The following is a 72,089-nucleotide window of genomic DNA, read 5'->3' on the forward strand; positions in this document are numbered from 1 at the left end:
GCATAAATTCAAGAAGAACAGTATGAAGCATTCATTGAAGCAACAACAATGCAATAGAAATCACAGTTGATGTAATTGTTTTCGGCCATGTACCAATGTTTTGTGATGTAAAATTTTTTGGCCAAGTACCTCATCATTTGACCTGGTGGTGGCATGCCTTAGTGATGAGCTACTTGGTGGTGAACTGCCTACTGGCGAACTACTTGGTGGAAAATTGCCTGGGGGCGAACTACCTGGTGGCGAACTGCCCGGTGGTGAACTGTGGTGGCGAACTGCCCGGTGGTGTACTGTGGTGGCGAACTGCCTGGTGGCGAGCTCCCTAGTAGCGAACTACTCAGTGGCGAAATACCTGGTGGCGAACTGCTTAGTGGCAAACTACCCAGTGGCGAACTGCCTTGTGGCGAACTGCCCGGTGGTGAACTACCCAGTGGTGAACTGCCTTGTGGCGAACTGCCCGGTGGTGAACTGCTTGGTGGCGAACTGCCTGGTGGCGAGCTGCTCGGTGGTGAACTGCCTGGTGGTGAACTGCTTGGTGGCGAACTGTCCGGTGGCAAACTGATCGGTGGTGAACTTCCTGGTGGCGAACTGCTTGGTGGTGAACTGCCTGGTGGCAAACTGCTCGGTGGCGAACTGCCTAGTGGCGAACTGCTCGATGGCGAACTGCCTGGTGGCAAACTGCTCGGTGGTGAACTGCCTGGTGGCGAGCTGCTCGGTGGTGAACTGCTTGGCGGAGAGCTACCTGGTGGCGAACTCCCTACTAGGCGGCCGGTGACTTAGAGAATGATGGAGCTCCCTGGTGCGGCGCAATCCGACTGCCCTCAGCATGAGGTGGTCTTCTTTCCTTTGTAGGTAGTGGGAGCTAAGGGGCCTGTGAGAACTCCATCTTTTCCTCCTCTTTGTAGGTGGCGGGAGTTGAGGGACTTGCGAGAACTCCATCTTTTCCTCCTCTTTTAGGTGGCGGGAGATGAGGGACCTGCGAGAACTCCATCTTTTCCTCCTCTTTGTAGGCGGTGGGAGCTGAGGGACCTGCAAGAACTAAATTAGAGGTCCCGGGGGTATTTTCCCAGCAGGGGCTCTCCAATGCTTAAGTTAGCACTCTTATTGTAGAGAGCTTTGAAGATAATATGAGAGAGCTAGAGAGCAGGGGTTACTTCCCTTTTTCCATCCTCCTCCCCTTTGGAGGGTGAGGTCTTTATATACTAGAGTCCTCGCGGGTTAGGTGGGTGAAAAGCCTCCAAACGGTAAGACTTGTCACATCCTGTTAGAACCTGGGTACGGTGGTGGACTCCTCGAGGTTGTCAGGATGGCGCTTGTGTCAGGCGACCAGGTAGGCACCTGGGCCGGGTTGTTAGGGGGCGCTTGCGTCAATCGGCAGGTCGGTGTCTGGGCCAGGTCGTCAGGTTGGCGCCTGTGTCAGTCGGCGGGTTAGTGTCTAGGCCTGGTCATCAGGTTGGCGCCTGTGTCAGTTGGCGGGTCAATGTCTAGGTCAGGTCGTCAGGTTGGCGCCTATGTCAGTCAACGGGTCAGTGTCTAGGCCAGGTTTGTCGGTGGGCGTCTTATGGGCGGCTTGGCCGGATCATGTGCTAGGATGGTCCAGGTCAGCCAAGTCATGCAAGCCGCGTGCCAGGCCGCGCGCAGTTCACGCAGGCCGCGTGCCAGGCCGTGCGCAGTTCACGCTGGCCACGTGCCAGGCCATGCGCAGTTCGCACAGGCCGCGCGCCAGGCTGCGCGCAGTTCGCACAGGCCGCGCGCTAAGCTGCGCGCAGTTCGCACAGGTCGCGCACTGTTTGTGCAGGCCGCACGTTAGGCAGCACGCAGTTTGCGCGGGCCGCGCGTCAGGCCGCGCGCCAGGCAGCACGCAGTTCGCGCGGGCTGCGCGTCAGGCCGCGTGCGCGCAGGTCACGCCAGGCCGGCCAGACTAGTGCCCGGGTGGGTCTCCAACTTCGTAAGTTTGTTGGTTGGGTCTTTACCTAGTTGTCACGAGGTGCCATGTGTCACAATTTCACTAGAGGGACAAATCTGCCCTCATCAATAGCCCCCCACTCCAGAGCTGATAGTAACTCAGCGAAGGGAGTAGATTTCTTTTGGCCCGTAAGTCGATGAGCTAGTAAGTGCTGATCCAATTATTAGTGTGGCCCGTAGGCTTTGGGAGCGACTCGTAGTCTACTCTTCTTTGACTTTTGCCCGTGCCGGAGAGGCGACCGGGTCTTTAGTAGTAATGTGGCCCATAGGCTTTGGGAGTGACCAGTGGTCTACTCTTTTCTAACTTTGCTCGTGTCGGAAAGGCGACCGGGTCTTAAGTAGTAATGTGGCCCGTAGGCTTTGGGAGTGACCAGTGGTCTACTCTTTTCTAACTTTGCCCGTGCCGGAGAGGCGACCGGGTCTTAAGTAGTAATGTGGCCCGTAGGCTTTGGGAGTGACCAGTGGTCTACTCTTTTCTAACTTTGCCCGTGCCGGAGAGGCAACCGGGTCTTAAGTAGTAATGTGGCCCATAGGCTTTGGGAGTGACCAATGGTCTACTCTTTTCTAACTTTGCCCATGCTGGAGAGGCGACTGGGTCTTAAGTAGTAATGTGGTCCGTAGGCTTTGGAGTGACTAGTGGTCTACTCTTTTCTGACTTTGCTCGTGCCGGAGAGGCAACCGGGTCTTAAGTAGTAATGTGGCCCGTAGGCTTGACCTGCATCAGCTTCGTAATGCCAGTCACCTACTCCTATAAGAAGCTACTAGGGGCTCGACCTTCGGGGGCAACATTACTAACTTTAGGTTGCCAGCTCACACGGGGGAACCTTGCGGAGAGGACTGATGTGGCATTATCTGAATTGAAAGTAAGGTTGGTAGAGCTACTTAGTCCATTAGCTCCCTGCATAGTCTTTGAGTTCATAAAAAATGTAAACTACAAAGTGATAGCTAAAAAGTGAGGACTTAGCGTTGGTAATATGAGAACTTAGATTTTGTAGGATAAGAACTTAGCTTTTTGTAGCGTTTCCCACAAACGACGCTAATTGATATAACCGTTTTCGGCCACGTACCAATGTTTTGTGATGTAAATTTTTTTGGCCAAGTACCTCGTCATTTGACCCGGTGGTGGCATGCCTAAGTGATGAGCTACTTGGTGGTGAACTGCCTACTGGCGAACTGCTTGGTGGGTTGCCTAGGGGCGAACTGCCCAGTGGCGAACTACCTTGTGGCGAACTGTGGTGGTGAACTGCCTGGTGGCGAGCTCCCTAGTGGTGAACTGCTTGGTGGCGAACTGCCTGGTGGAGAACTGCCTAGTGGTGAACTGCCTGGTGGCGAACCGCCCGGTGGTGAACTGCTTGGTGGTGAACTGCCTGGTGGCGAGTTGCTCGGTGGCAAACTGCCTGGTGGTGAACTGCTCGGTGGTGAACTGTCCGGTGGTGAACTGCTCGATGGCGAACTGCCTGGTGGCGAACTGCTTGGTGGCAAACTGCCTGGTGGCGAGCTGCTCGGTGGCGAATTGCCTGGTGGCGAACTGCCTGGTGGTGAACTTCTTGGTGGCAAACTGCCTGGTGGTGAATTGCCTAATGGCGAATTGCCTGGTGGCGAGCTGCTCAGTGGCGAACTGCCTAGCGGAGAGCTACCTGGTGGCGAACTCCCTACTAGGTAGCCGGTGACTTAGAGAATGGTGGAGCTCCCTGGTGCGGTGCAATCCGACTGCCCTCAGCATGAGGTGGTCTTCTTTCCTTTGTAGGTAGTGGGAGCTAAGGGGCCTGCGAGAACTCCATCTTTTCCTCCTCTTTGTAGGTGGCGGGAGCTGAGGGACCTGCGAGAACTCCATCTTTTTCTCCTCTTTGTAGGTGGCGGGAGCTGAGAGACTTGCGAGAACTCCATCTTTTCCTCCTCTTTGTAGGCGGCGGGAGCTGAGGGACCTGCGAGAACTGAATTAGAGGTCCCGGGGGTATTTTCCCGGTGGGGCTCTCCGACGCTTAAGTTAGTACTCTTATTGTAGAGAGCTTTGAAGATAATATGAGAGAGCTAGAGAGCAGGGGTTACTTCCCTTTTTCCATCCTCCTCCCCTTTGGGGGGTGAGGTCTTAATATATTGGAGTCCTCGCGGGTTAGGTGGGTGAAAAGCCTCCAAACGGTAAGACTCGCCACATCCTATTAGAATCGAGGTACGGTGGTGGGCTCCTCGAGGTCGTCAGGCTGGCGCTTGTGTCAGGCGACTAGGTCGGCGCCTGGGCTAGGTTGTCACGGGGCGCCTGCATCAGCCGGCGGGTTAGTGTCTGGGCTTGGTCGTCAAGTTGGCGCCTGTGTCAGTCGGCGGGTCAGTGTCTAGGCCTGGTCGTCAGGTTGGCGCCTGTGTCAGTCGGTGGGTCAGTGTCTAGGTCAGGTCGTCAGGTTGGCGCTGTGTCAGTCGGTGGGTCAGTGTCTAGGCCAAGTTTGTCGGTGGGCGTCTTATGGGCGGCTTGGCCGAATCATGTGCTAGGTTGGTCCAGGTCGGCCAGGTCACGCATGCCGCATGCCAGGCCGTGCGCAGTTCGCGCAGTTCGCGCGGGCCGCGTGCCAGGTCACGCCAAGCCAGCCAGACTAGTGCCTGGGTGGGTCACCAACTTCGTAAGTTTATTTGCTGAGTGTTTACGTAGTTGTCACGAGGTGCCACGTGTCACAATTTCACTGGAGGGCCAAATCTGCTCTCATAAACAATCATTCAATATTCACATTTTGGACTACATAATCAACATCCTTGACCTCTCAAATGACTGAGAATTCATCATGATACCAAGGAGTCTCTCAAGGTTTCAAATGCCCCATGAAGGACATAATAAGGGCAGCTGCCCAGGTCGAAGTTATTGAGAAAGCTATTCAATGTAATAATAAAATGGGAGATGCGACTACTTTGTGAAGCCACCTATTAAGGTATGTTGTTTTCTATTTCCATTCTATTATTGTTTTTTTTTTTTTCGTCATATAGGTCTATTGTTTCCATTCTATAATAGAAAACTTTTGCTTCTTTCAAAGTAATCGAGTAGGATTGGTTTATTAGTTGTCCAAAGACGAAAGTCCCACCCTTAGAGTGTTCTTTGTTTACTCCAACAATAACTTGCTTGCATTTTCTTTTTTTCCTTTGCTTTTTTGTTTATTTAGTTTTAGTTCATTGTTTTCATTTTTAAGCAATTCCTTGCAATGGAATCGTTAGAATTTCATGTCAATTATTTCCTAATTAATTGTCTAAGAAACGTCTACTATCATTTTCTTAAACATTGCATTAGAATAGTTGTGTTTTATGTTTTTCTTAGAGAATTAAATTCAGCCTTTTTTTTAACCAAGAATCTAAGTGGGTCCCTCTTTTATTTTAAATTTCATTAGCATTGTCCCATTTGTCTAATTAACTTCTTACATTTGCATTTGCATATTTAGGTAGTTCCATCTATACTTTGTTATCTTTGTATTAGTGTAGAATAGTTTGCATAGCCCCGGCCTCTCATATCACATTAAGTTTTTAGTTTGTATTTACATTTAATTTATTTATGTTAGAATTAGAATTAGGTCATCTTAACTTTAATTAATTATATGTCATTTGCAAACTTTGGATTTGGCTCCTTTTTGTCCTTTTAAGCTATTATCAAAATACGATTAATTTTCTTCTTCCATTTCCATTTAGCTAGTACTTTTTAGCATTATCTTAGAATTTGACAATACTTTTTCATCATTCCTCTTATAATTTAAATAGTCATTTGTCAATTAATTTTTTTAATGATATTATTTGTTCGTAGTTGCTTTAGTCCTAGCATTATTATTCATGTATAGTTTCTTGCTAGCTTATAGATTTTGCATTTAACTTTTCATATCTCGATGGCTTGTAGTAGGTTTCATCCATTAGTCACTCAGCCACAAATTTCAGTTCTTTTTGCAAATAATTAGTGTGTTAATTTATTAACCCACTCCATCATTATCATTCTAATTGATTAAATGCTTAGAACTTCCTCTTTTCTTTCTAGATTTCAATTGCTTATTTTAGTGTGTATTGTATTTCTAAGCCCAAAAATTATGGAAGTTTCTTTGGAAATTGATGAAGTAGAGGCCATTTTAACCGGGCGCATGTCAGATGTCTAATACCTTCCCACACCATATCTTGTCCCCAAACCCTAAGAATCCCATCCCCATTGGGCAATGAGTCACCAAGAAAACAATTTGTTTTTCTTGAAAAATCTAGAGTCTTCTTAAATTTTCCATTTCCCAAAAATTTAGGAGGCAACTCCAAACTCCATCCATTCCATTTCGTCCTCCCTCTAGGTCAGGTAACCACACCTGTTTTTCATTGTCAAATGGAAAAGTGTTAGACAGTTATGCCCTTAACTCCAATCAGATTGATGTACTTATTGACATTTATTGTAAATTAATGAAGTACATAATTTATTCATATTATTATGGTGTGTTTCTATGTAATACTCTTAAACTGGACATTTATGAGACTCGTGTTAGTTTAGAATCTTCACAGCCATTGGATAGACCTGGAGAGGTTTATCCTACCAAGGTTGACACTAATGTGCTGCCAATAAGGTTGGGGTGGCTTGTCTCGGCTACCAGGGTAAGACCTGAAGCACATGTAGTTTGGGTTTGATTGAAACTCTGAGCCAAACCGTTTTCCAGTTATGCCTTGAACCTTGGAGATAAATGGGCAAAACTGAAAAGTTACACCTAACCCCTAAACTCGATTGTGGTACTACACTAGGTGTAAGATTGGGTTGTCTTTGATATACCAATCGGTGAGGTTCCTAGAGGGGGTCAAAACTTGGGTATATTGGGGCAGTCTAAGAATTCACCTAAGTGGGTAATTATAGTGACAGAATCAGCCCCTTTGTCAGACAAAGCGAATGATCTGGAAATGCACTTTCTCTGATGGAAACCTAAACTGTCGGCAATTGATTTCAAACTTGTTAAGATTTGTTTTTGCAAAATATATATATATATATTATGGTTTTATAAAATGTTTGCAAAAGGTTTTAATTCCCGGGATCCATGTGAGTAGAGAGTGAAACACTTTACCTTGCAGCCAAGGGAGAGGTCATCTCTTGTCGAACAATGTTTGATCATTATGGGCTGAGAGGTTAAGTGTAAGACCATTTAGGGTTTTACCTAATGGGCTAATCTCACACAAGTCCATAGTCCTTGGGCCTTCATAAGGTGACTGGACCCAATGACCATTTAGTGTAAATGTTGGGCCTCCTAAGAGCCCATACTGATTGGCTCAGGGGTTCACTGTCTTCAGTAGTGAATTCGGCCAGGCCTTGTAACAGAGGCTGGGCTGAACCCATATGGATTTTGTGGAAATCAATGCTAGGTTCCCATGCCATACAAAGAGAGCCAGACTAGCCAACATTTAAAAGGGAAAATGAGCAATATTGGCCTAAAGCCCATTTCGAATTGGGCTTAAGTGATTTAATTAAATGGGGCGAATCTAGTTTATAATCTGATTAGGATCAGCAGTAGGATAAGTCTTATCCACTTAAGAGTCCAGATCCAAATATCATATTTGGATCAAGAGACTCTTTCCTAATTGGATTAGGAAGCTGATACAAAGAAGATTATAAATAAGGGGGTGAATTCCTCAATTAATACCAATTTCAGCATTTTGTAGTTCTCCCTCAACTCTTGCCACCCCTACCCAGTTCAATCTCCACTCTTGGATCTAATGAAGAATAGTTCTTGATATTGTTTCTTGCTAGAAGAAACAATTTGAAGTTGTGCTCACACACACCCTACGTGATTCTTGCTGAAGAATTAGGGTTCTTGTTGAACAATCTGTCTCAACATAAGATGTGTCATCTTCAGTGGAGGCGGGTTTTGGTAACCTCTTTGGGCGTGAACACCTACGTTGGGAGTTACTATTATTCTGTATCAGGTATATCCCTCTCCCTCTTTTGGTTTCAGATCTAGTTCGGTTTGTTTCAAGAACGAATCTTAAAAATGCAGTTTTCTAAATTAGGGAATATGATTCTCGAATCAGAGAAAGAAATTTTTGAAATTTCACCCAGCCACCCTGCATGGTTCAGCCATCCATATGATGTATCTCCCATCCCTTCAAAAATATCGTTTTGTGGTCTTGCAATCTTTAAAAATCTTGAAAGATCTTCTAAAATGACTTGCCCAATAGACCCTAAATCTTCATACATAGTTACCCCAAGGGTATCAAATTTATTATGATGAGCAAGGAGTCTTTAGAATTTTTTTTACAAATATCTCAAGACTTTTTAAAATCCCTTTAGTCATCCTTTCAAAGGTTACTTTGATATTTGTTGAGTTCACTAATAAAAGAAGCAAAATGACTTAATCGGTTTGGGTTGGGTCAGCCTTAATTGGACCAAACCCATACCTACCCAACCCATCAATAGGGATGATCAGAAGTCAGGTCGAGTTTTTATAAGTAGTTAATAGGCTTGATGCCTACTTGGGCTTAATAATACATGTTCGATCCCGATCCCAAGCCAAGTATCTAGACTGGCACATAAGAATATATAGGATTTGTGTTTTAAAACAAATAGTTTTAACATAACTTTATAATCAAAGTACAGAAAATAAGCTTCAAAAAGTAACAGGAAATATATTTGAAATTTTACTATATATATTAATGTATTATATAGATATATATATATATACACGCACATGTGATACATACAATGTTTATATGGATATATATATATATATATATATATATATATATATATATATATATATATATATATATATATATAAAAATAAAATACTACGCCATAAATGAAATATATTATATAATTATCATAAAAATGTAACATGTTATACAAATAAATAAGACATTATACCAATATTATAATATATATTATAAATATACACACAACTTATACAGAAACAAATAAGCATTGAAATGGGTTACTATAATGTATCTTATACAGACAATGGATGATTTTTTTAAAGTTACAAAAATGAGTGATTGCAACAATTCTACAAGTGTGCAAGTCATTTCTCAATTCGGCACAATTTCTTTTACCGTTTTGGTCCTTTGAGAAGGTAGAAGACCAATTAGACTATAACCAAGATTTGGACATTCAATGTTAAATTGACATTAATCATCAAATATTTAGCACTACCAATTAAATAAAAGGGTAAATTGTTGAAACATCCACTGAAGTTCACTAATTGCAATTACCTCCCCTAAACTTTCTAACTCAATTGCAAGCAAACCCCCTCTATTAGAATATTCTAACAAAAGACATGAAAATTTCCAAAATATCCATGCAATTACTTTTGACCAAAATGTTTATTTTCAAATTTTCTCTTCATATCAATTGTTATCCCAAACCCTTCCAAATTTTTTTCAGAAATTGATTTATTTTCCAAATTCCCCCCTTCATATCAATCGCTCAAATGTAAAGATGCAACTCTTTTTTTGCTCATAAAGTTTGTATTTTTTTTTTGTAGAAGCTATCCTCAATAGTAACTGCATGAGTATTTTGAATATTTTTGTTTCTTTTATCAAAGGAAGTCTACTTGCAACTGTGTCAGAAAGTTTAGGGGAGGTGATTGCAATTACCAAATTTCAAGGAAGGTTTCAGCAACCAACTGAGGACACTTGGTTTTCAATGACAATTTAGGATAATTGTGGATGAAATAGGATGACATGTGTAAAGCATCTTTTACTAATAATGATAGAGGAGTGAAGCATTAAATATATTTTGGTCTTTGGCCACTTTCAATTACCATTCATGTTAAGAAATTATACTCATTAATCTCATTCATTAAATAGGTTTTATCAAGAAGGTTGCAAAATACTTGTTTTCTCCTTGTTTACACTTCAGATAATGCCAAACATAATATTCAATACACATTAAGCAATTTTAGACTTTAACTTCAGTCTTTAAATATGCTTTTATCAAAGACATGAAATACTTGTTTTGCCCTTATTTACACTTTAGAAAATATTAAATAAAAGGGTAATTTTTGTCTAACCAAAATTTCAGAAATATTATGAGAACATTCGTATATTTTATAGTAGTATAGATTTCTTGATTTCTAACTACTAATGATTTTTTTAGGATGACATGGCACTGAATAATAACTCCAGTACAAAAGTAATTGGCCCTTGAAAATCAATACCAAACAAACTCAAAAGATAAAAAACAATTTACTTACATGGAATAAATGATACCAAACAACAATTTTTTGTGGTTTTTCAAAAATCACCAATTCCAAAAATCATTGATTTCTAGATAATTGGCAAGGAAGAATCATCATTGATGCCCAACATAACCTTAGTGTGCAATCATGACCAGGTTATTGGGTCGAATGGGCCAACAGTCCAACTACCTAGGCAGACAGTTTTTAACAAATTTCCAGGTTTTACTAGAACCGGACCCAAAATCCTAGCTGGATGGCAATTCGAATGGTTCAACAAATCAGGACAACGGTGGGTAGAAAGCACTATTTTGAATAACACCTAAATCTCATGTTCTCAATGCATTCATCCTCTATTGTGACCACTGCAACTTGAAACGCTCTATGCCTCCCCCCCCCCTCCACTCACTACTACTCCACTGTTCCCTAAGTTACACATTTCTAACATATTAGGCCCTGTTTGGCAATGTTTTCACCTGTTCCTATTCTTTTAGAAATTGTTGTTCCATAACAAGAGTTCTATTTCTTGTTCTTCTGGAGTAACAGATACGTTTGGCAAATTGTTATTCAAGAACGAACTTTTGTCCTATTAGAACAGAAATAGTATTTGGATCATGAAACTATTTCTTAACATCAGTTTTGCATATCCACCAACATTAAGCCTAAAATTAACCATAAAAAACATGTGTCATTGTCATAGTGATGTCTTCATGTTGTCACCACCTAATCATTGATTACTTGATGATCAAAACAAAACATACAAGCAATAAAACAAAAGCCCAACATGCCATGATGCAACAACACCCACAAGCAGTAATGGCTACAAATTGATCCCTATTTCGTGCAATTGGTTCTTTACACACTTCAACATGTCTGCCACCATGGGGTATGAATTGGTCTACCCAAATGAAATCATTTTCATGTGTCTGCTTGTTTAAAACTCATCTTTTTGGTGGGAGCAAAAACGATTTCAAGTGAATCTAGCCAAAGAAAATGTGAATTTAGAATAGAGCACAAAACCAAGTGTGGTGACAAGACAACATACATGTTGATGCATTCTTGGCCGGAAATGTCGCCGATGCTTTCTACCATTCGCTCACGTCCAATGCTTTCTCACTGCAAATTTCCTCTGAGATTTGCAACGGCAAGTTGGAGTTCACTGTCGAACAAAAAATATTTGGTATGGCTTATTTCTATCATTTAGTGCAAAATACCCAAAATACCCCTTCTTTCATGTGGGAGTCGTTAACACATGTTCGTTAATAGGGGTTAACATCGTGGGAACCATGCATTCCCTGGGAACGCATTCCTTGGGAGAGCCAATTTTTCACTTCCAAAGAACACATTCTTTGGGTGTTCTCACGCTAAAACACATTTTTTTTGTTTTTCTTGTACCAAACACGTTTCTGCTCTGTGAGAACACTGGGAAGGCACGAAGCATCCTCATGGAATGTTGCCAAACAGGCCTTAATTTCCCCCAGGGATATGTATGTGACCTCGTAAAAAATCAATCATTTAGGTTGCATTTGGCATTGCTTCTCTTTTTTGTAGTTAAAAACTCAGTATTGAGGCATTTTAGCTGCAAATAGGAGGTAAGTACTTAAAATAAGGAATGCGAAATACAGCCTTAGCATTTCCAAATAGCCACAAATATTGCAATCAAAATCCCTTTGGCACTCTATGGTAGCGTGGCATTCCCAAAAATGTTCTCCTTGACCCCCAACAGCCAAAGTTTTTGGCTTTCGCACTCTATGCTTCTGCCACTTTGGTTGGTGTCTTAACAAGGAAAACTTTTTTAAAGAGGTAACTTCAGATATATTGCTTTCATGTATGTCTCTATTTGAACCAATATCCTGAGAACCAAAATACACATCAAACCAGAAGAGTGTCTAGTCCAGGTTTTCGGTTTTTCTAGTTTAACATCAGATTTCTAACTCAAAACTGCCAAGTCCATTCCAAATATTGCTTTCAACCAGTTGCAGGAATGATTTGAGTTCGGTGTACCATTTCTGAGTTTTAAATATCCTCTTAATAATTTGATGACAAAAAGGGGTGCATTTTCAATCCAAAAAACCCAAGCGAAGGGTAATTTTGCATTTGACCTTAGAGCTGAAAATTTGCCTTCGTTACAGTACAATGAACATAGTTGATACACCTTTACCAAGACATATTTTGAAACTAGTTCTCCAAGGCTCAAAATTTGCAGTGAGAAAATTCATCTCTCAGACTCTCACCTTTCTAAAGCATTAAATTTACATGATAATGAAAAGATTCTAATAATCAATCAGAAAGGGAGAAGCAATGCAACCTACAATGCTCATTTGCGATAAACTTCTCACCAAAAATTCTTTATCGATGGAATTACTGTTGTCCTTTTCTTCCTCCCAACCTCAAAGCGGGAGAATCGCTTTGCCTTGTTTAACTTTAATCTGACTGATGACACCTTACGTGCCACTGCCTGCCAGATCATTTGTACAGCATCATCCTTTTGCGATGGGTACTGAAACTCGAAAAACCTTTCAACCTCTTTCAGTCTTTGCCACATCCGTGTCCATTCCTCCTTAGTAATGCTTCTAATCAGATTGATGAGGAACTTTTCTTTTAGAGCATCCGATGTGCGTACAAAGATGCAGAATTCAGAGTAATCAAGCACATCTTCGTAAGGAAGGTCGATATCATCACTGATTATGACAGGAATACAATGGCTAGCAATGGCATCAAACAGGCGGTTGGATGATGGAGTGTCACCTGCAATGTTTAGGCAGAACTTTGAGGTGTGCATGCCCAAAGTGGCACTTCTAATCCCTTCACCACCGATACTCCCAAAAGAAAAATGCACGTCTTTTTCTTCTTTCAAAAGATAAAACAGCTCTTGTCGAACTAACCCACCCTGCAAAGAAGTCCATGTCATATTAGCTAAGAATCACATGCTATAACAGTACAAACCATCTGAGGTAACTTTCAACTACAGTCAACTAATGGAAAAAACAAATTACAAAGCCAATAAACAATCTTGTGTGAACTGCCATTTCTTGAGTCCGATCATAGAAATGGGCCCCCATTAGATGATCCCTACTACCCCATTTAGATGCATTATTGACCATTTTAAGGACTAATAGAAAACAGCTTACCAAAAGGTTAGTAAATTAGATGGTTAGTATCAAATCAATTAGGTTGATTGATGATTCTATGGTGTAGTGGAATTTGAACCTATTTGGATAGTGAGAATTCATCACTTTTGAATGTCCACCACTTGATCAATTGTTGGCTAAGGCATCTAAATGGAAATTAATTCAATCATATCAATGACATTATATTAATACCCTGAAAAAATGTTGGTAGACCATACGGAGGCAGGTTCAATCATCATTGTTCTCAATCATGTTAACCAATTATTTATAATTTATTTTGGTGAAAGGCAAGCTGAAATGCAATAATATTATATTGTCATATCAATAACATTATATTAACACCAAAACAATCATGTTGGTAGACCATCTAGAGTTTACAGTTATCACAGTTCTCAATAAATGTTATAGAAACCAATTATTGAAATTTATTCTGGTGATAGGAAGGCTGAAATTTATTTTGTGGAGACTTGACTATATTCTTTTTCAATAACCGGTAAAATTTGGATCATAAGCTACACTGATTATCAGATATGAAGCCAGCGTTAATTTGGATCTAGGACATGCTGATAATCACAAGTAGGGGTGGCCACAAGCCGAGCTCTTCACGAGCTACTCGAGCTCGGCTCGTGAAAATCTCAGCTCAGCTCAGTTTCAACCGAGCTTCAAGCCGAGCTCGAGCCCAATTTACAGGCTCGTTTATTAATCGAGCCGAGCTCGAATAGTTGCATACAAACATACATACAATAACAATAACAATAACAATAATAACACAACAACAACAACAACAACAACAACAACAACAACAACAACAACAACAACAACAATAATAATAATAATAATAATAATAACAACAAATAAAATTGTAGAAAATATTATATATAATATTTTATTTATATATAATAATAAATAATTATTATAATTATTAATTTTTTAAATATCAAATAAAAATATTTTTATATATAATTTTTTTTATAAAACATTTTTCTCAAGTCGAGCTCGAGCATAAGAGCTTTTGACTCGAGTCAAGCTCGAAAAGCTAGCTATTCGACTCGGCTCGGCTCAAATCCACCCCTAATCACAAGTGGGCCTAGGTTTCATTATTTTATCATAGCAAATAAAAAGAAATATACTGAAAAGGAAGAAAACAAGAGAATCCATCAAAGAGTTCATCTACTAAGGAGACCCATTATCTCCATTTTTCTGTATGTATGTGATGGAAGCCTATCCCAAATAACAAATAAAGCAATGGAGGGGGGAGTCTTGGAGGGCTTTCAAGTCCTTTGAAATGGATACTGAAGCTCCTTTATTGAAAAATGCCAATGACACTGTATCCATGGACCTGAATCAATTGCTCCATCTAAAGTACTTACTTTGATGCTTTAAAGCTGTCACAAGTATCAGGGCAAATTTCAACAAGAGTTAATTAATCCATGTTGGCAAGATGGGCAACTACAAGGAATTGGTAGAGATCCATGGTTACAAGATTGGCAAGCTACTATCCACTACCTGGGACTCCCTCTTGGTGCAAAGTGTACTGCTAAGTCCATTTGGGATCTAGTGTGTGAAATGTTAAAAACGAAATTAGCAACCTGGTAATCAAAGTATCTTTTAGTAGGAACATAAACAGCTCTATCGACGAGCACACTATTGGAGCTGCCCAATTTCTTTATGTCCATGTTTGCAATGCCAGCTGCCATGATAGAAAGATTGGACAATTAACATAGAATTTCTATGGAGAGGCTGGGAGGAGGAACGAAAGAAAATTGGACCTGGGAGCAAGTTTGTAAACCAAAAATAGCAGGTGGATTGGGGTTAAAGAGGTTGAAACTGATGAATACAACCTTAATAGGAAAATGAGTTTGGAGGTTTGGTACTGAACAGACTAGGTTATGGAAGTAGATCATGTGGAAAAGTTTCAGCTGAGATCCAAGCATGTAAAATGGATCCTATGACTGCAAAGAGTTCATGCTAATTTCAAGCAAGGAATCAAATTAAAAGTAGGGCCAGGAGACAGAATAAGATTTTGGAGAAAGGACAAAGTTGTTGGAGATATATATGGCGTGGTGACAAAACTTTGATGGGAAGATGGTCATAACAGTTCATCCTTGCAAAGAATAGAGTGAAAGAATGGTAGGATCCATCTAATGGACGCCTTAAAGGTTGCGGAATGGGTGGGTGAATTTCAAAAAATTTCCTACCTTTTCCCAACTGGGAATCATATTCCCTAAATTTAGAATACAATATTCAAGGATCCTACTTGAACCATAATCAAACCAGATCTGTACCAAAAGATAAATGGGAGGAATATACCTGATCCGGAGAAACAGTATCTCCCAAAGTTGGTGTTCACGCCCAAAGAATGCTCCAAGATCCGTTCCTGCTGAAGATGACACAGCTGTGGATGGAACAGAACCAGCAGGGTGCGTCCTACACACTGGATCCTTCACAAGAATCCTCTGGAAACACTAAACACTGAATCCTTTTAGTCTTTGTTGCAAGACTAATGTCAATAACAGATTTCTTGACTTTCTTTTTCTGCAAAGATCTAATCTTGCAAAAACAGATGGCGACGGTAGGAGGAGAACTCTAAAAGCGAAAAGGCTGAACTGCCTTTCTCTTTTCTGGAGTATGAATGAGATCCTATCTCAATTCGCAGGAGATATCCTATCTCTCTGCAAGGTGGTTCGAAATCTGATATTTCTTTTCTTGGTTAGGGTTTCTCCTCCTTTCTTCTTGATTAAGAATCCTCCTAATTAGGAGTTATCCCAATCCAAATCAGTATTTGGATAGGGGATAATCTTAATCCTATCTGCAGATAAAATTAGCTTATTCCTGATCTTATCAGGAGGTTACCAGATTCAAATCTAATTTGAATTTGGTCTCCAAGAGTGGATAAGGCTAAAGGCCCAATCCTTTTACTAACATTAATCTCAGATTCGCCCCAAGGATGGGTGATCATATCAGCCCACCTCGAAATGGGCTTCTGGCCCATTAATTGTTCAGTGTCTAATTACATTCCAATCTGCTGCCCAATTGGGCTTCTTTGTATGGCGTGGGACCCAAGCATTGATCTACACACCAGCCACATGGGTTTGGCCCAGCCTTTAATACAAGGCCCAGCCGAATTCACTGAAAAACTCAATGAACCCCTTGAGTCCATCATATGGACCCTATGGGCCCAACACTTACATTAAGTGGTCCCTGGGCCAAGCCATCTTATAAAAACCCAGGGACTGTGGGCAGGTGCAAGATTAGCCCATCAGGTATTATCCTCAATGGTCTTACACTTAACCTCTCAGCCCTTAATGATCAAGCACTGCCCGACAAGAGAGGATCTCTCCCTCGGCTGCAAGGAACAGTGCCACACTCTCCTCTCACATGGATCCCGGGAAATAAAACCATTTGCAAACAATTTGAAACCGTACATATATATATAAATATATTAATTTTGCAAAACAAAATTCCAACGATTGAAATCAACTGCCGGTAGTTTGGTTTCCATCAGAGAGAGTGCATTCCCGATCATTACCCTTTGTCCGACAAAGTGGCTGATTCTGTCACTATGATCACCCACTCAGATGAATTCTCAAACTATCCCAACATACCCAGGTTTTGATCCCCGCTAAGGATCTCACTGATTGGCATATCAAAGGCAGCCTGATCCAACACCTAGTGAAGTGTCATAATCGAGTCTAGGGGTCAGGTGTAACTTTCTAGTTTTGCCCATCTATCTCCAAGGTCCAAGGCAATACTGGAAATTTGGTCTGGTTCAAGGATTCAAGTAATCCAACACTGCATGTGCCTCGGGTCTTACCCTGGTGGCTGAGACAGGCCATCCCAACACTTGGTGGCACACCAGTATCAGCCTTGGCAGGATAAATCTCCCCAGACTTATCCAACGGCTGTGAACATTTAAAACTAACACGAGTCTCTATAAATGTCCAGTTGTAGGGTTTTACACAGAATTAAACCAAACAACATGAATCAAACATGCATTTTATTTATTTCCACTAAATAACAAAAGCACATCAAATCAGATTGAAGCTAAGGGCATACAAAAACTGTCTAACATAGAGAAGCTTGGTTAGAAGATGATTATAAGATTGTGGAAAATGAATTTACTTGGTGCCCTACCTTTAGAAACATCTAAATAATTGGGAGAATGAAAGCAGCAACTGTTGGGGGTGCAAAATGCCAGGGAGATGGGAGCACAAGGATTGATTGTATAAGGTGATTCTAAAGTGGTTATTGGTTTGCTATTAGATGGGGGAGACACGGCTTGGTGTGTCAGAAATGAAATTAGATTGAGGTTCTAAAAGAATTTGCAGATTGAGGTCCATTGGGTACAAAGATCAACCAACAGCCTGGTTGATGGGTTTGGCAAAGCAGGGAGTTGATAGACAACAGTTTTTTTCGACTATGCTATAAAATGTTGTAAAGTGCAAGGGCTAGGTAGGATAGAAAAGGTTATTTGATTGTAATCACAATTCCTTGTTGTATCATCCTTTTTTCTAATTAATTAATTAATCTCTCCTTTTGTTGTCAATCAAAAAAAAGTTGGGAAATTGAGAACCTGGCCTCTATGATAAGTCTCCTTAACAAAATATCTCCATGGCTAAATGAAAGGGATACAAGAATTTGGAGATAGGTTGAGTAAATTTTCTGTTGGGTCTTTCTTTAAAGAATGAACATTGCAGTTGAAACAGAACTCCCACATAAAGAGAATTGGCATACACATACTCCATCCAAAGTAGCTTTCTTGCTTTGGACAGCTTTGTTAAATAGGTGCTTGACCAGAGATGGCATAGAAAGGAGGGACATTAATCTCCTAAAAATATGTTATGTCTTATGTGGGGGAAGAGAAGGAAATGGCAGACCATCTATTCCTTAACTTCCTCAAGACCAAGGGGATATTCAACCATTATTATAAAGCTTTGGATCTCATTTGGTGTCATGAACAGTCTTTGAAGGAACATTTACTGGGAATGGAATATTAGGAGTCTACGTAAGAGGGAAAGGAAGCCATGGAGCACAATCCCTACAGCAGTAATATGGTGTCTTTGGAGAGATATATCAGAATTTTTTAGAATAAAAGCATTTTCCCCATTGTTTCTCTCTTCCATCTTCAATCTTCTTCAGATTATTGCAGGTGGGATTTACATCTTGGTATCAAAGCAGAGTTCCTACCTTCTTCCTTTTTCTTCTCTTTAATCCCATACATAGGTTGTATGGAGAGTTCACTGATAGATTAATTAACAAGTATTCAGCCCAGTTAGAGGAGGTTTTTAGAGAAGATTGCAGTGCTTGTTTGGGGCCCAAGGTAGGTTCTTGGAGAGTTTCCCAAAAACCCTAGCTAACTAGAGAGTTTTTAGATTAAGGGATATAGAGGGAGTCCGGAAGTGGCACTTAGGGCTAGAATAGAAGCTTTCTCAATATATTTGAGGTTGATCTTGGAGAGATTTCTGGAGCCTCTGGTAGGAGTGGCTACACTTTCTCTTCTCCCAAGTGTTGGGTCCAATGAAATCATATTTTTGGTTGTTTGAAGAACAGTTTTGGCCATAGGACAGTGAATCTTGACTAGTAACATCCTATTTTGATTTTCGTTTGTTTCCGTTTGGTCAATGGAGCAAACTAGAGGTGAGATGAAACAATCTATAGATTCCGGGTTTGGACTGGGAGGGTCCTTGGAGACTCCGCTGGGGACAATAACCTCAGTGAAGTTAGATGAGACTAATTATCTGGCATGGTCTCAAACATTTAAGATTCATGTCTACAGGGGTACATCACTAAGAGTAAGAAGCAACCTAAGGAGAATGACCCTACCTGTAAAAGGTGGATGCAGGAAAACTATACTGTTGTAAGTTGGTTAGTCAATTCCATGCAACCTCTTATCAGCCAGCAATATTTTTGGATGGAGACTACAAAGGAGGTGTAAGACAATGTCACAGAGACCTATTCCTAGAAATTGAATGTTTCTAGGGCCTACAAGCTGAAGAATGGTGTAAATAATTTAAGACAATGGGAGAAACCTTTGGTTGTTTACTTCTTCATGCTGAAATCTCTTTGACAGGAGATTGACTTGATGGAGACTTTTGTGTGGGAGTGTACTAAAGATGTTAATGTTAGACAGTTTTGTATGCCCTTAGCTTCAATCAAAATTGATTTACTTTATGAGTTTATTGTAAATGAATAAAAGTACATATTTGATTCATGTTCCCTTGGTTTGTTTCTGTGTATTACCCTTAAACTGGACACTTATTGAGACTCGTGTTAGTTTTGAATGTTCACAGCCAGTGGGTCGGTCTGGGGAGACCTATCCTGACAAGGCTGACACTGTGGTGCCACCAAGCTGGTTGGGGTGGCTTGTCTCAACTACCGGGGTGAGACCCTAGGCACATACAGTGTGGGATTAATTGAATCTTTGAACTGGACCAGATTTCCAGTATTGCCCTAGAACTTGGAGATTGATGGGCAAAACTGGAAAGTTACACCCGACCCCTAGACTCGATTATGATACTGCACTAGGTGTCGGATCGGGCTGTCTTTGATGTACCAATCAGTGAGATCCTTAGCGGGGGTCAAAACCTGAGTATGTTGGGACAATCCGAGAATTCATCTGAGTGGGTGATCATAGTGACAGGATCAGCCCCTTTGTCGGACAAAGGTAATGATCGGGGATGCACTCTCACTGTTGGAAACCAAGACTGCCTGCAGCCGATTTCAACCGTTGAAATTTGTTTTGCAAAATATATTTTATATGAGATATAAAAGTATATATATTATGGTTTCTAAAATGTTTGCAAAAGGGTTTTAATTCCCGGGATCCATATAAGCAGAGAGTGCAGCACTGTTCCTTGCAGCCGAGGGAGAGGTCATCTCTTGTCGGGCAGTGTATGATCATAATGGGCTGAGAGGTTAAGTGTAAGACCATTGAGGATAATACCTGATGGGCTAATCTTACATCTGCCCACAGTCCCTGGGTGTTACAAGGTGGCTTGGCCCAGGGACCACTTAGGGTAAGTGTTGGGCCCATAGAGCCCATTTGATGGGTTTCAGGGGGTGCACTGTCTTTAACAGTGTATTCGACCAGGCCTTGTAACAAAGGCTGGGCCGAACCCATGTGGCTGATGTGTAGATCAATGCTTGGGTCCCACGCCATACAAGGAAGCCCAACTAGGTAGCAGTTAGGAAGGTTAAGTGAGCACATGAGCTTGATGGGCCTAAAGCCCATTTCGAACTGGGCTATTAATTTAGTTAATTAAAGGGGCGAATTCTGAGATGGATTAGCAGTTAGGATAGGGTCTTAATCCTATCCACTCAGAGAGTCCAGATCTGAATGTGATTCAGATCTAGAAACCTCCTAATAAGATTATGATAAAGCTAATCTAATCTGCAGATAAAATAAGGGTTTATCCTTATCATTAGAAGAGAAAGCTGATCCAAATATGATTTGGATAAGCACCTCCTAATGGGATTAGGAGCTGATCTTTTCAAGTTAACAAAAAGAATGAGGGGGCGACAGCCTTGAAAGAGAACAAGAAACACTTCAGATCCTCTTTAGTGCTGAAATCAAGAAGAGAGAATTCTGCACCCTGCGAATACTCTCTTGCCGCCTCCCTGCTCTTGCCGCCCTGTTTGCCAGTTCGATCTCCAGCTGTGGGAGAAGTCAAGATTGGATCTTGACATCAATTCTTTGAGAAATGATTGAAAAGGAAGCTGTACTCACGTTCCATACTGCTGTTTCTTGCGAAGGACAGAGTTCTTGGGGAAGAACACTGCTGATTCTGCTCCATCCTGCACTGCGCCATCTTCAGTGGAAGCAGTCTTTGGATCCTTTCTTGGGCGTGAACACCTTCGTTGGGAGATATTGCTTCTCCGTATCAGGTATCATTCTCTCCCATTCCTTTTGGTTCAGATCTGGTTCAGTTTAAGGTTCAAGATTTATCCTTGAAAATATGATTTTCTAAATAGGGAATGTGATTCCCAGTTGAAGGGAGAGAAAAATTTTTGAAATTCGCCCCTTATTCCGCAATCTTTGGGCGTCCATGTGATGGATCTCTCAACCCTTCAGTTAAGACTCATAAGAAGTTCGTGGAGAGGAATCGAGAGTTTAAGTTCCTCACTGGACTCAATCTTGAGTATGATATTGTTAGACAGAACATTCTAGCAAAGGACGAGATACCCTTATCTCAAGCTTATGCCATGGTTAGCAATGAGTAGAGTATGACACATGTGCAAGTTGCAAAAGTCTCAACTGATCACTTTGTCAATGCTAGGATGAAGCGAAGGGCTATCACTAAGAAAGATAAAGTATGCGACTATTGCAAAAAAGCTAAGCACACGAAGGGTACTTGCTAGAAGCTACATCCAAAGCATATACCTCCTAGATTCAAGAACAATAATAATGGTAAGAAGATTGAAACTAGAAAAGGTGCCAATGCCAATGTAGCCACCTCTTCTGAAGTTGAAAAAGGTTCCAGTGATGAAAAAATAATGGGAGAATAGCTTGAAGTTGCCAAAGCATAGTATGAGAAGTATGACCGACTCATCAACCACTTATAATCTACTACTACAACTACTACCTTCTCAGGAAATTGTTCCTCTTTTGCCTATGCCCATTCAGGTATTCATGCTACTGTGAACCATGCTTCTATCTTAGGCAATCATAGGATCCCTAAGATAATTGACTTTAGTGCATCTACATATGACTAGTGTGTCTTGTTTATTTTCTACTTACCAGCTTTTATTTGGTCGAGACAAGATCTCCCTCGTTGATGGTTTCCTTGCTCCTATCCCTGGCAAGGGAAACATAAGAGCTTCACATACTCTCACCTTATCTTCAGTTCTTCATGTTCCTAAACTTAACATTAATTTGCTATTGGTTAGTAATTAAAAAAAAAAAATCCTTGAACTACAATGTAATCTTTTTCTGTTCTTACTGTTTATTTCAAGACAATTTCAAAAGGTGATTGGGAGTGACCATGAGGGGAATGGAATATACCTATTGGACATGCCTAAACAAAGTCAAGTATCACCACAAGGAGAAGCTTTTGGTTCTAATGTGTCAGTTTGTCAAAGTTAGTCAATCGCATTATGTTACGTCAATATCGTCCAGGACATCTTTCTTTTTCTTCATTAAGTCTTTTGTTTCCAACTTTGTTTAAGCAAACTAAATTGTCAAGTTTACATTATGAGTCATGTGAATTGTCAAAGCATTATAGAAACTCTTATCCTACAAATTATAAAAAAAAATCTACAATTCCTTTTCACATTGTTCACTCTGTTGTATGGGGGACATACCATTTACCTTGCATTGGTTGTTATAAATATGTTATTCTATTTATTGAAGACTTTTCTCATTATACTTGGCTTTACTTTAAATGTGCTTATGTTGAAGCACCTAAGCTTGTAAAGCAATTTCATGAATTTATGCTTACCAAATTTGATACCCAGATCAAAATATTCAGATCAAACAACGTTGAGGAATATTTTTAGAAGCACCTTACTTCATATTTTGAGAAATTTGGGATTATGCCTTAGAATTCTTGTCCATGTACTCCAAAGCAAAATGGAGTGGCAAAGAGAAAGAATCAACATGTTGTTGAAGTAGCTAGGAGCATTCTTTTTGCCTTCCATCTTATTAACTGCATGCCTTAAATCTTGGGGTTCAAATCTCTCTTCGTTGTTTTGTTCCCTAAGGGTGAGGTGTTTCTTGTTCCTTTGCGCATTTTTTGGTTACACATGTTATATCCATGTTCCCAGCTCTCAAAGATATAAATTTGAACCTAATGCTCGAAAGTGTATTTTTCTAGGGTATGCCTCAACACAAAAGGGTTATTGCTATTTTGTTTCCATGGATGTCACATTTGCATGGTCACTTCCTTTTTATGGTCATTCTCTTGAAGGAAAGCATTCTATTAAGTTGTTTGTTTCACCACTTCCTCTGCCTTCTCCTATTGATTTAGGGTTGAATCCCCTATGGTTCCTTATATTCCATTGGCATAGTCCTTGTCTCCCAGTTCCCCCATTCCTACTCCTCCTAGGATATGCCTCCACACAAAAGGGTTATTGCTATTTTGATCCCACTACTGGCATCCATTTTAATTCCATGGATGTCACCTTAGCAGAGTCACTTCCTTTTTATGGTCATTCCCCTAAGGGGAGCATTCTATTAAGTTGTTTGCCTCACCACTAACTCTACCTCCTGTTGACCTTGGGGTTGAATTCCCTATGGTTCCTTCTGTCCCATTTGCGTAATCATCATCTTCCAGTTCTCCCATTTATGCTCCTCCACCTACTTTTCTTTTTATCAATAACAGAATGTTTTATTAGATTACAAAAATTGTGAAACTTTGAGTACAATAGAGGAGAGGTAAAATATGTTAACTCCCCCACAACAGAGAACAAGAAGGAAAGCTAAAAAGTGGCCCAAAACAAAGAATCCTTAAGCACCCCTTGCTTGGCTAACCCATCAGCCATGGAATTAGCACTTCTCTTCACCCAGCTCTACTTCACCTCAACATCCCTACTCAGCCATTTAAATTTTTTCTTTTCATTTCGGTAGCTCCAAAAACCATTGTTGTCTTCCTTCAACCACTTAATTACCACCTCCGAATCCCCTTCAATGATCAAGCACCGAATGTTTAATTCTCTTGCTCTTTTGATTCCTTCCAAAGCTACTAAAATCTCTTGCCTAAGAGAGTCACCCTCACAAATAGGGCCAAAGAACATAGCAAAAATAATCCCAGCCTCATTTCTGAAAACTCCTCCAATCCCAGAAGGCCCAGGATTCCTTAAGCTACAACCATCAAAATTCAGTTTCATGAATCCTATAGGAGGGGGGGACCAAGAAGGTCTAGAGGTCATTTTGCACTGAGCCGAGGTAGCAACTTCTTTCCACTTTCTCAAAAGATCAGCCAATGGAGAACTCTGAAAAAAGCTCCAAAGATTTCAGCCGATGACTGACCCTTAAGTGTATCAATTCAGTTAAATTCTCCATATAGATCTTTCCTTGTCTGAAAAAAGTCTAGAGTTCCTATCTTCCCACACGGACCAGCACAAAGCTGCTCTAATGCTTCTCCACATGATCTTCCCTCTTTTCTTAGGCCATCTAGAGAACGAGGGAGAGAACAAGCTTTGCAAACTCACCTACTTGTCCTCCAGTTTTCACTATTCATCCTATTGTTCAGATGTGGTACTAAAGACAAAGGCTACAACATGAACAGGTTATTCCCCCATCTACAATTAAGCCTCAAACAGTCCCAAGCTCCTAGACAGGTCTTTTACCACCTGTTCTAGAACCTTCCTTCCCAAACTTAGACCTACCTATAGCTGTGAGAAAGGGTAAGAAAAAATGTACGACACACTATATCTCCGAAAACCTTTCTTATAGTCTGTTGTCACCATCCTATTATTTTTTCTTAGCCTCTTCCTCTCCACCTATACCCAAGTGAGTTACAGAGGCCTTGTCTAAGCCATAATGGAGAGAGGCTATAAGAACTAAAATAAAAGCACTTAACAAATATAATACCTAGGATAGTGTGGATTTGCTTCATCGAAAGAAACCAATGGGATGTAAGTGGGTGTCCACCATCAAGTATCATGCTGACAACACCATTGAGAGGTATATGGAGTTGATTATATGTAAACCTTCTCGCCAATTGCTAAAATGACCTCAATGAGAGTTATGTTGCCCTTGGCAATGAGTTCTGATTGGTCGTAATATCAGTTTGATGTTAAGAATGCCTTCTTAAATGGAGACTTAACCGAAGAGGTATATGCCACTTGACTCACTTCCTTCAAGCATACATAAGGAAATGTAGGGCAAATTGTGCAAATTGAAGAAATCCCTTTATGGCCTCAAGCAATCCCCACAAGCTTGGTTTAATAGATTTAGAACTGCACTTGTTGAGTTTGGCTACACACAAACATAGTTTGACCATACCTCGTTTGTTAAGAGGAGAGGTACTCAAATTACATTCCTTATTGTTTATGTTGATGATATTGGGGTTACAAGCAGTGATACAAAGGAAGTGTTAGGTTGAAGGTTTTCATGTATCGATGGTTCGGCTGATAAGAGTTCTTATTAGCCTGTATTTGAGTTTAAGTTGTTATGTACTGGGCCTGTGTTAATGGGCCTAAGTTTGTTTAGTGTTTTAAATTGTCTGGGTGTCCCATCACTAATCAGGGGGATTCCAGTCATTTCCTGTAACATTGTACTGTACTCTAATATAAATAATAGTACTGTCGATTGGGTCATTCAGTTCGACATTCTCAGCATCTCTTGGTCTTCTCCTCTCTTCTACTGCTTCGGCTACAGCATTTCAGCTTTCATGGTATCAGAGCATTAAGCACCTTCCTAGTTACAGCCGACGCCATCTCTTCTCTCTTGCTGTCTTTCTTTTCTTTTTTTATCTGGGTTGCTGCCGTGAAACCCTAGGGTTGTAGGAGAACAACACAAGGTTCGAACCTAGGGTTTCCCTTGGTTGTAGGGCGCAAGGGAAGTAAGACCCAGAAGTTGATGTCCTACTAGACTGTTTCTAGTAGTTAGTAGCTATTCGGCTACTAAAAGAGGTCTGTATATGACAGACCTAGTTGAGGGCTGATTTCAGCAGTCCTAGTATTGGCCGTAAGGGGGAGAACTCTCTTTACAGTTACAGTGCTCGAAGCTCAAGTGAAGTCTGAATAGCACAATGGTGGAGAGCCCTCAGTTTCAGGTCGGTTACCAGCCCAGAACACCTCATTTGCTGCTGCAACTGAACTGCTTCTGAACTGTGACAGTCTCGGCAAGTCTGAAACAGTGTTGCGAGCTGTCAGAACCTTCTTCGATTCTGCAACTAGTCTCTTTTTCAGCACTGTGATCTCTTCGGCTAGTCTTAAATAGTGTCATCTACACAGAGGCTGCAGTCAAGATGTCTTCAATATCCGAAGAGGTTTCTTCTAGGGATAACAGGCCTGCTACAAGGTCTTCAAATCTAGAAAACCCTAATCTACACAGCTTGCAGATTACAAGTGTGCTACTGGATGAATACAACTTCAGGGAGTGGTCCGTTTCTGCAATGCTTTTTATTACTTCCCATGATTTCACAGGCTACTTAAATGGGAACAAGATGGAACCTAAGGTTGGCAGTGCAGAGTATGTTGTGTGGTGTAAGGAGAATGCCACAGTTACGTCTTGGTTGCTTGCCTCTATGACTCCTCGGGTTGCCAGGACTGTTCATCACTTTCCTACAGCAGCCAAGATTTGGGAAAAGGTGTCTAAGACCTATGGACAGAAGAAAAACAATGCTAGAATCTAAGATTGAATCAAGACATTGCTACCTTAAGGCAAGGGGATATGACAAGTCTCTGGAAGGTCTTTGGGAAGAACTTGACCATCACTTGATATTGGATTGGGAAAATGCCAGGGACAAGGAGAAACATGATAAGCAGATTGAAGAGAGCAGAGCCTTTAAGTTCTTGGCTGGCCTGGACCCAGTGTATGAGGGTATAAGATCACAAATTCTAGGGAGAGATGAATTGCCCGAGTTACACCATGATTATTATCTGGTGAGGAATGAAGAAGTTAGGAGAAAGGAAATGCAAATGACTCTCAGACTCAACAAACTAAATAATTTGGAGAACATTCAGCCCTGGTCTCTACTAAGGGAAACAGACATCCAGACAAGAAGCACCTTAAGTGCACTCATTGTGGTGGTGAGAGACATGTAAAAGAAAAGTGTTGGGTCCTGTATCCTCACCTGAAGCCAGCTGCATTGAGAAAGGACAAGAAGCAACAGAAAGGTCATGCGGAGGTGGGAATCTTGTCACCAGCAACAATGGTGACAATTCACAAAATATACCAACAGTGTCTTCTTCTCCTATGGGGCAGGTTGTTGATTCCTCTGGAGCTGGTGCTTTGGGCTTCACTGCTAGTGAGGTAGAGGTCCTTAGTCAGGCATTAGCCCGTCTAAGGAATAATTCTTTTGCTTCCACCTCTCTTGCCAGATCAGATACAGTCTCTGCTTTTAGTGCAACTAGCTCTATTGACTCTACTTGTTGGGTTATTGATTCCGGTGCAACTAACCACATGACACATATGTCCTCCTTATTCTCTTCATATCATTTGTTGTCTGGTCAGAATAAGATGAGAGTTGCTGACGGGTCTTTCTCCACCATCTCTGGAAAGGGGGTGGTTGACCTAAGCAAGGACCTCTCTCTTAAATCAGTTCTACATGTTCCCAATCTTACCTCAAATCTTTTGTCTGTTTCAAAACTTACCAAAAATTTGAATTGTAGTGTAACCTTTTTTCCTACTCATTGTGTCTTCTAGGACAGATTGACGAGGAGAACGATTGGGAGCGGTCATGAGTATGGAGGCCTCTACTATTTTGATGCAAACATCGATTCATCCTTACAAGCATCTGCTGCTAGTAGTCCGGAGAGTGTGGAGTCAATAGCTAGGTTGCATCTGTGGGATGTTAGGCTAGGTCATTTGTCTTTCTCTTCATTAGAAATGTTGTTTCCCGAATTGTTTAAGGGCATTTCAAGTTAGAGTTTAATCTGTGAAGTATGTCAAATGTCAAAACAATGTAGAACTGTTTATCCAATTTCCAGTAATGAAATTCGAGCTCCTTTTGATTTGGTTCATTCTGATGTTTGGGGCCCTTCATGTTAGACAGTTTTGTATGCCCTTAGCTTCAATCAAGATGATGTACTTTATGAATTTATTGTAAATGAATAAAATGCATATTTGATTCATGTTCCCTTGGTATGTTTCTGTGTAATACCCTTAAACTAGACACTTAATGAGACTCGTGTTAGTTTAGAATGTTCACAGCCAGTGGGTCGGTCTAGGGAGACCTATCCTGACAAGGCTGACACTGTGGTGCCACCAAGTCAGTTGGGGTGGCCTGTCTCAGCTGGTAGGGTGAGACCCTAGGCACATACAGTGTAGGATTAATTGAATCTTTGAACTGGACCAGATTTTAAATATTGCCTTGGACCTTGGAGATTGATGGGCAAAACTGGAAAGTTGCACCCGACCCCTAGACTCGATTATGATACTGCACTAGGTGTCGGATTGGGCTGTCTTTGATGTACCAATCAGTGAGATCCTTAGCGGGGGTCAAAACCTGAGTATGTTGGGACATTCTGAGAATTCATCTGAGTGGGTGATCATAGTGGCAAGATCAACCCCTTTGTCGGACAAAGGTAATGATCAGGGATGCAATCTCACTGATGGAATCTCAATCGTTGAGATTTGTTTTGCAAAATATATTTTATATGAGATATAAAAGTATATATATTATGGTTTCTAAAAGGTTTGCAAAAGGTTTTAATTCCCGGGATCCATATAAGCAGAGAGTGCAACACTGTTCCTTGTAGCCGAGGGAGAGGTCATCTCTTGTCGGGCAGTGTATGATCATTATGGGCTGAGAGGTTAAGTGTAAGACCATCGAGGATAATGCCTGATGGGCTAATCTTGCATCTGCCCATAGTCCCTGGGTGTTACAAGGTGGCTTGGCCCAGGGACCACTTAGGGTAAGTGTTGGGCCCATAGAGACCATGAGATGGTTTTCAGGGGGTGCACTGTCCATAATAGAGTATTCTGCCAGGCCTTGTAACAAAGGCTAGGCCGAACCCATGTCGCTGATATGTAGATCAATGTTAGGGTCCCACGCCATACAAGGAAGCCCAACTGGGCAGCAGTTTGGAAGGCTAAATGAATACATAACCTTAAACGGGCCTTAAGCCCATTTCGAACTGGGCTAATTTGATTAGTCTCTTAAAGGGCGAATTCTGAGATGGATCAGCTGATAGGATTGAGCCCAAACCCTATCCACTTAGAGAGTCCAAGATCTAAATAAGATTTAGATCTGGAAGCCTCCTAATTAGATTAGGAGATGGCTGATCTAATATGTAGATAAGATAAGGGTTATCCCTTATTACTTAAAGGGACTTCTAATCCAAATATGATTTGGGTTAGCAACTCCTAATGGGATTAGGAGTTGATCCCTTTGAGATTATAAAAGGAGGGGGCGGTAGCCTTTAGACATGCAATGCAATCCACAGATCCTTGTCTTCAGAGCTGAGATTACAAGAAGAGAGAATTCTGCACCCTGCAAATACTCTCTTGCCGCCTCCTTCCTACAGCCGCCGCTTCCAGCAGTTCGATCTCCAGTTCTTGGGAGAAATCAAGATTTGATCTTGATAACGATCTTTTGGAGAAAAGATTGGTTGGAGTTGTATTCACAAGCCACCCAGTTGATTCTTGCGAAGGGTCAAGTTCTTTTGGAAGAACACTGTTGATTCTACTTCACCCTGCACTGCGCCATCTTGAGTGGGAGCAGATTTTGGATTTTTCCTTGGGCGTGAACACCTCCATTGGGAGATACTACTTCTTTGTATCAGGTATTATCCCTCCCTACTCCTTTTGGTTCAGATCTGGTTCGGTTTATGGTTCAAGAATGATCCTTGAAAATATGATTTTCTAAATAGGGAATTCGATTCCCAATTGAAGGGAGAAAAAAATTTTTGAAATTCGCCCCCTTGTTCCGCAATCTTTGGGCGTCCATGTGATGGATATCCTATCCCTTCACTTCACTCATTGTTTCCATTGATGACTTCCGTTACTTTATCAGTTTTATTGACCACTATTCTCGATGCACATGGATCTACCTGTTAAAAGGACGGGATGAAGTACCACGGATAACTATGGCATTTTGCAAGATGATTGAAACACACTTTGATAAGAAGATTAAGCAATTTCGGTCAGATAATGCTGCTAAATATTTTGAAAAATCCTTGAACTTATTCATGGAAGATGGTGGCATGTTACATCAATCATCCTGTGCTAATACCCCTCAGCAGAATGGGGTTGCTGAGCGCAAGAATAGACATCTATTAGAGACAGCTCGAGCCTTACTATTCTAGCATAAAGTTCCCAAGCAATATTGGTCTCAAGCTGTACTTACTGCACCATATCTGATATATCGGATGCCACCTAAGGTGTTGGGTATGAAAACCCCTTTCTCTGTTTTGTGTTCCACTCTTCTAGACTTTCCTCTTCCTCCATGGGTCTTTGGCTGTATATGTTTCATACATGTGAAGGATCCAAAGAAGACCAAGCTGGATCCTAAGGCTACGAAGGGAATATTTTTGGGGTACTCATCCTGTCTCCAAGAGAAAATATGTCACCAGATCTCAACCCTATTTCCAGTCTTCTTAGAATCCTCTTCAGGGGGAGACTAGTGGGATGGACGAGGATTCTCATTCTCCCTCCTTTTTTGTTCCCCTATCTACCTCGGACCTTCCATCCTCTTCTTCTACTCCTAGTTGTGGCATCTCAGGTCAACCTAGTGAGGCTCCCACTATGCCGGTTACTTCTCCTGATGTTGCAGATGTCCCTGAAGGCTCTAGTAGGCAACAAAAAGAGATACTCACATACAACAGAAGGAAAAAGGGCCCTCAACCTCATGACAACAACCAGTTGGACTTGGATCAATCTGTCTCTGCAATCCAAGGTAATTCCAACTCACATACTTCTGATTTGGATCTTCCTATTGCTCTCCGTAATCCTATCCGTTCTTGTACCACCCTGCACCCCATTGCTAATTTTGTTTCTTACTCACATTTATCTCCTGCCTATCACTCTTTTGTCTCTACTCTTTCCCCTGTACGTGTTCCTTCTAGGTACTCGGAGGCCGTGTCTGATCCAAGGTGGAAAGAAGCTATGAATGAAGAGATGAAAGCCTTAATGAAAGCAAGAACTTAGGAATTAGTGGATCTGTCAGAGGGGAGGAGCATTGTTGGGTGCAAGTGGGTGTTTACTGTAAAGCACAGGGAGGACGGGTCCATTGAAAGGTATAAGGCCAGAGTTGTGGCAAAGGGGTTTACTCAAAAAGAAGGAATTGACTACAAAGAAACCTTTGCCCCAGTAGCAAAGCTCAACAAAATTCGGGCTCTATTGTCACTAGCAGCAAATTTTTCATGGGAACTTCATCAGCTGGATGTGAAGAATGCCTTCCTAAATGGTGACCTTCATGAAAAGGTATTTATGGAACCTCCACCAGGCTATGACTTTGGTAGAAAGGTGTGTAAACTGAGGAAAGCATTATATGGTTTGAAGCAGTCTCCTCATGCATGGTTTGAGAGGCTTTGTGGGGCCATGAAGAAAGTGGGGTACACTCAGAGCGGTGCAAACCATACCTTGTTCATAAGGAGACAAGATAGCAAACTTACGGCACTCATTGTTTATGTGGATGATATGGTGATTACCGGGAATGACTTGGAAGAGATAAAAAGACTGAAGGAGTTTTTAACTCCGAAATTTGAGATCAAAGACTTGGGCCATTTGAGATATTTTCTTGGGATTGAAGTTGCTAGGTCAAGAGAAAGAATCTACATATGTCAGCGGAAGTATGTTCTTGACCTCCTAGAGGAAACAGGCATGATAAGGTGTAGGCCAGCAGATACTCCAATAGAACAGAATCATGGCCTACATGAATCAATAGGGGAGGACTACTGTGATAGAGAGAGATACCAAAAATTGGTAGGGAAGCTGATATACTTATCTCTCACTCGACCAGATATTGCTTATGTTGTGCATGTTGTCAGTCAATTCATGCACTCTCCAAAGATCCCTCATATGAAAGCAGTTGAAAGGATTCTATTTGAGACAAAAAATCAACTTCAGGATATTGTACATTTGTGGGAGGGAACCTGGTCACATGGCACGGTAAGAAGCAGAATGTAGTTGCTAGATCAAGTGCGGAAGTAGAATATCGAGCTATGGCTCCTAGGGTTGCTGAACTCCTATGGCTCAGGACCCTTCTTAATGAGCTTGGCATTAAAGCTGAGGGTCCTCTCAGACTGTATTGTGACAACAAGGCTGCCATCAACATTGCAAATAACCCTGTGCAACACGACAGGACAAAACATATTGAGATTGATCGACATTTTGTTAGAGAGATAATAGTCTCGGGAGAACTCTGCATTCCTTATACTCCATCTAAGATGCAAATTGCAGATGTATTGACTAAAAGGCTGGCTACAGCAAAGTTCATGGACCTTCTTGGCAAGCTAAGCATGACATCCATGCTTCGCTTGAGGGGGAGTGTTAGGTTGAAGGTTTTCATGTATTGATGGTTCGGCTGATAAGAGTTCTTATTAGCCTGTATTTGAGTTTAAGCTGTTATGTACTGGGCCTAAGTTTGTTCAGTGTTTTAAATTGTCTGGGTGTCCCATCACTAATCAGGGTCATTCCAGTCATTTCCTGTAACATTGTACTGTACTCTAATATAAATAATAGTACCGTCGACTGGGTCATTCATTTCGACATTCTCAGCATTTCTTGGTCTCTTCTCTTCTACTACTTCGGCTGCAACATTTCATCTTTCAGGAAGTTTAGGCACTCAAAAACTTTCTTAACTCAAAATTTGAAACCAAGGATTTAGGGAACTTGAGATATTTCTTGGCAATTGAAGTTGTCGGGTCTAAAGATGGCATCTTCATCTCCCAACGGAAGTATGTGTTAGATCTTACAGAGTGTTAGACAGTGTATGCCCTTAGCTCCAATTAGATTGATGTACATTATGTCATTTATTGTAAATGAATAAAGTGCATAATTGATTCATGTGATTTAGTGTGTTTCTGTGTAATACCCTTAAACTGGACACTTATGAGACTCGTGTTAGTTTAGAATCTTCACAGCCGTTGGATAGATCTAGGGAGATTTATCCTACCAAGACTGACACTGATGTGCCGCCAAGTTGGTTGGGGTGGCTTGTCTCAGCTACCAGGGTGAGACCTGAGGTACATGCGGTGTGGGTTTTCTTGAAACCCTAAACCGAACCAAATTCCAGTATTGCCCTGGACCTTGGAGATGGATGGGCAAAATTGGAATGTTACACCTGACCCCTAGACTCGATTATGGTACTGCACTAGGTGTCAGATTGGGCTGTCTTTGATATGCCAATTAGTGAGATCCTTAGAGGGAGTCAAAACCTAGGTATGTTGGACAGTCCAAGAATTCATCTGAGTGGGTGCTTGACAAAATCAGCCCCTTTGTCAGACAAAGTGAATGGTCAGGAAATGCACTCTCTCTAATGGAAACCTAAACTGCCGGTAGTGGATTTCAAATGTGTTTGAAATTTGGTTTTGCAAAATATATTTATATAGAGATATTTGTTTACAAAAAGGTTTTAATTCCCAGGATCCATGTGAGTAGAGACTGCAACACTGTACCTTGCAGCCAAGGGAGAGGTCTTCTCTTGCCGGGCAGTGTATGATCATTAAGGGCTGAGAGGTTAAGTGTAAGACCATTGAGGATAATACCTGATGGGCTAATCTTGCATCTGCCCACAGTCCTTGGGTTTTCATAAGGTGGCTAGACCCAAGGACCATTTAGTGTAAATGTTGGGCCCATTAAGAGCCCATGGTAATGACTCGGGGGTTCATTGTGTCCTACAATGAATTCGACCAGGCCTTGTAACAGAGGTTGGGCTGAACCCATGTGGCTGATGTGTAAATCGATGTGAGGGTCCCACGCCATACAAAGAGAGCCAAGTTAGCCAATAGATTAAAGGGTGAGCTATGTGACTTAATGGGGCTAAAGCCCATTTCGAACTGGACTTAAATTGGTTAATTAAAAGGGGGCGAAATCTGATTTATAACCTAATTAGGATTAGTTGAAGGATAAGATAAGTCTTATCCATTTAAGAGTCCAGATCCAAATATCAGATTTGGATCAAGAAACTCTCTCCTAATTGGATTAGGAGGCTTATCCAAATGAGGTTATAAATAGGGGCGAATTCCTCAGTTTACAGACATTCAGCAACCTGCAAAATTCTCCCCAGTTCTTGCTGCCCCTACCCAGTTCGATTTCCACCTGTGGAACTGATCAAAAAAGGTTATTCATATTGTTTCTTGCTGGAAGAAACAATTCTAAGTCATGCTCACCAGCCCTTGTTCAATTCTTGTTGAACATTTCAGGTTCTTTTTGAAGAAACATCCTGCTTCACCATACACTGTGTCATCTTCAGTGGAGGTGGATTTTAGTCTTCTCTTTGGGCGTGAACACTTACATTGGGAGTTACTGTTACTTCATATCAGGTATATCCCTCTCTTCCCTTTTGGTTTCAGATCTGGTCTGGTTTTGATTCAAGAACGATCATTGAAAATGCTGTTTTCTAAATTAGGGAATACGATTCCCGGATGGGAGAGAATTTTTTTGAAATTTCATCCAACCTTCCTACAGGGTTCATCCATATGATGGATCTCCCATCCCTTCACGGAGATTGGGAAACTTGATGTCAAACCTGCTTCTACACTTATTGGTGCCAACCATAAGCTCTTAGCTAATGATGGTGAGCTCTTGGTAGATAAGGGAGAGTTCCAGAGATTTTTGGGGAAGTTACTACACCTTTGCATGATACGGCCAAATATCTTATATGTTGTCATTGTGATTAGTCAATTTATGCATGCCCCGAAAGACATACATATGGTTGCTGCAGAACAGGTTTTGTGTTACTTTAAGGGAACTCGAAGAAAGGGTATTCTCTTCTCTAGGCATGGACACATGAAGCCAGAGACTTATACAAGGGAACTCCAAGAAAGGGTATTCTCTTCTCTAGGCATGGACACATGAAGCTAGAGACTTATAAAGATGCCAATTGGACCGATAGTATTGATGATAGAAAATCTACATCTGGTTATTGTGCTTTGGCAGCGGGGAACATTGTCTCTTGGAGAAATAAGAAGCAGTTAATAGTACCTAGATCTCTAGCTAAGGCAAAGTGCAGGGCCATGGTACATGGAGTTTCAGAGTTGTTATGGAGCATATGATAAGCCCTTAATGTTGTATTGTGATAACCAAGCTACAATTAACATAGATTACAATCCAATTCAGCATGATAGGACAAAACTCATTGAAGTTGACCGGCATTTTATAAGAGAGTGTAGCTTATAGAGAAGTGTGTCTTCCTTCATTGCCTCAAAGCAACAATTAGCAGATATTCTGACCAAGGGTGTCCCTAAGGCAAAGTTATAGCACTATGTAAGCAAGTTGGGAATGATTGAAATCTATGCTCAGCTTAAGGGGGAGTGCAGATATGATGGGCTGAATGGGCCATAAGTCATTATTATTTATTTTCTATTCAGGTTTTATTTCCATGGTTAGTGGGCCTTAGTTATGGGCTTCTTTTATTTATTTTATTATTGTTTCTAGTGTTGTCCACCCTACTAAGGGTATTCATGTCATTATGTACTTTTTACAATCAAAGAATAAAGCATAATTGTGGGGGCTGGAGAGAAGTTCGATTACACCATTCCTTCCATTTTCTCATCTTCTTTCTCCATTATTACCCTTTTCCATTTCCTTCCATCTTATTCTTCTTCTTTTCTATTTTCTATTTTATTTCAGATTATTGCAAGTGGGATTTACATCTGGTTGGGTTGCTCCATTGCAACCTAGGTGGCTAGGGTTCAAATGTTGGAAACAGCCTCTCTATATGTGTAAGGGTAAGGTTGTGTTCATTTGTCCCTTCCCAGACCCCACATCGGCAGGAAACTTGTGCATTGTGTTGCCCACTCTCTTCCTCCAACTCTCTAACAGCCATTCCTTGCAAACTTCTCCTCGCCTAAGAAAAACAAAGCCAAAGTTTTACCAACTTCCACCTCTATATTTACCACTTTCTCCAAGTCAATCAAACTTTCAATTGTTTGTGTCTCATCAATGTGAACCTCATCATCACTATCATTCCAATGCTGACTCCACCTCCACTTCCCCAACATTATAAGGGTCATAGTTCGACATTTTTTCCATTTGAACACTTTTACTCCATTAGTGCTCCTACTACCTTCAGCCAATCTCCAACCCACCTCATCTCCTTCAACTTGACCAAACTCACTATAGTCTTCCAAACCCCACATCCCTTCTAAACCTTGCTCCCTATCAGATTTCTTTAAAAAAATCTCACCCAAATCTTGTTGAGTCACCTCCTCACCACTAACCTCATCCTTCATCCTTCCCTCTTCATCTTGAACCCCCAATACCAACACTCTTAACACTCATCAATGAAACACCTTTACCAACCCCTTGATTAGCATCAACTGTCACGCTTTCAACTCTAATCCCTCCCTCACCACCTCTTGGCCCAAAACTCCCACCAACAGAACCAAATAAAATCCTATCAACCTCCAAACCATTACTTGGATCCAAACCTTACTTCATCTTCAACCCTTGAGACTCCAAAGGACCTAGCAAAATACCTTCAATAGCCCTACCTCATTTCTATTCCTTATCTGCACAGCAAGCCCATCAACCACCACCAGAATTCACTGTTGCAACATATCCACCAACCTCTGACAACACCCTCTTTGCCACCTAAGGCACCATGAACACATCCATATCTTCAGGAATTTGAAGTTTGAACCTCTTCCACCCCAAACAGACACGAACCTTCATCGTCAACCCTTGAGACTCCGAAGGACCTAGCAAAATACCTTCAATAGCCCTACCTCATTTTTATTCCTTACCTGCATAGCAAGTCCATCAATCATCACTAGAACTCACTGTTGCAACCTATCCACTAACCTCTGACAACACCCTCTTTGCCACCTAAGGCACCATGAACACATCCATTTCTTCAGGAATTTGAACCTCTTCCACCCCAAACGGCTGGCTCTCCTTACCTCCATCATCAACCTTGCTACTATATTAAGGGACACGAACCTTAGATTTGAGTCCAATTGTTTTCTTATGTTTTTTCTTTTATATATTATTCTCTTTCTCATTGTCAAGTTTCTTGTCTTCCAATGCAACCACAACCTCATGTGCATAACAACCCAAACCCTTTTCACGTTATTGATTGAGTGTCACAAGGTAACAAAGCCCCAACAAAATGCCAAGCATTGCTCTGCAACTGTAGCACCTTACCTAGAGCTTTTGAGCACCCTTCCACCTCTAAGTCTTTGTCATGATCTTTTTCACTAATCCAACTCTTGGCACTATCATGAAAAAAGACCAAGTTCACACCACCTAATGGGCCCAAAATATGGCCCACACCCTCCTTGAATAGAGGTCAACCCCACATCCTATTGTTGGTTTACTCACAAGAGGGAAGATTGAAGTGACAGAGATAGTTCAAAGTGCACAGAGAAGTTGGGTGTGGCTAATGTGCACACGCCCAAATAATTGTATTATATATCACTCACAAAAGGAGGGAAAGGACAAATCTGCCCTCCACTAAAACAAATAAGAACAAGTTGTATATACAACAGAGAAATAAAAGATATTGCACATAAGGTACATGATAATATCATACTCCCAATCAAGTCAACCCATAGTACCCCTACCCCCCCCCCTCAAACTGATGCCAAGATAAAAGCATCAGTTTGTCAGCTAGGAACTTGTGACGAGGACATGTCATAACCTTCGTGAAGACCCTATGAAACATGGGGAAAAGTGATAATTCCAACAAGGTATTGATCTCTGATAAAATGACAATCAACCACTACATGTTTAGTATGTTCATGAAAAACAGGACTAGAGGCAATCTTGATGGCACTGACATTATCTGCGTGGATGGGAATAGGAGTTGGAAGTTGAATATGAAGATCACCAGAAAGGGCTCTAAGCCACACAATTTCACTACAGACTAATGACATGGCTCGATACTCAACACAAGTGGAGGATATGGAAATTGTCTGTTGTTTCTTGCATTTCCAAGAGAAAAGAGAACCATCACCCATAAAAAACACCAGCCAGCAGATCTTCTAGTGTCAGGACATCCAGCCCAATTTACATCAGGATAGGTTAATAGATGATGATGATGATGAGAAAAAAGTCCATGAGAGATGGTACCCCTAATGTACCGAATGATCCGGAGAGTTGTAGTAATATGTGGTTGCCTAGGGGGAGAAACAAATTGGTTGACAACTTGGTAGTGTTCTAAAAGCCGCAGGAGCTGATTTGCACCCGAGGCACATGGCGCAAGGCGAGACACGTGCCATTTTGAAGCAAGGCATAAAAATACAAAAAAAAATGCTAAAAAATCAAAAAATGTCAGAAAATTCAAAAAAAATTAAAAAAAATTGTGAAACATAATATTAATAAAAAATATAAACTTAAATTTTAAAACAAATGTTTAAAAAAAACTATTATCTAAAATTAAAATACATAAACATAATATGTAAAGCATATTCAAATGAAAATTTAAAAATAAAATCAAACATATAAGACATTTTCAAGCATGTAAAACCCACAATCTCATTTTTTCCTCAATTGCATTACTTCAAATAGCTAATGTGATGAAAAGCATATTACATTCCTGATTCTATGAACCACCTTTGTGCCATGTCCCTCGAGGCAAGCCCAAACAACTCCATGTTCGGGTCTTAAATTCTTAATTCTCACACAAAAAGAAAAAATAATGATTCTATAATTTTAATTGCTCTTTTAAGATGTTTTATTAAGATGAATGAATGAACAACATTAGCAAATAGGGGGTTCTCGAATTTGTTTGGGCTTGCCTCGAGGGGCGTGATCTTTAGGGGTGGAGCCCCCGGCCCAACAGCTAGGTTCAAAAAAAGTAAGAAAAACGTACAGTTTTCAAAGGCACACGCCTAGGAGCATCAGGCATGCGCCTTTTGAAAGTGTTGCACCTAGGACCTGGGCTAGGCGCCTACCCTAAAATGCGCCTTGCCTAGGCGCCTAGGCGCGCCTTTTTAAATCACTAGGCTTGAAAGTTATCCAAAAACATATTGTTTTCAGTAAAAACAAAAGAATAAAGAAGAAGGTGGAGAGACCACTTCTGGAAATGGACAAAAGAAAACATGTATGCATGATAGCTGGATGATTAGTGTAGTCTAACCATTAGCAAATTTGTCCAATGGCCAACAACAGTGTTGCATCATAGACAAATGTCATTGAATAAAGGAACTCGGCAAGACAAAAAAAAAGGATGCAAGGATACATCTATAGAAAAGTATAAACTATGAAAACAGCCCCTTCTTTTAATTCTAACATTATATACTTATAGAAGAAGTCTATAAGTTTATCATTGTTAACAATGTTTTATGGGAAAGCTGAAGTTCATTGTAAAATTAGCTGTTCATTTATGTTAGATGAGCAAGGAGAGAGGAAAATGTTATGTAGAAGCATTCCTCAATAATCAGTATAGTGTTGGAATGCAATGCATGTCCGACATGGACACCTCATCCATTCAGGATAGTCTATGAAACACTGTTAGGCAAGCATGCTATTTCATGGACTTCTTTTTTTTTATCAATAATAGAAACTTTATTAAGATTTATGACGCTTTAGGTACAATAAGGGGGAGATAAAAAGTCTTATCTCCCCATCAGCAAGTTACAATGAAAGAAGATTAAAAATTAGCCCAAAACATAGCCTCCTATTCACCCCTTGCTTGGCCAACCATCTGCAAAGAATTAGCAGTCCTTTTCACCCAGCTGTATTGTATCTCAATGCCCCTACATAGTCATAAAAATTTTTTCTTTTCATTATTGTAACACCACAAGCCACTGTCCTCTTTCTTCAACCAGCAAATCACCACCTTTGAATCACCTTCCAAAATCAGCCGACTAATATTTAGTTCCCTTGCTCTTTGAACCCCTTCCATAGCTGCAAGGATCTCAGCCCTAAGAGACTCTCCTTCTCCCATAGGGCCTGAGAACAGAGCAATAACAATCCCTTTCTCATTCCTGAAAACTCCCCCAATCCCAGAGGGCCCTGGATTCCTTATGCTACTACCATCAAAATTCACTTTTATAAATCCGGAGGGAGGAGGGGACCAAGGGACTAAGAGTCCTCTTACACAAAGTAGAGGCTGCTATCTCTTTCCAGTTTCTTAATAGGTCATCTATAGGAAAGTCTGAGAACATTTCCATAGATTTTAGCCAGTGGGCAGCCCTTAAAAGTATTAGGTCTAATAGTTCTTCTAGGGATCTTTCCTTTTCTGAAAATATTCAAGAATTTCTTTCCTCCCACAGTGGCCAACACACGGCTGCCCTAATACTCCTCCACATCATCTTCCCTCGCTTCTTAGGCCATCTGAAAAACGAAGGGGAGAACAAACCTTGGACACTCTTATGAGGGTTCCAAGTACACCCAAAGCGAGAGAGTACCCACTCCCAAACAGTTTTAGTAACCTTACAAGAGACCAAAAGGTGGTAACCAGATTCCCCATCATCTTTACAGAGAGAGCATCTATTAGGAAGTAAACAAGAATTGGGTCTCTTTTTCTGAAGTAGATCATTTGTATTTATTCTTTCCAGGAAAATTCCCCAACAAAAAAACCCAACCCGAGGAGGAATGGGCTTGCTCCAAAATTCCTTAGTCGGAAAGGACACATCAGGAGGGACAGATGACTGAGTTAAGGTTTCAAAAAATGAAGCACAAGAGAAGGTTCCTAAAGTAGAAGGGATCCAAATTCTGGTGTCTTCCCTATTAGGATCAAGGAAGATATTCCCAAGGATGGCTAATAAAGGTAAGAGGTTGTCCAAGTCTGTATCCCTAATTGCCCTTCGCAGGCCGAGGTTCCACCCAAAACCAAAAGTGGAGTCTGAAGGAACTAAACAAGAAGAGATAGGTTCATTTTTCAAATCTAACAGAGCATACAACGAAGGAAACCGGTCCTTCAGAGGTGAAACCCCAACCCAAAGATGTTCCCAAAATTTTATTTGATTGTCAGAGTTAACACCGTACTAGCTGGAAGCAGATCATGGATGGATTTCCACAGAGAAGCAGTTGTAGCCCTTGCCACAATTCCAAAATCTCATCCATTGTCTTCGAACCCATGTATGCTAGCCACGATCTTTGTCCACAATTTTTTATTTTCCACTGTGAACCACCACAACCATTTTCCCAACAACGCCATATTCCTTTTCTTGATGTTTCCAATCCCAAGACCTCCTAGTTTTCCACCTCCCATCTCACCCTATGATCTCTCTTCTCCTCTCCCGGCTCCCACAGAAAATTCCTCATTAATTTTTCCAATAAGTTTGAGACCTTGGTGGGGATCTTAAACACTGACGAATAATAAACAGGTAAGTTAGCTAGGGTGGACCTAATCAAAATGACTCTCCTTCCTAAGGAAAGATAATTTCTCTTCCAATACGCAAGCCTCTTCTCAAATCTCTCCACTACCGGAGTCCAAAAGCTTTCATTCTTAGGGTTATCTCCTAAAGGGAGGCCCAAGTACGTCAAAGGCCAATCTGAGATTGCACAACCTAAAACACCTGCATAATTCCTTAACTCCCTCTCCTCCACATTCACCCCCACCACACAACTCTTATCAAAGTTCACCTTAAGGTTAGACATCTGCTCAAAGAGTTGTATTGCTAATTTTAAATTCCGAATCCAGCTTATATTCCCACCCTCACAAAACAAAATTGTGTCATCTGCAAACTAGAGATGTGTCAATGGTACCTCCTCCCCGCCAACTCTCCACCCTTTTATCAGATTCCTCGAGTCTGCTCTATGGATCAATCTCCCAAGTACATCAGCCATCAAGGTAAAAAGAAAGGGGGAGAGTGGGTTTCCTTGTCTTATGCCTCTCAAAGCAGGAAAAAAGTCAACCACCATTCCATTGACCAATACAGAAGAGTGACAAGTCCTAATATAGCCCCAAATCGATTTACACCACCTTTCTCCAAAGCCATAGCTTCTCAACACCTCCACTAAAAAAGACCAATCCACTAAGTCATAAGCCTTCTCTAAGTCCAATTTGCATACCACTCCCTTCTTCTTAGATTTCTTGAAGCTCTCCAGACTCTCATTTGCAATGAGGATTTGATCAGTGATCTATCTTCCCTCTACAAAGGTTCCTTGGTTGGATGCAATAATAAAGGGTAGGACCTTCTTTATCCTAAGAGACAACACTTCTGCAATTATTTTATACAAGTTGTTCACCAAACTGATAGGTCTAAAATCCTTAGGTTGTGATGCCTCTTTCTTCTTTGGGACCAAAGCAATGAAAGTTGAGTTCAAGCCCGGATTAATTATTCCCCTATGAAAGTTGAGTTCAAGCCCGGATTAATTATTCCCCTATTGTGAAACTCCTCAAAGACTGACCTAAGATCTTTTCTCCACCATATCCCAACAATCCTGATAGAAAGCCATTGTGAAGCCATATGGGCCTGGAGCTTTTGTCCTATCCATTGAGAATACTACTACCTTTATCTTTTCTAGATCAAACCTCTTTTCCAACCACTCTTTGTTCTCTGCACTTAGATTCGGCCACTCCAAACCTTCCAACCACACCCTCTCATTCAAAGGCCTTCTGAATATAGATTTGAAATGTGTTACTAAGGCCTCTGCTATTTCTATCGGGTTAAGACAAGACTGCTCCTTCTACTTCCAATTTTGATATGAGATTCTTTTTTCTCCTCCCATTTTCCATTGAATGGAAAAATCTAGTGTTTCTATCTCCCTCCTTTAGCCACTTACACCTAGATTTTTGCCTCCAACTTATTTCCTCCTTAATCAGAATATCCTCCATCTGCCTCCTCAACTCCCATCTCATTTTCCTGTCTTCCTCTCCAAAGGATCCCCTCTCTTCCTTCATATCCAAATCCTCAATCTGCTCCAGTAGGACTTGTTTCCTTTCCTCTTTTCTTCCAAACTCCAACCTATTCCACTCCTTTAATTGTGATTTTAGAAATTGAAGTTTCTTGTGGAACCTCATTCCCTCCCACCACTCCTTGATCTTCTCACTGAACCCCGGATGGGTCAACCACATATTTTCAAACCTGAATGGAGTGGGTCCATCACCTCTCAATTCCTCCTTACACATCACTATAGGCCAATGGTCTGAAGTAATTCTTGGGAGTGCCCTATATACTAGGTTACCCCATGTTCCTCCTAGTCTGTTGAGAACAAGAATCTGTCTAGCCTGGAGAATATTGGCCTCGACTGAAGGTTGGACCAAGTGAAGCTATTATTTAGGAGTGGTATTTATTTAAGCTCAAAAGTATCCACAAAATGGTTGAACTTTCTCATACTAGTTGTCACTCTCTGTCTGGGGTTGTTGGTTTCCTCTGTAAACCGCACTACATTAAAATCCCCTCCCACACACCACGGTCCCTCCTAGAGGCCCCTAACATCACTCAATTCCTCCCACAATTTCTTCCTCTGCTTGTAGTCATTGGGGCCATAAATGTTTGTTAGTACCCATTCGTACCCATCTTCCACCTGTCTGAACTTCAGGGAAACAAAGTAATCACCTATTAGCTCCTCAAAGCCGATTAGTATATCTTCTCTCCATAGTGTTACAATCCCGCCTGAGGATCCCCATGATGGAGCGGCCACCCACTTAATTCCCCTATCTCTCCACACACTCCTTGCCCATCTGCAATCGAAATCCATTCTTTTAGACTCCTGGGTCAATGCCACATCCGGGTTAAACTTCTTAATCACCTCTTTAATTGTTGCTCTCTTCTTAACACTGCCCAAGCCCCTCACATTCCAACTTAGAATTCTCATTTTAACTTCTCAAGCTCAACCCCAACTCCTCCACCCTCTACTTAACCCCTTTCCTTCTATCCCCTCTCACCTCAAACTTCTTGCCCCCCTCAATATCTCTTTTCAACCTCTCTACTTCACTCAACTTTCTTTTCTTTACCTTACTATCCTCTTTTTTATGCAGATAAACTTTTAGATCATTTGGATTCTTCAATTTAAACCCCAGCTTTTGCACAAATTCTGCAACTGATTCTTCCTTGCTAGTTTCCTCCTTATCTTCCTCTCTTCTCACTCCTAGGGATCTTCTCACTCCTTTCCTTATTTCCTCCATCATTTGTCCTTTCTATCCCTTTTGTAAACCCCCTCTGCATTTCCTTCCTTTCCACTTCACCCATTAGACCCTCAATGATTTCCCAAATCTTTGTCTCCCTACAAGTTTTCTCCACCACTTCCTCCCCTTCCTTATCCCCTTGTACCCTCATTGTGGCTTTCTGACCATGGGCCTCAGACACTTGGTTGAGAAAGGAATCTGGAACAAGGGACACAGAGCACTCATCAGTAGCAAAAATTGAATTGATAGAGTTAACAGAAATACCTGAGGTCAACTGAGGGTGGAGAGGGGTATTCAAATGAGGAAGATTGGTTGTCACTCCCTATTCAGAGAATTTGGAGCTCTCTATCTCCTCGGATTGGAGGAAATTAATCCCCGTCACTTGGTCTGCACAAAGACCTCTTCCTGTACCCAATTGTTTACCTCTCTGTGATACTCTTGTTCAGTTCAGAGTAAACCTGGGCTGACTCCTTCTCAGATTCTTGCAAGACACTAGAACTTGGGAGGGGCACGTCCAGTTTTGGGCTAAGGACTGCTCTGTTACAGGTGTTTGTTTCATTCACCCACTCCTCCCCTTTTTCCTTTTGTTCCCCCACTGCCTCCTCGAGAAACAGAAGTTCCAGATTTAACGTTCCCCTGTTTTGATCTTCAATATTATCTTCATTTTCCGAGCTGCCCGAACTTTCAAACTCTTCTGAATTCTCATCGCAATCGTTCTCTGAGCTGCAGCTTATCCATCCTTTGTCTTCCTCTTCCCTCTCTTCTATTCTGTTCCTCGCATAACGCGGGTTTGGGCGATCAAGACCAAGGCTTTTCTGCTCGTCAACGGCCTGTCTACATACCCAACTCAGAGTCCGGTTACCCCCTGTCATGTGTCTGTTCTGGTATTTCAGGTGTTCGGCCGAACCCTCCTTAGACAATGATAGGTGACAAGTTTCATTTATCATCGAGTTTTCACAAAACCACCCCATGTGATAACTTAAGTTGTCACGTTGGCCTCTTAAGGTGCAACCGGGTTCCCCTCTTGGCTCACCCCTTTTTCTAGCCGGTTCAGTTTTTGTTACAGCCAGTTCAGAAAAGGATTTCTTAAAGTAAACTGCTCGCCCTTTTCCCCTTCTGGCCACATCAGCAAAGGAAGGGCCACCCCAAAACTCAGTTTAGTTTCAAAGAAATTTGAATTGATAGCCTTAAAGGGAAGGCTTCTATACAAGTAACCTCTCTGCGACTGTTCCCCTTCCTCTTTCACTCTCGCATGCGCATCAGAGTTCCCCTCCAATCCCTGAGAGCCATGTGTGCTCTAACCTGCGAGCTCCTCTCCGTCTCCTTCCTTTGTTCGTCTTCCCCACAGCGACACCTCAGCTTCTGAGGCCGCCCTCTGTACCAAGCACCATCTGAGTGCACTTCAAAGGAACGAGGCACATTTTCTGGTTTGATACCTGCGACCTTGAGTTCTACAGCACACAAGCACCTCAAGTTCACCTCCAGCAGGACACCCCCCAAAGCTCTTGTGAGTCTCCTGAGAGTTGGTTCGTTCCAAAGATTAAAGGGTAGCCCTAGAAGCTTGATCAGAAGACTACCAGCTTTTGGTTCTACTTCGTTGCAAACTGGAACCCAGTTTTGAACCTGTATTAGTCTTCTTTCTACTTGGACGGTGCTAAAGTTCAATTTCTTATCGCCAACATCTAAGATGGCTTTCTTCTCTGCAAAGGGTAGCAGCATTGCTTCTTCTTCTTCTAGGCCCAGTTTCTCAGCAACTGCAACTAGTATCTTCGACCAATCCCTTATCGCCTTATCTGCCATTAAGACCATCTTGTTCTCCCACTTGCCTCTCCCTTCTTCAAATGCTATTCTCCGGTGTTCAGTTGAACTAGCTACCAATATTTCCGGACTTCGATTCTTATGAGGCTCCGGGGAACAAGACTTTAAGGGGACATTTTTTACTGGCTTGCTATCAGAAACTTCCACTGGAACTTTCCTCTCAATCTCCACAAGAAACACCTGAAGACTAAGAGCAAAGGAAGCCCAGCCTTGCCCCTTTTTTCCTTCTGGAATACAAATCACTTGGCTTTTGTTAATGCCAAAGTGCTCTGTAACTGAAATAAACCATACTCTTTCACTCCTTCTTAGAACAGATTCAAATCTTTTTCCCCAACAGATCACCAAGTTCCTCCATCCTTCTTCTCGTATGGAATTAACAGTTCCATCAACAAATCCTTTCAACCAAGGACACACTTCACCTGGTAGGACGACTGTCGCCCTGCTGCCTTATCTGATTTTCAGATGAGCCTCCCCTTTGTCCTTCCCTGCTCGAAAAGGAACTTTTTGCTTCAATGGTCGTCTCCACATGCCACCTCCCTGGTGGACTGAAGTTTCTCTCCTCTCTCGTACTCCCCATAGTTTCTCACCATTTCATGGACTTCTATCAACAAAAGGGAGTTATGTATGTAGGCTTGAAATGATAGGAAGATTTGGCAGCATAATGAATTGGTAGAATAGTTCAGAAATGGTAGCATATGGAAGGTATTAAAAAAAAGGCCCTAGTACAAGACATATTAGGGGATTTTGAGGACCAGGATCAGGTCACATGCATCCATAAGTTTCTATGCATCACAAGTCAAAAACGTAAGCACCTAGCATGCCAGGAGAAAAATCAGGATTTATGTGAACAGAAATATTTCATATGTAATATGACTTAGTATCTGGTTACGATTCACTTGGTGATATCAAAATCTCGAATGTTAAGTCTTTTTGTAGATAAGCTATACTGCAACTGTAATGCTTTCATGAGTAACTCTTGGGTTTTGTATCTGATAATATCTGAAAAAAATTTAGGGCTTAATGATATAGGACAGGGTAGATCTGATGGTGGGCTTTGAGGGGTGCATGAGGGGATGTGGGTTACTAGAGATGAAGAATATAGATGGAGAAAGCTAAAGAAATGGGGATTACTAAGCTGATTACTGAAGGTGATTCAAAAGTAGTTGTGGGCTGGTTGAAAAAAGGGGAAGGAATCATATGGAAGTTAAGGAACGAATTCAGGAGATTCAAGCAGATTTTTAAAGATATGATGATCCAAATAAGATGGATTAGGAGGTCTGCAAACAGTTTGGCTGATGGTCTGGCAACGCAAGGAACTCAAAGACACTATGTTCTGGGCAATTCTGTAAATAGTGAATAGTTTCTGGGTGAGCTTTGTTTTTGTGCCCACAAATCTTTGTTGTACCTCTTTTCTAATCTAATGAATCAATTTTGTGTTGCTGATCAAAACAAAAGAATATAGATGGAGAAGCAAGTAGGACGCTTTCTGTCAGGGTAACAGTAAAGAGACAGATCACTTTAAAAGAAGAAATGAGAAGAGAAAAAACAGAGAAAAACTTCTGGTAACAACCAGAGTTCACTAAACCAAACTTTATTTTTTCAAATCAACTCTCCTTTTGCAATTACAATAGATCTTTTTATAGATTCAATATGTGAGATTGGATGACCCCTTACAGAACACAGACTCCAATTTGAACTAGGAAATTGACCCAAAGCAACTCTTAATTGCTTAAACTAAGACAAACCCATACATAACACTTTCCTAATCCCACAGAAACTAACTTTATTTAAAGACACCATAAATTACTAAAAATAGTAAACTGAGAGTTTATTAATACAGTATTTATGAGATTTACCATAAATAGTAAGTCCAAGATTTACCATAAATAGTAAATTCAAAAGAATGATCTAATAAATAAAACCATTTTCTTAAGATACCACTTTGAAAATAAATAAAAACCCTGAAACAATACCAATATCCTATAACCCAAAAATTCTGAAATTAGTATAGGAATTAGAAAATTGGTTTGTTTCCCCGTGAATTACTTCCTTGCTTCTGCATCTACATCACTTAACTTCTTATTTTGTTCTACATTGGATAAATGTTTGGGTGTTAAACCATTTGAGCTTTCATCAGTTGGTTTCTTCTGCACAAAGTAAAAACTAGGAGAAAGTATGGTTCAATATCCAATGTAGTCCCATAGACAGATTAGCTAGGTTTACAGTAATGATGGAGAATATATAAAAGGCATCCAGTGTGTAATGTGAATAGGGCCCGTTGGTGTAATGGTAAAATCTTGGACTGCCATACATGAGAACATGGGTTCGAGTCTGAGGGCAGCCACCTTGTGCGGAAAGAAAAAATGCCAAAGGTTAGGACCTTACCAAGTCGACCCCTCCCAAGACCCTAGATAGCTGTAAGCCTGTAACCAACATTGGGTAATGTTCCTTTTGTGTAATGTGAATGAAATTCCTTAAGAAAACAAGGGAGGACTATGCATATTCAAGGGACTCCCATGATGATATATAAGAATCTTGAAGGAACTAGATAGATTCAAATGAATTGAGTTAGTAAAAGACATTGTTAGTAGTGAGGTAACATTCAGAAGAAACTAAGCAACCACCCTAGCTTGATACATGATTTTTATGCCTGATAACCTCACTACAAGAGAACTATAACTGGAAGACATGCTTCTTAATGAATACTAGATTGTGTAGAAGAAGCGAGAATGTTACTAAAAAATGTGGTAAGCCTCAAGCTAATATTCTGCATTACTCAGAAACCCTGGATTTCATTCGTGATAAACATCTAGTCCTTTAACAGTTGGTTATGTTGGCTCTTTTGAAATCTGAAGATCATATTCATTTTTACTTTGAGCAACAGAATTGGAAATGAATTTATCAAAAAACAATAATTGGAAATGATAATGTGTGCAATCAAAAGTTTGATGCAAGGTTTGTTCAAGGTATGATGAATAACTATCATTGAAGAATTGAATGCTAAAAAATAGAAACAAAAGCATTAAAAGAAAGCAAGACTATGAATAGATAACAGGAAATAAAGAATAAAAAAGACACTTACATCTTTCCTGTATATGGCTCCCTGGAAATACAACAATGTTGGGCGGTTGTCATAGCTAGATGTGTCGTTGACAAAGGTTCTGATTACATGTTTGTAAGGTGCAATTATATCTTTCTCAACATTAGCTATTGTAGGAGGATACCTTCCAAAATCTGCAAGTATGAACATGGCAGGCCATAGCTTCATCCTTGCATCTAGCATGCTATTTGGATGATGTGCCATGATTATATGGTCACGTCCTCCTGATCTCTTCCATTCCTTTTGTGCAGTCAAAAATTCAACCAGCTTCTCTTGCAACAACTTGTTTCTGCTTATTTTTCCAGGTGGATGCACCTTTGAATAACGGTTATAGCTCAAGGAAGAGAAGAATGGAACAAATATGACATCTGCCTCACTTGAATTGTGAACTCTTATGGCACTACGAGTCCCAGTTATGTCAGGAAATCTTGAAGAAAGGAGATCTAGTGTAAGCCAATATTCTATGCTGTGTTGTATGTTCAATCCACCAGGATATTCAGGAATTTTGGTTTTAAGATCAGGCCATACATTATCCCCCTTCGCTTTCCAATCTAAGAGCTCAAAATGAAATTCAGGAGGCAAATCATACATGAAAACCTTCAGGACCACCTTATTTGAATGGCATTTAAATTCTTGTGTTACTTCATCTTTACCTATGGATGCTGAATGGCTGGGAATTGATAGTTCATTGCCATTTTGGTTTCGAGCTTGGGAGTTTCCATTATCCACTATTGCTAATAGCTTGGAATTGGGTAGCAAGCTGTGATCAATGAAGTGAGAAGGACTGGTGGAGCGCAAAACAAAGAACCAGGAGAAGATGAACAAGAAAGTTGATATTGTGAACAAACAAAAAAGTGATTTTCGAGACATAACTCCAAGGAAATGACCATTCCTTTCACCCATTGAAATACTAATCCAGAAAACCACCAATACCTACGAGAAAATACTTTTCTATCCTGAAGGAAGACGATACATTGAAACAAACATCTAGGAAGAATAAAAACTCACTGGACATGTTCTGGGATGACTAATTTCAAAACGAAAAATTAGTTATGATGCCTTCATTCCAATTTAAAGAAGGGGGAAATAAAAGAACAGGTTTCAAAAAAATTAATAAACTGAAAGAAAAACTGTGTAAGATCACATGGGTGTAACCAAAGCCCTCAAATCTTCCACAAGTCCCTCATCTCTCACCACGAAAGTAATCCCCATTCTTACAAAATCAAGCAAATAAACGCCGAAAACCAATCAAATTTGTCAAGAGCGATAGATGTTCCAAAAGGTCAATAATACCCATCATCCAAAAGAGCAACGAATCCCCATTCTTACAAAATAAAGGAACAAGTAGATCCAAGGTTTTAAAACCCAAAAACTAAGAATATTTATCAGCAAGAATAGTCAGTCTCTCTACATTTCAAGGAAAAGGAACCTAGCTCAAGATCCCGAACGCAAATAGACTCCAAAAGATGAAATCTCGTTAACCCCTCAACGAAAATATTCAGAAAATGCAGAGGAAAAAAGAAAAAAAAAATCTAAGAACAGACTAAACCCAGCTGAATTTGACGAAGAAACAATGCTGAAATGGAAATAGGTTTATCTGCAAGTCCATCATTCATACCATTGACACAAACCATAGCGCAGAAAAATGATCGATTAAAGCTGAATCTTTCTATGCCTCCTAACAAGCGTGCGGTTGGGGTCTATCCGAGGCTGCGGGCTCGTCGCTCTGTTCCTGAGTATTGCTAAATATGCAAGTGACGAAAATATTAACTATAGAATGGTTGAAAGTTTTGGGTGTCAGTATCAAAGATACTTCATCGCTTCCACTCAATCGTGTTTAAAATCTCTTATCTAACAAAAAAAATCGTGATTAGAAACGATTGATGAAAGCAAATACACATTATAAAATTCATTAAAAAATTCTGCAAATTTATCTTTGCGAGGGAGGTAGAACTGCAAATTTTTAAATCCTTCCTGACAGCCCACCTGTTAAAGATAAAGACCCATACAAGTTTCAATTGACAATGGAGACCCGGGGTTCATGAGATGAACATAAAAAAGTAACATACGAGACCAAAATATTATGGGAAGTTGGGAAACCCCACTTCTGTAATAAATACTCTGAGATAATCTTGCGATGATTAGATATTGATTTGGGCGCATGAAAACTCTCTACCAATAGTAATATGCCACACAAGCTTTTTTTTCATATCAAAATTAAAGTGATTTTTTAAAGGATGTTGTAGATTGCTGGTCCGGTACGGAAAATTTCTGTACCAAGGGTATAGATGATGTAAACTCACGTTCAATTCAAGTTTAAAAAACTGATCCGGAAACGGAATCGTTCAGGCCACCGGTTTTTAGGTCAACAGTTTGACTATCCGAATCAAATGGTTTGAATATTTTATCCATTAAATTAGAATATTAGAGTAAGATGATATAACAGAAAATAAGATTTGAATGAGAGAGATTTGAGAAAACTATCAGCTGAAAGAGTTTAGAGAAGAAGAAGAAGAAGAAGAAGAGGAGGAGGAGGAGGAGGAGGGTTTGCAGGTTGCAACGACAGCGACGACGGCGACTTACAGTAGCAATAGTGACAGTGACGGTGATGACGAACTACAACGGTGGCGATGGTGGCAAACCGGCGATCAAAGTAGATATGAGATTTCTTAGTCTTAGATCTCACTCTCTCTCACTGTCTCACACATCTCAGATCTCTCTCGCCATTTCACACAGATCTGTCTCACACATCTCAAATCTCTCTCATCGTCTCGCACAATAGAGACAGATCTGCGCAGATCTATGATTTCTCAGTCTCAAATCAGAGAAACATTGCCACAAACCATTCTCTAAGTCAAATGGTTCAGTGGTCAAACCGTCTGAGTCAATGGTTCATTGACTAATTCAATGGTTTTTGACCAAATACCAGGTTTAGGGTAAAACAAAACTGGTCGCCTGAATGGTTTCTGGTCCAAACAATCCAACCATTCAGCTCAACGATGGTTCAAAAACATTGCGTTCAAAAAACCAAGTTGTACAAAAGGCTTGTTCTTGTTGACATGTAGGGATACAATTTCAATGAGTTGGGTTGGATCGGGTTCAAGAACAATCCAAGCCCAACCCTAAGGCTATGTTTGGTTTGGAGGAAAAAGTAGGGAAAGGAAGGGAAATGTAAGGAGATCTTTACAAACCTTGTATAGGTTTCCCTCCCTTTCCCTTCCTTTCCCTACTTTTCGCTTCAAACCAAGCACAGCCTAAAGGTGCCCTAAGTTTATCTATCTAAGCCCAAGTTGAGCTTATCCCAACATAACTCGGGTTGGGTTAGGCTCAAATTTAGGGCCTATTCGTTTGCTCTAGAGTCTGACATCTAAAAATGCAATAATTCTTAGTGAACTTTTCTTTCTTCTAAATTTTGAATGCAGAGAATGTTGTTCTGAATTCTAAATTCTAAAAATTGTCAAATATCCATTTTAACCCCGTAACTAAGAATTTTTTGTCTATGTAATTCAATAAAAAGTAATATTAAAAATTAGTATAATGATTAATAATTAATTAATAATTATTGCTAATTATTAATTAATATAATAGTTAATAATTCATAATTCATAATCTCAATAATCACAAGCGTAACACAGTGCCTTATAATATTGATGCACCATATCATCTAGTGCATCATCTAATTAGCAATATTCATGATCCTCAAGTAAACCAATCTTAATGTCGGGGTCGTAATCATCTCCTTTGCTAGTTGATTTTTCATCCCCGTCCCCTCTAACACTACTATCTTCATATTTTATGAACAATTTATCCTTAATACTCCCCCTCCTTAAGTAATTATGGAGGGCAAAACATGCAATTACCACATCTCATTGAATTAGAAAGGTAACGACGTTATTAACTCTAGAATTTGAAGTCATAATTTGAGGACCTCGAACACCCGCTTGATTACATTCCGTAAATTCGCATGGCTTGGTTAAACCTCTCCTCCCTAGTTCTTGGTCATCTACAACAAAAATATGATATTCAATATCATTGTCCGTGGTATGAAGCCATGAAATAATGAGTGTGTGGAAATGCCTGATCACACAAGTAGTACTTACCTGTAACAAGTGTGACAATATTGTCAAGCTTGGAATGTGGGAAGGATTTATAAAGTGTTATATCCTTTAAATGAATTTAATGCTTATCGAGAGATGGGAATGGAAAGTGGTGATCAAGCTCAGTTACAACAACCCTTAAAATCTTTGCATCATGCACAACCCCCTCTCGCCCGACTATGACATATGTAAATATCATATTAAAGTCACAAATAGATAGAACATTCTAGTAACATTGCTTCCCACCTTTAGATATATAAAGCATTGACTTATCTGGTGTGACAATTGTGGATATGAGTGTACCATCCAATGCACTGATAGAACCCTTATACAAAATTACAGTATTATTAATAAATGAGCTAAATCATGCTTAAAATACATAACTATTAAAAATTTGTATCTAAAATATCTACTTGGGCTTGGATGATCCTAGGTTGGTACAATCATTTCACTTGTAAAATCCACCATGACATCCAATACCTCATGAAATACGTGATGCGTGATATCCTTGGAATGCTGAAAATGACATTTTATTATGGAAAACCATTGACTTAAACAAATGCATGAAAAAAAAAACACAGTCATCTTTTCTTCAATAGTAATATTACAAGTATCTTGTACTCAACCCATTACTCAAAAATGGCCACACAACCGCCTAAATGCACATACTTTCATTTGAAAAATCTCATGCACCTACTCATCTCAATCCTCAAATAGCTTTATAGTATACTGATTTCCACTAAATGAAGATTTATTGTCCGGGAAAGGACGTTTAATTTGTAAAAGTTTGACTTTCAATAGCCATAATTAGAGTAGAATTTTAACAAATGCATTCTTAGCTTTTACTATCAACATCTATAATTCAAATATATGAGAAAATTGATAATATATTGCATGATATTAAACCACAACTCAATTTGAAATGCCTTTAACTATTAAATAAACATAATTTATTCACACCATTGTTTCAAACAATTTGAAATGCCTCTAACTATTAAATAAACATAATTTGTTCACACCATTGTTTCAAATCCTGAAATAAACATAAGGGCACACAATGATTCTATTACAATTATATATCCTAATCATCAAAGTAGTTGTGTACCTCCAACTACTCAAATTTGGTAGAGTAAGTTGATCTATCATAGAAGCTCATCCACACTCGTTGATAATGCAAATTGTCGATGAATATAATGTATGCCTTAACATACATTGGGTGTCATTTTTATAAATTCCATATCCCTTACTATCTGCATGCAATGTTTTACACTTGGTTCTTTAGTGATTTAGAATAATTTTTCAACACAAGCGATGAGTGTTTCGTCATCATGATTAAGTAGTAGCATAGCTTTTACAGTCCAATATACGAGAAACAATGTTAGCAAGCAGATGTATTTTTCTATGTCCATTGTTAAGTGAAATGTATAGCGATGTAAAAATATTCCACTAAGTGAAGAAGTTCTTTCTGACAATAAGTCATGATGATATGTGTCAAACTAATTAAGTAATAACATTCATAAGATAAATTAATTTGAAATAGTTTAAAAGTTACAAGTAAAAATCATACAATATGTTCAACCATGGCAAGTGATAATAGATATAATCAGTGAAGAAAAGAACCCATAGAAGCAACCTTTAACCATAAGTATCCTCTTATACCTCGAAGAGTTTTCTCACAACCTGTTGCAACCATGAGAGTTGCACATTTAATGGAACATTCCCATGTAGCCTCTTCTACTCTCTCATATATTTTACATTCTCAACAAATATCATGGATGCTTGAATATATAATGGATATGTTTTGGAGATTCCCAATTCTAACAATGCCTTTATATACTCTATAACTGTAGGTCATACTTCAATCTCATCTGGATGTTGAGTTGCTTGGGGTAATGTATGAAGTGGGTTCTATTGCACAGGTGTCCTCAAAAAATCAATTACGTCCTTAATAGATTTACTAATGTTTTGAATTTCACTAGCCACATGCACTCTCATAGACTTTTTCTATATACTCAAAGACGGACTAACATAAATTCAACGTGCTTACCATGGTCATCACTAGACTCATTTGCACCATCTGTATGTCTCATTTCCATGCCAAATTGCAAATCACTACTAGATCGTGTTGTATCATTGAAAGTACATTTTGAACCAGATAATGAATACCATCGCACTGATCCTCTTACCTTGTTACCCCAATAATGTTGTCCAATGACATATGCACCTTGGAATAATGCCCAATCGCAACCCTGAATGTTTGAACACCTTTACATGGGAGTGACTCTATGTTTGTATATGGTATGAATAGTTAGAGGAAATTTTCGATGGGTATTGAAATATGAAAAAATTCAGATAATAAATGTCTATTACCTTAAGGTAATCATCCCACTACTCATCAGACTAATTTATTGTACTAATGACTAGGTCAAAACCTCCACCCGTTACAAATATCAATGATGATCATCATTAATACTATTTCCATAAATAATCATATTCACTCTTGAGTTGGCGCTTCTTTAAAACCACCCTAGTAAACTCATGTATCCTCTGAGCTACACATAACCAAGACTCTTTCCAAAGTGACATACTCAATCTCTCAACAGTGTTGATCTCATTTATACAGACATCTAAGAATATTTTTACTAATGTAGGGTCCCGAATTGTCTTCAAGCTATCATTTGATGCCACTTTTTACACTTATGTTACAAAACACATTCTAACATGCCAAGTTCAAAATTTTATATATTCACTTTCTAAATAACATATTATATATATGTCATGCATATAATATTTTGCTATCATATATCAAATTACCATTTTTTTATATTTATTATTTATTATTAGTTTTTACTTTTCAATATATATTAGATTATATTTTTTATATTACATATTGTTATTTCTTAATAATTATTATTATTTTCTATTAGTTTTTACCATATAATATATATGTATATATTTATATTTATATACATATTTATACATATGTAACATATCATATATATATTATATGTATGAATGCATACACATAATTTTTCCTATCCTATATTATATTACCAATTTTTTTAATATAATGTTATTATTTATTCATTTTTCTATTATATGATTTTTTATTTTTCTATATTTATTATATTGTATTTTGTGTAATATTATTTTTTATTAATTTTTCTTATTTTTAATATTTTTTATTTTGTGTTGTTATATATATGCATGCATACATAAAATGTTTTGGTATCATATATCATATTACCATTTTTAATATATTTTACGATTTCAATTTTCTAATTATTATCTTTTTATTAATATATATATATATATATATATATATATATTATTTTTATTATAATAATAATGTTCTATTAATTTTTGTTATTTTCTACGATAATAAATATATCATATGTATATTATATGTATGAATCTGTACACATAATTTTTTGCTATCATATATCAAATTACATATATATAATTATTATTATTTTTCTATTTTAAATAATTTTTTATTGTTTTATCTTGTTTTATTATATCTTTACTTTTTATATAAAATATTTTTAAAATACAACCTCTACATACAATCATATGTTTTATTATTTTCTGTTACTTTTTACAATATAATATATATATGTTTTTATGTTTATAGTTTTATCAATATATATTTCTATATTTATAATAATAACAGAATATATATTTTTATATTGCTACCATATATCATATTACCATTTTTAATTTTGTTATTATTTTATTTTTTACTTTTCTATATATATTATATTATATTTTTATATTCATAATTTTCTATTATTTTCTTTTATTTTTTTAATATTTGTTGTTATGTTTTACAATTATTTGAAAAAATCAGAATTTATCAACAAAAAAGAACTAATAGAATTTGAATAAATAAAACTACTATGGTTTGATTGCACAAATAAAACAAAATATATTTTGTGAGCTCTAATGTCAACACAACCTTTAATTTAACTAGCCATTTGTTTTTTTCTATCTCCTATCATATTACCATATTTTTAATATTTTTTGTTATTTTATTTATTTTTTATTATTATCTTTTTACTTTAATACATATTATATTATATTATATTTTATACTAATAATTATCTATTACATTTTGTTATTTTTTACAATAATATATATACCATATCATATGTATATTATATGTATGAATACATACACAAAATTTTTTGCTACCATATATCAATATATATATATATATATATATATATATATATATATATATATATATTATTATTATTCACACGCTTTATTATTATTATTATTATTATTATTATTATTTATTTTATTACATTTTTCTTTTTTATATTAAATATTTTTGACAATACAACCTCTATGTATAGCCATATGTTTTATTATTTTCTGTTATTTTTACTATATAATATATATTTAATAATAAATTTGTATTATTTTTTATTTTTTGTTGTATATATATAGATATATAGCATATCACATATATCTACCTTTTAATATATATGTATATGTATATAAATACCATTTTAATATATATATTTTTTATTATTTCTTGTTATTTTTAGAAATGGGTGCTTTTTCTACGTTGTTTACCTTAGTGACTGGGGGATTTCGGGGAAGGCCTATGTGGGGCACCTTTCGGGTGTGGAATGCTCGTTTAACATCTGTATTCATCTCGTTCCTTATTTACCTGGGTGCACTGCATTTTCAAAAGCTTCCTGTCAAACCGGCTCCTATTTCAATCCGTGCTGGACTGATTGATACAATACAATTTACATATACCAAATTTTTACTATTTTAATTGTTTTTATTTTTATATTTTTTCTTTTCTAAAAATTTATATATATTTTTGTATTTTTAACAATAATTTTCTATTAATTTGTTCATTTTTAATATTTTTTATCACTTGCTATTGTTATTTACAAATTATTCTATATATATATATATGATGTAGGCGCATTTTGCTCCCCCAATATGAGGCTGACGCGTGTAAGATGGTGAGCAACAACATGAGGTTGCCATAAGGATGCACGCACCCCTTCGGTACGAATTGAACAGGCCCAATCACAGGGCGCCACGCGTCCTTCACTGGAACATCTCGCGAGCCCTCGTACAATTCGCATCCGGGCCATCCGAGCCCAACCACTCCCAAGCAGCTCCGACTATAAAGGCAAAACGCCTTCCATAAGGTAATGGATCTAGAACTTTTGAGACCTCTCATATTCTCTCCTCTAAGGACTTAGTGCTATTAGCGACCTCATCTGGACCCCTCGGTTCCAAACTTACTGGTTACCTCCTGCAGACACTAACTTTATCGTCAGAGTCCTTGCCTTGGGTTTCCACCCGAGACCTCTAACACTCTCTTCCTTGGAAAGCAACTTCTGAGAGCTATCTAGAACGCTTTTACGCACAAGTGAGCAACTATATCTTGGTCTCCTCAAACGTCCTTCTCAGTACTAGCCCTCGGCCTCTACAGTATCCGAGGGAGTGATCCACCTCGGCCTACAATTCTCGGCCTCGACACATCCTCTCTAGACCCTCAAAGTCTTTGGCCCTCCTTTGAAGCTTGGGAGTGAATTTACTTTGTTGCCCTTGGCTAACCCGAGTGCCAATAATTGGCGTCGTCTGTGGGAAGCGTTGCTAAGACGATCCCCTAAAACACTCCAAATTTAAGATCTTTTATGCTTTGGACACCATGGTAGGAAGAGTTAGGAACCCCCAAAACCTGGTTACTAATGAACAATTCCAGGAGCCCCTCGATCATCTGGAATACCTCATGTAGCTCGTAGAACAAGTCTGCCCCTAGGCAAGAGGTCCCTTCCGAGGCGACCACCCCGTTGGGGTGTCAGATCACCAGGGCTGGTGTGAGCAGGCCAAGCTGCCAGCCCTCGACCAAGCCAATACTCGGTAGGTCAGAGTCCGACAACAACCGACCCACCAACCCACCTCAGAGGAATGTGAGACCTCCCAACTGAAGGGAGGAAGAACCAGCGAGGTCCGAAGATAGCCACCAACCCTCCAAACAACATCATTGCCATAGAAGGGAGAACCCCTGGGATGAAGGCGGGCACCTCAGCCACCCTAGTGCCCACTCAAGGGCCGGGAGCCAACGCTGTGCCTCTCCCCCACACATCTCGGATCTCCGCGACGCCACTACAGGATAGTTTTCCTTTGCCAAGGATAAACCACCTCGTCGATGCCACTACAGGGTACGAGCTGCTTAGCTTCATGGATGACTTCTCTGGATACAACCAAATAAAGATGCACCTTGAAGACAAGGAGAAGACCTCATTCATCACTGAGCATGGTACTTATAGCTATAGAGTGATGACCTTCGGCCTCAAGAATACAGGGGCCACCTACCGGCGCCTCATCAACAAGGTGTTCAAAAATCAAATGGGGAGGAACGTCGAAGCCTATGTGGACGTTATGGTGGTGAAAGCCTAAAAGCCAAGGCTCACACCTTAGACTTGGACGAGACCTTTGACACGTTGTGAAAGTTCAACATGAAACTTAATCCTAGTAAATGTGCCTTCAGTGTCACCTCGGGTAAATTCTTAGGCTTCATCATTACTCAAAGAGGCATTGAGGCTAACCCTAACAAGATACAAGCCATACTAGACATGACACCCCCTTGGTCAGTGAAGGAGACTCAGAGGCTCATTGATCGAATAGCTCCCCTCAACCGCTTCATGTCAAAGTCGGTTGACCGCTGTCTGCCCTTCTTCCGCGCCATCAAAAAACTAAAAGATTTCTAGTGGATGGAGGAGTTCCAACATACTTTTGATGAATTGAAGAGGTACCTCACCTCACCTCACCTCCTCATCCGGCCTACTCTAGGAGAAATGTTGTACTTATACCTATTAGCTGGGGACGAGGCAATCAACTCGATCTTAATAAAAGATGATGGGCCACAAAAGCCAATATACTATGTCGACATGGTTCTCTGTGATGCCGAGACCAGTTATCCTAAAGTGGAGAAGCTGGCATTCGCCCTTGTAATCTCGGCTAGGAAGCTTAGGCCGTATTTTCAAGCTCACACCATTGTGGTTCTGACGAAGCAGACCCTCAAGGCCATCCTCACCAAGCTTGAGACCTTGGGATGTTTGATTAAGTGGGTTGTCAAGCTGTCTGAGTTCGACATCTGGTACCAACCGAGGCTCGCAATCAAAGCACAAGCCTTAGCAGATTTTGTAGTAGAAAGTACTTTCATTCGAGTCCTCCGCCGAGCCCCCAAAGATGAGTTGGAAGAGGGTCGCCCGGTCAAGGAAGCTCATCCTATGTGGAGACTTTTTGTTGACGGATTGTCCAACTTCAAAGGAAGTGGAGCTGACCTTATCCTTCTCACCCCAAACAACGTTGTAATAGAGTACGCGCTGAGATTTGACTTCCCTACATCCAACAACGAAGTTGAGTACGAGGCCCTTCTTGCTGGATTACAGCTAAGGACCTCAGCTCACAACACATGGAAGTCTTCAGCAACTTGCAACTAGTGGTGAACCAAGTCAATGGTATTACAGCTAAGGACCTCAGCTCACAACACATGGAAGTCTTCAGCAACTTGCAACTAGTGGTGAACCAAGTCAATGGTGAGTACGAGGCCAGAGAATGAAGCATGACCATGTACCTTGCCAAGGTTCAAGAGCTAGCTTGCCACTTCCAGCTTTTCTCCCTGTAGCAAGTACCGCGAGCCGAGAACATGAGAGCTGATGCCCTTTCCAAGCTGGCACGCACCTCAGACGCAACCCTCGGTCACACTGTCCACTTAGAGAAGCCACCTTGGCCCTCTATAGAAGAGGCCCAGGTCCTCCTGGTAGAGGCCGAACCATCATGGATGGACCCCATCATCAACTTCCTTTTGACTGAGCAACTGCCCGACGACAGGAACAAAGTCGAACGACTCCACCGTTAGGCATCCCATTACACCTTGCTTGAAGGAAAGTTGTATAGAAGATCATTCACCTTGCCCTACCTCTAATACCTCCATTTGGAAGAGGGTGAGTATGTACTCCGAGAGATTTATGAAGGCATCTGCGGCAAACACCTTGGCGGTAGAGCCCTGGCCCAAAAAACAATAAGGCAAGGGTATTTTTGGCCGACCCTTCACAAGAACGCAGTCGAGCTGGTATGGAGATGCGGCAAATGCTAGAGACATGCTAACCTATCCCATTGGTCGGCCACAACCCTCTCAGCTCTCAGCAGCCCCTGGCCCTTTGCTAAGTGGGGAATGCACCTTCTCCCCTTCCCTTAAACAACGGGGGGTAGGAAATACCTCATCGTCGCCATAGATTACTTCACCAAGAGGGTAGAAGTCGAACCCCTGGCTACCATCACAGCTCGAGCAATCCAAAGTTTCTTTTGGAAGAACATCATCTGTCGCTTCGGCCAGGTTTCGGGAATGGTGCACCTCCCTCGGCATCAAGTAGCAGTACACCTTGGTAGGCTATCCCAAACAAATGGCCTAGCCAAGGTCACCAATAGAACCATCTTGGATGGACTGAAGACCATATTAGACCGAGCCAAAGGCCTATGGGCTGATGAACTGAGCAATGTTCTCTGGGAATACCGAACCACACCTCGGATAGCTATGAGAGATACCCCGTTCAGCCTAACCTATGGTATAAAAGTAGTTATCCCATAAGAGATCGGCCATTCGATGCTCCGGATCGAAGTGTACAATGAAGTCGAGAACAGTGAAGTACTGAGAGCAAACCTAGAATTGCTGGAAGAAGCCCAAGAGCATGCACAAGTTAGGGTGGCCGCCAACCTGCAACGAGTGGCCTGCTACTACAACTTAAAGGTGAAAGAAAGACACTACTGAGAGGGAGACCTCATCCTTAGGAAGGTCATGATCCCTGAGCCCGGAGTAGACATCATCTGTCGCTTCGGCCAGGTTTCGGGAATGGTGCACCTCCCTCGGCATCAAGTAGCAGTACACCTTGGTAGGCTATCCCAAACAAATGGCCTAGCCAAGGTCACCAATAGAACCATCTTGGATGGACTGAAGACCATATTAGACCGAGCCAAAGGCCTATGGGCTGATGAACTGAGCAATGTTCTCTGGGAATACCGAACCACACCTCGGATAGCTATGAGAGATACCCCGTTCAGCCTAACCTATGGTATAAAAGTAGTTATCCCATAAGAGATCGGCCATTCGATGCTCCGGATCGAAGTGTACAATGAAGTCGAGAACAGTGAAGTACTGAGAGCAAACCTAGAATTGCTGGAAGAAGCCCAAGAGCATGCACAAGTTAGGGTGGCCGCCAACCTGCAACGAGTGGCCTGCTACTACAACTTAAAGGTGAAAGAAAGACACTACTGAGAGGGAGACCTCATCCTTAGGAAGGTCATGATCCCTGAGCCCGGAGTAGGAAAACTGGGCCTCAACTAGGAAGGTTCGTACAAGGTCAAGCAAGTCCTCAGCCCTAACACCTTTCATCTAGAACACTTAGATGGAAGACCCATCCTTCAGATGTGGAACTCAGAGAACCTCCAAATGTACTACTAGTAAATGCAAATTTTGATAGACAAATGATGAATGAATAATGAAAAATTCCTCTTTGGCTCAATGTTTAGCGTGTGTTCTCACTAAGTCCCCAGGACCCCCCGGCTTCATGACTGGCCGAAGTGCATAGCCTCTCCCGAGGACCATGCGCTCGTGTCGGACCATCACCAGGGCACATAGCTAGTGGCGAACACCCAAACTTAACACCTCACCAAACGGAAATACATCAGGATGGCTGAGGCATCGCACGCCTCACTACTTGCCTCGGTGGCGGATGGCCTCCTGGTCTTATATACTTAGCATGATTAAATAAAGACGCAACCCCGAATAACTCGGTGGTTTGCCTCGGCCTGAAACCTTGGCCTCCTCAGAGCGTCATCTCGGCCTCGTTGAAGTAACTACTTAGGAAAGAGATTAGCCAGGCGAGCTACACCTCTGCCTCGGCCCCTCCCCCACACTTCGACAGGCCACCTCGGCCTTGCCTAAGTGAGGCGTTCCAGGCAAACTGCACATTGATCACACACCTTATGCCTTGGCGTGCCATGCAAACTGCACATTGCTAGGGCACTTGGGAGGGGCAAGGACCCCTTGGTAACTGCACACACCTTGATCACACACCTTATGCCTTGGCCTCGATCCCCCAACTATCTAAAGTGAGCCATTACGAGCCGTTGTTTGAACAATGATCTCTTCGTTGGGAGGGGCAAGGACCCCTTGGTAAAAAAAAAAAAAAAACAGAAACGGAAGAAGAGAAAGAAGGAGAGAACACTGCACAAAAACTGCTATGATCATTCATTCATTCATCTTGTATAAGCATTTAAAAAAAATTGTGGCCTCGGCGGTCAAGCACACTTACATCAAAAAAGAAAAACAAAAAATACAAGGAAAAGAAGCAGCTACACTTCACCATTGGCCAGGGGGAGGGTAGAGTCTTCGGCTCCATCAGTAACCTCAGATCCATCAACGGACCTATTGAGGGACCTGGATGCTCTGCTCGGGGGACTTCGGGTACACTTGCAGCCCCTCAACATCGAAGTTCGACAATCCTTGCAAAATAGCCTTCTTTGTGTCCTCGATTCAGTCCAGGTAGGATTGGGTAGCGTAGTCGGCAAGGCTCTTCTGATACTCGTATGACTATTTCCAGATTTCGATGGCCTCAGTTGCTTGTGCCTCGGCTGTTGTTGCCCGATTTTGGGCCTCCATTGCAACCTTGTCGAGGACAGCCTTGTCCTCCTTGGACTTCTTTAGGGCCTTCAACATGTGCTCTACCCAAGCCGTCTCCACCTTCATGTCCTCCTCCAGCATCTGTTGGAGCTGCTTCTCATCCTTGAGGGCCGCCTGAGCTTGGTCTCGATTACTCTCTACCTTGGCCATCTTCATTGAGAGCCTATCATTGATCTTCTCGAGTTGAGCCAAGCACTCGAGAAGAAGTTCCTTTCGGTCCACCATGCCAACGTAGTGATGACAAACCTGCACTAAGGAGAGCACTATCAGTAAAGCAAATAGCAATCAAGAAAAAACTAAGTGCTAAGGAAAGGATGAAGTACGAGGGAGAAGGCATACCTCGGCCACATGATAGAGACCCTCGTTGCGGATGACCTGGGGGTCACTCTGCATCATCTTGAAGCAATCCCTCGGAAGGACCGCTCCGCTCACCAAGGCCTTTGTGCCCCCCTTCGTCGAGATAGAGTCCCCCTTGTAGATTTGCCAATAGAGACGAAACACCCGGGTGAGGCACTCAGCCTCCCTGGCTGGGTCCTGAGTGGACGTAGGGGTGGACAAGGGCCCTGCAGGAGACCCCTTCGAAGGGGGCTTCTTCGCGGCAGTAGCCTTGGCCAGCCGATCTTTGTGCGCCAACTTCTTTGGCAGGTGGTCCCGTGGAGCCTCCTTAGCAGGCCTCTTCTTCCATCCCTCGACTGTTGACTTCTTCCCTTGATCCCCTCGACCAGTAGGGACTTGTTGTGGGTTGGCCCCCCTAGCAGGAGTGGGCACCCAGTCACTCCTTGTGGGTGCTCCCTCGGCAGACTTCTTCGGTGCCTACCCTCCTAGCGTACTGCCCCCTTGGCCTTCTTCCTCACACGGACACTCTCCAACAGTAGCTTCTTCGTGTCCATGGGAACCTCTACAAACAGGCAAAAAACACAAGTTAGTAAGCTAAGGAAGATGAGGGGAACGTGTTAAGAGACTACAGGACCTCTCCTACCGATAGGGGCAGGGCTAAGCCCCGCGTACACCAAGGGGAACTCCTCCTTCATCAAAGGCTTGGCATTGACGTTCCCTAGCACAAGTAGGTGGGCTAAGTTAGTGGCCTCCTCATTCCAAAGTGTGGGGGGGGGGGGGGAGCCTCTCCACCGTCGTACAGGCCTGTCCCCACCTCGACCTGAACGACTAACCCTCGGGACAAGAAATAAAAAAGAACTTGCCCTTCCAATTATGGATGGACGAGGGGTTGTCAACAGGCTTACCCTTCCGAGGCTGAAGGTAATACATGCCAGCCTCAGAGGTGTGCTACCTTAGCACAAACAAGGCACGAAATAACTTAGGCGTCAACTCCACGTCCTTAAGCCGAGCCACTACCAACATGGCTACCATGATTCGGAGGGCATTAGGGACAAGCAGGCAAATGGTGATCCCATACCACCTCAGCATCTTAGAAATCAGAGGGTGAAGAGGGAACCTAAGGCCAAACTCTAAGAAATGTCGGTACACGTAGATCTCCCCTTTCTTGGGAGTCCACATACGATCACCAACGTCGGGTACTTGGAGTGAGTAGGACTGAGGTATGTAGAAGCGCCTGGCCAGGGCCTTTAGTTTGTCCACGTTCAAAGTACTATCGAACTCTGAACGCGGTAGACTGGCCAAGGCCACCCCTCGGGCAACGCTTTCCACCACCAACTCAAATTGTGCTCAAGGAACTGGTCCCCCTCGGCCGGAGGAGACTCCTCCAGCTCCCTCGGTGTCACAGATGCGATGCTAGGGAGGGTCACTACTTCGAGGACAACCCCTGGCACCCCCAGAAGCTACTCTCTCCTTCATCACCTCCACCTCTCACCGAGGGGGGACATCTGCAACCAATGGCCCCAAATTGGAGCTAAGAGGAGTAGGAGTTTGAAGAGAACTCCCCTCCGAATGGTCGGGAAGCTCATAACACCCGGGGCAAGAATCGAAACCAGACATTGGGCTGAGGTGTTACCTAAAGACGGAGGTTGGAAGGAATTAGACGAAGTGTGTTAGCCGAAGGCTTGGGAAGTGGGAGTCTCGATTTAAAGGGCGCCTAGAGTCAAATGACAAAGAAAAAATCCCGACTAAGGCCCCTATTTATAGGAGAACAGACGACCCAGATCTGGCCAGATCCAACAGTGGGGAAGCCTCCGCCTCTGTTTCCCATCCATGGCACGACACTCGACACTCCGCCTCGAGGAGACGAAATGACGTTGGCCAAACCTATGGCTCCATTCACCACAACCCGCTAGTTCAAACTCATTGATCTAATAAACTCGCATACCAGCTCACCTAGAGCATTCATCCCGCCTACGATGTAACAACCCACTCGGACACGAGGCTTAGACTCGACTTCTCTGAACCCACTTGCATGGACTTCCTAGCCGGAGCCGAGGCCCCAACAGCTTCGCCACTCCACCACGAAGAAGAGACCAGGCTGAAACATACGCAAAACGAATGCGACGCCACTGCAGGGTACACCTCATGAGATGAACCCAATGGCACCTACCAAAGTTAGCACTCCCTTCGGCCAAAGCTGAAGCCCTATCCAGGCCCCTGTCTCGGCCTCGGGAGATGGGGTAAGTGATGTAGGCGCATTCAGCTCCTCCAATATGCGGATGGTGCGTGTCAAATGGTGGGCGATAGCATGGGGTTGCCATAAGGACATACAGACCCCTTTGGTATGAACCGGACAAGCCCAATCGTAGAGTACCGCATGTCCTCCACTGGAACATCTCGTGAACCCTCGTACGGCTCGCATCTGGGCCATCCGAGCCCAACCACTCCCAGGCAGCTCCGACTATAATGGCAAAATGCCTCCCACAAGGTAAAGGATCCAGAACTTTTGAGACCTCTTATATTCTCTCCTCTAAGGACTTAGTGCTTTCAGCGACCTCGTCTGGACCCCTCGGATCCAAACTTACTGCTTACCTCGTGCAGACACTAACTTGATCGTCGGAGTCCTTGCCTCGGGTTTCCACCTGAGACCTCTGACACTCTCTTCCTTGGAGAGCAAATTCCGAGAGCTCCTCTAGACCCCTCGTATGCGCAAGTGAGCAACTGTATCTCAGTCTCCTCGAACGTCCTTGTCAGTACTAGCCCTCGGCCTCTATAGTATCCGAGGGAGCGATCCTCAACCTCAACACATCCTCTCCGGACCCTCAAAGCCTTCGGCCCTCCTTTGAAGCTTGGGAGTGAATTTACTTTGTTGCCCTTGGCTCATCCGAGTGCCAACTATATATATATATATATTTATATACATATATACATTCCAAATTTTTAATTTTTATTATTTTATTTGAATTTTTATTATGAGCTTTGTATTTCTATTTTTATATCGGTATTATATATTTTTGTAATATTACTTTTCTATTTTATTATTATTATTTTTTATTTTGTATATAATATTATATACATTTATTTACACATACCACACTTTTGTCCCATTCTTTTATATATATATATAATATTATATATAACATTCTTTATTATTTAATATTTACTAATAATGATAATAATTACTTAATTAATTACTAATTAATAACCTACTTTTGTCCCATTAACCATATGTAGGTTGACTTGAACTAGGTCTAAAAGCCGGTTCAACTAACAACTTCCCCTCTAAACCGCATGCATATAACCCCATCCTTATAATAATTCCACAACATGCATATAATAAAACCCGGTCCAACTTGGATGGACCAGACAACTATATACTTCCAAAATACAGAAAAGGGTCAAGAGGTTATCTTCAACCTCTCGATAGTGAAAACAGAGATGCCACAACGACAAGGTTTGGGAGAAGTTCTATGAACATCGTCCATCGACAACTCTTGCACGACACCAGTACAACGATCTGATAGCGTTTATTGTGGTGACTGGAATTTACTACTCAGGCATTCGTTCGGCCGGTTGCCTAAGACAAACTGTGTCAAAAGAGGAAACATAACATACCTCTTCAAAATCACTTTGACAAGTAATCTGAGGGCAGGATATCCTCCGATGACAACATATCACCTCTCCTTTAGTTTGGCAGAAGCCCCTTGAACATCTTCGATTAATCGAGCACCAAACAAATATCACTGAAAATTGTTAATAGCGGGGCGGTTGGTCCAATGAGTCCATGCACTTAAATAATGTAAAAGGGCAAAGTTGTCCTATGATCAAGCAAATATATTCGCTGATTGTCTGGATCATACTGACAATCAGGCCCTGACTCTCTTCAATGATAAGAGTAGACAAACAACCACTTTTTTCACTAAAGTGGCATGACTGGTCTTCAACGATCAGTCTTCAGCGACACCAAATAGGTCCTAAGACTAGGTTAGGTTGGGTTAGTTGGGCTTGGATAGTTTGGTTAGATTTGAAAGAATTTATATTTAAATTTTTAGATAGTTATCTTTTCTTTTACAAATGTTACATATACACATGTATAAATAATTAGAAAATTCCTTATTTAAATATAATACACATATGTATGTATTTTTTTTCAAGTGGACTTAGGTTGGGTTGGGCTAAGCTTGGGTCAGTTTTGTGCTACCAAAGGCCTCAATCCAAACCCAACTGAAGTATAGGTCAATCCCAAATTTTCTAGCCCAAGCCCAACTTGTAGCTAAAAAACTTAAGCCCAACCCATCCAAAAACTTGGGTTGGGATGGATTTGACTTAGGTTGGACTTGCTCAAGTTGAACCCCTAGTGGTATGAAAAGTAAACTTATAAAGACTCTATCACCTATAACATGGATGACAAATTGGTGGGTGAGGACTAGTCCACACCATACCCTATGGACTAGACCAACCCATGCTACACCACTATCAACAACTATTTTGAATTGTTGAACAGAAATTGTCTACACCCGTATGGCCGTTGATTGGTTCTTACCACACCTATTGATTCTATGCATCTTAGGTACATTTTGTGAGATAATCTATACAGTCAATCATGAATGAAAATTTCTTATATTATAGCTCAAAATAATTTCAAATATAATACAAAATAATAGTGGATAAAAATGAAACACGAACACATAAATTACTAATAAATATAAAAAATATTTAACATATACATCAAAGATTATATGATGAAAAGTAAAAATATGAATTTATAAAATAATGTGGAATATTTTTAACAAAAATGATGATAAAATTATATGGAAAATGAGAATAAGCTAAAAAAAAACTGTCTAATTCTGCCACAAAAAAATAATTATATACTAATCATCAACTCTGATAAAGGTTCGTTAACATCAGTCTAGCATCAAAATATTGGTTTCATTGGTGACACGTGCTGGTGTAATGTTAAAACACATATAAAACCCAACTTACAACTAATACTTAAAGAAAAACAACAAACTACCATAGTGCAACAAATAAGAATAGTGATGTAAAGTATATTGCATCCACAACATGCAAGCAACACAATGTCCAATCTGCATAATTTGTGTGCCTTTGTATTGCATGATGCTCCATCTATAGATGATGGGTCAACAATCCTTGCATGGCACTAACTGAGCATCATGTTTATTTCATTCATCTACCCAATTAAATGAATTTGGGTGATTTTCCCATTTTGGGCAACGAAAAAACTAGGGGTTAATCGAACTGTGGGCCTTTTTTTTTTGTAACTGAACCAATACTACCAGTTTTTGGAAAACCGATAACCAAAACTAACAGTTTGGTTAACCATCAGTTTAGTTCATCGTTTTTTCATTTTTTTAATTTTTAAAATATATTATAAAATATATATATATATATATATATATAAATATATAATAAAAAATTATAAATATATATTTATATATAATGCACATTTATTAATTTATAATATATATAATATAATATACATAAATATATATAAAATATTTAGAAATATATGTATACTGGTCGATTTGGTTAACCACCAAATTTCTATATTGGTTAGCCGAAATTGAACCAGTAACTTTGGTTTTTTTAAACACCAAACTGAAACCAAACTGAACTGTTTGATTAACCGATTTTTTGGTTCAGTTGGTTTTTTTTTTGCTCACCCCTAGAAAGAACCCTTGCTCATAATTGGCATTGGTTTTTGCCATAATTAATTCTATCAGTGTCCTATTGGATGAGCGCATAGGTGTACATATATGTCTGACCATCCCTGTATCAATTCATTAGTTTAAGAAGTATGAGCTATGATTATTCACATAAAAAATAAACAAAGAAAAACATGTTTGATACACCATAGTAAAATTTAAAAGCATAGAGCCCTTTCTAATACATTAAACATATTATTTGTAACTAAAAATAAACTCAAAAATCAAAAGGATTTACGATGTATGGTGGCATTTGTATATCAAATGATGGCATATTTTATAGGATAGGGAATGTTCCCTTCAAAATCCCAAAGCATATCATTATGACATTCCTTAGAGATGACTGCCTATAATTAAATGATTATTTCTTTGACTAAACTCCATGTTGTTGTCCTCTAAAGTTATTTAAGTGGTATCATTCACCAGCATAGGGTGTTAGTTATCCAAACCCACTAGGAAATCTAGAATCGACGAGATAATATTTCCATATAGAAAACTTAGTGCATTCATTTACACTAGATATGTAACAACATAATTTTCAACATATTGGAAAATTTTGGAATATATTACTTGGGGGTGGATGTGAAAATTGTAAATGTGGTTGATAAACAACTTCAACAAAGACCTAGAGTCATGTGTAGATCCTTCCCAGCCTATGTAAATAAAAGTAAATTGCATGTCGAACTAGCATATTGTCAACACATTTGTGGTGCAATGCGACTTTCTACCCCTATATGGGATTTGCTTATCCAATGGAAGCCATTGCACTTATATGGATACCATTAATTACCCCAATGCAATTCAATCCTGTGTCAACATTGTATATGGTCAATGTGTAAATAATGCATGGAATATATATGGATATGTAAGACACAAAAGAACTATCTGAAACCATAGGTAATATTTTTCTAATTGTCTAACATGCGGTTTTCACATCTTCAAATGATGGTGGTTGAATCAATTCTTTCTCGAACCCACAAATTGCTTTGCAAGTTGTCCTAAAGTGGGTGTTAATGGTACTCTTGGAGTGTTAGAACCTATTTGCAATCAGACCATATCATTCATTGTGACCAACAATTAAGAGGAATATATCAAATGATTCCTCAACTGAGATATTATGACTTCTGGTTAAAAGTCCATGGCCTCTTAAGAGATTAGCAAAATTTTTGAATACACATCTCTCCATTTTGAATGCATCATATGCTTTATCAGGGTGTTCCAATTCATCTAACCATTCCATTAGAAATGCATGCCCACTCATCCTTCAAGTGCAACATAGTTGTTTAACAAAATGTGTTGTAATACGTCACCGCTTCATTAACAAAGATAAGTTCAGAGAACTCATCATTATCTTTATGTCATTCATTGAAGGGAATGGCATCTACCTCGTGTTCATGTAAAAGGCTAAGAATATATACACTATAATTGTATCTGAAGTATAATAGAAGATAATGAAATATAATATCCACCTAAATTTGAAATAAAGTTATAAAATAACCAAACAACAATATTATGTAGTCAAAATATCAAATTAACATATAGTTTCGATCGATTGTAAACTAACAAGTTCACTACAACAATATAAATGAAGAAATAATCCATCCAACACATGTCCAAGTAGAAAACAATAAACAATACAAGTGAACATTTTCCTCTAGTACTCTTCCCTGAATACTTGAGTTGCTTTCAGAACCTGCCCAAGACTAACAACTCTGATTAATAGATACATGTTCACAACCTCCATGCATACTAACATGGGTATATCATTCTAATTTTGTTCTTCCCTTTTTTTTCTTTCTTTCTTGTTCCCCCTCTCTGTCTATGGTTCTAGCATCTTCATCCTAATTTTGCTAAAATCTGCTAAAGTGTAGATGAATATCAGCATCAGACTAAACAACAGGGGTTTTAGGAGTTGATGTGGAGGGTGTGTAAACATCATTAGGAGAGAGGTTACCAAATGGGTCCTATACTCCTGTGTATGTGGGGCATGTTCAATCTCATCTAGGTATGGGCAACCTTTTTTCCTTATTTGTTTTGCCCACTTATACTTTTGTAGTAAGTATATAGTCTAATGTTATTGTTAGCATCCTATAAATTTAAACCCCTCACATAGAAAAAAATCCACAAAATTTAATTATAAAACTCTTACTATAGTCAGGTAATATCAAACACTCTCACTCGTAGCTGGTTTCTTTGTCAATGGATCTATTGTAACCTTGGTCTAACTACAAATTTGATTGAAAGTTGTTATA

General features: G+C 40.4%; 1 protein-coding gene across 1 annotated transcript; it reads right to left on the bottom strand.

The window, feature by feature from the left end:
• Nucleotides 1-12,166: 12,166 nt before the first annotated feature.
• On the bottom strand, nucleotides 12,167-51,039 carry LOC148871616 (putative arabinosyltransferase ARAD1). The gene is made up of 3 exons (XM_088967409.1): nucleotides 50,939-51,039; nucleotides 48,935-50,803; nucleotides 12,167-12,999 (listed from the first exon to the last, which is right to left on the bottom strand). Exons 2-3 carry the CDS (start codon nucleotides 49,853-49,855, stop codon nucleotides 12,445-12,447), a joined length of 1,476 nt encoding a protein of 491 aa, XP_088823535.1. The 5' UTR covers nucleotides 49,856-50,803; nucleotides 50,939-51,039; the 3' UTR covers nucleotides 12,167-12,444.
• Nucleotides 51,040-72,089: the final 21,050 nt, after the last annotated feature.

Source organism: Nelumbo lutea, chromosome 2 (genome assembly GCF_056320005.1).
Source record: "Nelumbo lutea isolate HS-2025 chromosome 2, American lotus-T2T, whole genome shotgun sequence".
In the NCBI taxonomy this organism is placed as follows: Eukaryota; Viridiplantae; Streptophyta; class Magnoliopsida; order Proteales; family Nelumbonaceae; genus Nelumbo; species Nelumbo lutea.

Bases quoted from the DNA above. Each gene is read 5' to 3' on its own strand.
- LOC148871616 (XM_088967409.1), bottom strand. From the start codon at position 49,855: ATGGGTGAAAGGAATGGTCATTTCCTTGGAGTTATGTCTCGAAAATCA. The intron at 13,000-48,934 runs GTAAGTGTCTTT...ACTTCTTTGCAG, and splicing joins GAGCCATATACAGGAAAGAT to GGTGGGTTAGTTCGACAAGA.